Source organism: Lissotriton helveticus, chromosome 3_2 (genome assembly GCF_964261635.1).
Source record: "Lissotriton helveticus chromosome 3_2, aLisHel1.1, whole genome shotgun sequence".
NCBI lineage: Eukaryota > Metazoa > Chordata > Amphibia > Caudata > Salamandridae > Lissotriton > Lissotriton helveticus.
This window is the reverse complement of record NC_136062.1, coordinates 442,825,659-442,897,361: the sequence shown is the minus strand read 5'-3', so window position 1 is coordinate 442,897,361 and position 71,703 is coordinate 442,825,659. Positions and strand designations below refer to the sequence as shown.

The 71,703-nt window shown below is 48.6% G+C and overlaps 1 protein-coding gene across 1 annotated transcript; it reads left to right on the top strand.

Moving 5' to 3' along the window:
- Nucleotides 1-40,977: 40,977 nt before the first annotated feature.
- On the top strand, nt 40,978-43,703 carry C3_2H11orf96 (chromosome 3_2 C11orf96 homolog). The gene has a single exon (XM_078684352.1). The coding sequence runs from the start codon at nt 42,366-42,368 to the stop codon at nt 42,735-42,737; it is 372 nt and encodes a 123-aa protein (XP_078540478.1). The 5' UTR covers nt 40,978-42,365; the 3' UTR covers nt 42,738-43,703.
- Nucleotides 43,704-71,703: the final 28,000 nt, after the last annotated feature.

The following is a 71,703-nucleotide window of genomic DNA, read 5'->3' as shown; positions in this document are numbered from 1 at the left end:
TAAGAGAAAAAAGGGGTTGTCGATAATGCAAGCTGCTAGGCAGTTTAAGGAAAATGAAGAAGATAAAGCAATTGAGGTGTTAGATAGGCAACGTTGCATGGCCATAGATAAATGTTATGAGACCTTGCCGTCTTCTCCTCCGAAAGCGATTGAAGATCTTGAGAAAGATCCTTTGATGTCACATTTACTGAGATTACCACCTCCTTATGTGCAGGGTGCTACTGCACCTCCATTACCACCGGTTGTTCCACCCTTTGTTATTCAACCTCTTGCTGTTGCTCAGCCACTCGGAACTCCACAGGGGGTTTTACCTCCTCCTGCGCAACCCGCTCTAGGGTCGCCGGCTTTGCTATCAGCTTTGCCTCAAACTCCTTTGCCTTCCGCTTCGGCATCTGAAACTACCTTCTTTGCCTCAAAACACTTATTCTCCTGTTCTTATGACCGCTTCTTCTCCTTCTATTCGAAAACGAATGACAGAGACTGTTTCTAGTCTATTGTCGCCATTGTTTGGGTCATTGTATATGACCCCTGTTTCGGAACGTAAGCAGAATTGTAGTCAGCTTCCTGGTTCCGGAGCGGGCTGTGTTGGATTTGTTGGGCCGTAAATGGATTATAAATGCCTCAAGGTATAGTTTGCCAGCGGTCATGGATGTTTTCTTTCAGTGGGAACCGCCTAAGCAGAGGTATGTTTTTAATGTGATGTGTATGTTTTTCGTCAGGAATGGGAAGATAATGATTTGGGTTTGATCCCGCAGGAACTACTTGATGTTCAGTCGGATTTTGCTAAAGGGATGATAGTGGAATCTGATATTACAGATGCCGTAAAGACGATACTAGCCTTTAGATCTAGCCTTCCGCCTCAGACATTGTATGAACCTGATTCCTCTGTTAGAAGGAAAGCGAGACAATATCCCATGAGAGAAGTTCCCCCAGTTTGGAGAGAAGGGGACCCAAACGCTAATCCAGCTGTTCTGCCTAATTTTCAGCGAGTATGGGTACATGTGCCATGGAAGAGAGCAGAGGTCTTGGCTCTTAAGCAGTCTTTACCTGACCCCCGTAAAAATGCGGCTGGTTATTACAAGGAGTGGTCTCAGACAGTTGATGCATGCATCATGAATTTAGCCGATATAGATATGCTGTTGGGTAACGTGGTACCTCAGCCTCTGTGGGCAAAAATTCGTCATGAGGATCATGCAATTGAATGTAAATGTAAATGTAAATGTACAGGAATTTATATAGCGCAAATCACCGAGCGGTTTCTAAGCGCTTGCTTAGGGAACCCATCCTGGTATTCCCCTGTGAGATAACCCCGGCAGGGTATCCGCAAGGTGAAAGCCAGGCATCCCGCCGCGAGGGGCCGTTGTGGAGATTAAGCAAGCTATTGCCCAGAGTCGCAGAGTGTGAACCCATGAATCGAGTAGGCACCGGAGCGAGAATTGTCGAGTCCATGGACATTTTAGGACTCAAGACCCCGCCGAGCCGGGAATTGAACCCTGGTCCCGGGCTGACCTCTGCTTCCAGGTCTGCCTCCCCTAACCAGTGAGCCACACTTCTCCACAATTAGGTGATACATGGGTGAATATCGCTGCTGCAGACGCTAGACAGGTTGGTGGTGCTAAACCTGAGGCTCTAGTGGCAGATCTACCTGGCAAAATTATAGATCTTATGAAAACGATGATGCCAGCGTTACGAGGAAATTGGGACAATTTAGAAGCTTGTAAGCAGAAGAAGGACGAAAGTGTATCTGATTTCTTCACTAGGTTTGAAGAAACATTTATAGATCATAGTGGTCAGGACATGAGTACGGAGGGTGGGCAAAGATTATTTGTGGACAAATTTGTCTATAATTTGCTTCTTGAACTGTGTAATGAGTTGAAAGATTCTGAAAATTCTTGGGCTGTTTCTTCGCCGGCCCAGGTATTGGCGACTGCACCGTACTACAAGAATAGGGACAAGGACGAGAAAGATAGAGTAGAGAAAAAGACTAAAGATTTAAAGACAAAGGTTATTTTGCAGCAGGCGTATCCTCCTCGCTCGAATCAGCAAGAATCACAGCAACGTCCACAGTTTCAGCAACCTCCCCCATTTCAGAGGCCGCAACAGAATGTTGGGTATTTTCCTCCAAGACCACCCTTGGGTTTGAATCAGTGTGCGTATTGTAAGGAGGAAGGTCATTATAAAAATGAGTGCCCTGTGTTGCGACAACGTGCGAGTGGTATGCCGGCCCCGAGAGGTCGTGGTGGTTTTCAGCAAGTGTCTAGGGGAAGAGGACGTGGTGCATTTCCTCAGAACGAACGTTCCTTTCCTCCACAAAATTCTATGAATTTCTTTGATCAGCAGAAGATTAAATCTGGTCGATCGACTCAGTACTATGCTATAGACAAAGAGAGGGAGTAGTGTCGGTTCCAGTAGATCAGAGTGGGCCTTATGTTGCAGTAGCCACATCTGGTGTAGTAGAGCCTTTTCTTTTGGATACTGGTGCGACGAAGAGTTCTATCATGCACTCTAAACTCCCTGGCTCACCTTTGTCTGGCTTAACGAATGTTTCGGTAGGATTCTCCGGCGCCCCAGTTCGTAACCCAGTTTCTAGTCCTTTGTCTCTTTCTATAGGACCTTGTGAATTGGAAGCACCCCTTATTTTAACAACAGGTTGTGGCGAGAATTTGTTGGGCTTGTATTTGTTGAAAAGGTTGAATGCGACATTACATTGTTATCCTTCGGGAGTGCAGCTTACATTGGGTAAGAAAGTGATCTCTCCGATGTATTTGTCTAAAGATCGGCTTCCACCGGAATTGTGTTCTCTCCCTGATACTCTATGGCTACTGGTCCTAATGATGTGGGTCTTTTGGAGATTCCACCTTACGTTGTGACGCTTAAAGCAAATGTTAAATTGCCACGCATTCCCCAATATCGGATTTCTAGCGATGGTGAAAGAGCACTGTTAGCGATCATCTATGATCTGATTGAGAAAGATGTGATTGAAGAGACGAGAGGTAATGTGTGCAACAGTCCGGTTTTGCCTGTCTTGAAGCGTACTGATTCCTCTCAGCCACCTGTCTACAGGTTTATGATCGATCTTAGAGAGGTTAACAAGATCGTCGTGCCACAGTTTCCAGTTGTTCCAGATATTACTGCTTTGTTGACTTTGATTCCTGCTTCAGCTGCTTGGTTTTCAGTCATCGACTTGAAAAATGCTTTCTTCAGCATTCCAATTGCTGAGGAGAGTAGAGATATTTTTGGCTTCTCTTTAGGAGGCCGAAGCTTCCGGTTTAAGAGAGCTCCTCAAGGCTATTGCGAAAGTCCTTCTATTTATAGCCAGGCTTTGAAGACTCAGCGTGATACTCTTGTGTTGCCTGTTGGTGCTGCTCTTATTCAATATGTGGATGATCTGTTAGTGGCCGCTGATGATGAGAAAACTTGTAAAGAAGTTACTCTTTCTTTGTTGCGACATCTGTCGGACTTGCATCATAAAGTGTCACCTTCTAAGTTGCAGTATTGTCGACAAGAAGTGACCTACTTAGGTCATCTCTTGTCAAAGGAGGGAAGAAGGTTGACCACAGAACGAATTCAAGCGATTGTGCGAATGACTGTGCCAAATACGCAGAGAGAAGTACGTGCTTTCTTGGGTATCACGTCATATTGTAGACAGTGGATACCGAATTTTTCTCTGCTGGCCAAACCTTTGTTGGCTTTGACTTGTAAAGATACACCGAATCCCCTCCCGTTGTCTGACGATTGTCAGAAAAGTTTTTCGGAATTACGTGATGCATTGTGTTCGGCTCCTGTGTTGGGGACTCCAGACTATAGCAAGCCTTTTACATTGTATGTGCACGAGAGAGAGGGATGTGCGTTGTCAGTGTTGACACAATCTTTTGGGGACAAGCAGCGTCCAGGTGCGTATTTCTCATCGACTTTGGATCCAGTAGCTAGAGCGTTGCCGAGTTGTTTGAGAGCCACAGCGGCAGAAGCTGTTTCCATTCGACAGTCTGCTGGCTTGGTGATGGATAATACGCTGATTGTGATGGTTCCACATGCAGTGGATACCTTGTTAAACAGGACCAAGACACAGCACTTAACTAGTGCTCGATTGTCAGGTTATGAGTTGACACTCTTAGCGAGTCATGTGCACATAAAGAGATGCAATACATTGAATCCAGCTATGTTGTTGCTGATTTCAGTAGAGACAGATGTTTCTGAACAGCATGATTGTTTTCTTAGGACAGAAGAGGAAACGAAAGGAAGGATAGACCTTAGGGATACTCCTCTTGGGAAGTGTGATGGTACCTTATGGGTGGATGGTTCGTGCTTCAAGCTTCCGAATGGTGATACGACTGCGGCATATGCTGTTACGACTTTGCATACGATTGTTGAAGCTGCACGTATCCCACATAACTCAGCTCAAGCAGCAGAGTTGATTGCACTAACGAGAGCGTGTGTGTTGTCGAAAGGGAAAAGAGTGACTGTATATACCGACAGCCAGTATGCGTTTGGTGTGGCTCATAGTTTTGGACGCTTGTGGAAGGAACGTGGGTTCCTTACTTCTCATGGAACTAAAATTCAGCATGGTCAGTTGGTGAATGAACTCCTTGAGTCACTTACCTTGCCGTTGCAAGTTGCGATTGTGAAATGCAGCGCACAGAAGAAGGTTACCGATGACGTTGGTCGCGGTAATGCGTTTGCGGATGAAGTTGCGAAAGATGTGGCGAGGGATGTGATGAGTCGAATGTATGTTTCAGGCCCTGCAAGATGGATTGGTGATGTTGGAATGTGTGAGGATACGATAGAAAGTGTGAAGTCAATTCAAGCTGAAGCTACAGAGAAAGAGTTGAGCGTATGGAGAGAGAGTACGGGTAAATTGGATGCGAATGGTTGTTGGGTTGAGTTGTCAGAACATCAACGATGGTTGTTACCCGATGCGTACGTGCTGGCAGTGGTTACAATGGCGCATGGAATGGCTCATATCAGTACGAAAGGAATTTGTAAGTTGTTGGCTCCAGTATGGCAAAATGCTGGAATTCCTAAGTGTGCAGAGAATGTGGTTAAGAATTGTATGGTTTGTCTGATGTACAATCCTGGCAAGGGAACTCCAACTCCAGCTGGTTATTTTGCGCCTCCAACGTATCCGTTCAAGGTTTTGCAGCTATATTTCATCCACATGGAGAGGTGCAACAATTTCAAATATGTACTCGTGGTTGTTTGTGCCTTTTCAAGATGGGTAGAAGCATATCCCCTGAAAGATAATACTGCCTTGTCCACAGCTAAAGCCCTTGTTAAGGAGTTTTTCCCTAGGTATGGTTTGCCGAGAATGGTCTGGAGTGATAATGGGAGTGAATTTGTGGGTCAAGTGATGAAGAGAGTGTGTGAAGGGTTAGGAATTCGCCAAAAATTCCATGCTGCAAATCTCCCCCAATCAGCTGGTCTAGTTGAGTGCTATAATGGCACCCTTGAGTTGAAATTGTCCAAGATACAGGCGAGCTCTGGTCTTAAATGGCCTGATGCTTTGCCATTAGCACTTCTGTCAACAAGGATGACTGTACATTCTCGAGTGGGACTTAGTCCCTATAAAATAGTTTTTGGTCGCCCGGCAAACATATGGGGAGTGCTGAGACCGACAAAATTCAGCGAGATCGAACACCCTGTACTGCTTGATTACCTGTACGAATTGACGGCTAAATTGCGTGTTTTACACCAACAGGTTCATGACACATTGCCTCAGGCTTCTGAAGATCCAAGACATGCCATCGATCCCGGCACCTGGGTACTGATAAAGAATTTTCAGCGGACAAAGAACGATCAGCCCCGCTGGACCGGTCCCTACTTGGTGCTATTATCTACGCGATCTGCAGTACGAGTGCAAGGGAAGAAGAACTGGATCCACGGTGTACATTGTAAGAGGGTTCCTTTGCCTCTGCCGTAAGACCGGTGGGTCCAGGAGTGTATTCCTGATTCAGAAACTGACACTGTGCCTCGTTTTCTGCCTTTTAGCGATGCACGTTTAATTGGGACGAGTTCTGAACATGAAAGCGACAATCTTCTGCAAGAAGCTGTGCCACCGTCAGTTCGATTGGACACTACTGAGCCTGACCTTTTGTTCCGAGACCAGACATTGCCTGGGAAAAGCCGTTATAATTTGCGACCAAGAATTGTGGGACTAATAAAATAGAAATTCTTTTATTTGCTATTTTTTGAAATTCAGCTCTCCCATCTATGAAACTGTTTTGACCGATTTTTGTTTTTCGAACCGCCATCTGGGTTCAGCTGTAGGGTCGCGGTGTAAAGTCTTTGGAGTGCAAGCCGAAGACACAAGGTCGACGGTTCGGGACGGTCCTAGGGCGTTCCCTGGACTGACAGACGCATTCCTTAGCGCAGAACACCCAACCGCCGCGAGCAGCACGGTTAGAGGATGGAGTTTTTCGAGATGGAGAGACCTGTTGGAGAAATTAATTTTAAGAGCAAAATGTGCCGAATTATGAGTAGAAAGTGTTTTTTGATATTATGTCTTTTCATGTTATTTAGCTTGATGATGTTCTTGATGGGATTAAGCATGGGCGTAAAATCCGTTCCGCTCGCGGATTTTTCGGATTTTCGGTAAATCCGCAATCCGCGAACTCTCGTGGACGTAGCGAAAATACGCAAATCCGCGCGCTGCGGATTTTTTGCTTGTGTTCGCACTGCTCGCGGTCCGCGGCGCGGTCAGCAACAATCTCGCACTTGCGAAATTACAAAAATGACAATTGGGGAGGGGTGAAGGAAGTGGCCCAGTCTCCAACTTCCTGTTCCTGTCCAGCAAGCTCCTCCCATTGCTTAGTCCATTTCCTGGCCATTTTGAATTCGATCTTGACTGGGAAGGATTACTTTTTGTGGATGCTGCTGGAGATTTGGTTTTGAGGCCGTTTGGATTACTTTTGGATTCGAAATTTGAATTTCACAAGTAAGTTGATAAGTTGATGTTGTTTGTTTGTGGTGATTTTTGTGTGTGTTTTTCGACTTTTTGGGGTGGGGTTGGGGGCTGGCTATGTTGGTGGGAGGCCATTTTGAGGCATGGTCCTGCAGGTCCTGGCCATGTAGATGGGGTCAAGCGGCCATTTTGAAGTCCACCCAGTCTGCTCTGATTTCTTTCATTATGCCCAGGGGGCCTAGAACTCCCTCGGATTACCCGAAAATCGGATTTAAAAAAATGTTGCCTGTGTTCGCACTGCTCGCGTCCCGTGCAGCAACTATCTCGCACTCGCGAAATTGTAAAAATTACAATTCTGCACATGAATTGAAAACTACCAGGCTTAGTTATGGGTGCATGCATGATACAACTGTTTTGTTGAATTTTATGTTCAAATCTGTTTTATTTTTGAACACAGCGTTAAGCCTACAACCTCTTACCGAGGCCGGCCGCGTAATACGTATCTCATCGAGGTCTGTGCCAGTGCAGTCAGGAAAAAGCTTTAACACAGTGCCTCGCCTACAACCCTCCCAGGAGGGCCGGCCGCATGGCTTAGGGGTGCCGTGATCAAAGTCTTGCCATATTCATGTGTGTAGTCGCTTTGGCAAGTAGGATGTGTGAAGGGCAAGTAGCCCATCTATCTCTAACAGCCCAACGGGGCCACAACCATCTCAAGGGAAGATAGGCGCCAGGGTGGCAAGTAGGAAGAAGAAAGTAGGAAGGTCGAGACGGCCTACGGACAGACAAAGCGGAGGGGGGGGTGTTTTAACATGATTCTGGCCAGGGCATGGATGGCATTGGATTGTGGTGATTTTTGTGTGTTTTACGACTTTTTGGGGTGGTGTTGGGGGCTTGCTATGTGGGTGGGGGTCATTTTATTGCCTGGTCCCGTGTGGGTGGCGGTCTAGGGGCTATTTTTAAGCCAGTTTGTGTGCTTTGTGCCATAGGCCTGCACCCAGTGTGCTGTGATTTTATCATGCCCAGGGGGCCCAGAATCGGTCTGTTCGCGGATTTTGCTGGTTTTTCACCACGTTCGCGTCGTGATGCAACAATCTCGCACTCGCGAAATTGCAAAAATTGCAATTCTGCACCAGAAAACCACCAGCAGGCAGCATAAACCTTCTGAAACTTGATGGATGGCATTGGATTGTGGTGATTTGATTGGTGTTGTGTTTTTTGATTTTTGGAGTAGGGGTTGGGGGCTGGCTATGTTGGTGGGGGCCATTTTGAGGCATGGTCCTGGCCATGTGGATGGGGGTCAAGCGGCCATTTTGAAGGCAGGCAGTGAGCTTTGTGCCATAGGCCTGCACCCATTTTGCCTTGCTTTCACCCATTGTGCCCAGGGGGAGTCAGTGGTACATGAAACTATAACCCTCTCTGTGTGTGCTCTCTTGGATCAATGTTAAATTCCTGTTTCCCAAAAATTTAGCAATTCTTAATTTGGAAATTTCCATATTGTGTGGTGTGCACGTGTGTATTCATAAATGCCTACTTGCAAACTATTTATTGAAGCGCTACATATGCAACATATATTTACTGATGTTCCTCTGTCTTCGTTTGCTTTTAGGTGCACAAAGTCAATAACTCCGCATCATCGTTGAGCCCGGAAGAAGTCCTGCTGCGGCCTGCTGTTCCGACATCTGAAGAAGATGGCTCCAAAAAGAGGTGCCCGTAGCTCCTCTTGCAAGAAAGATGTCTCTACTAAGGAGAAGAAGAAGCAAGTGGCACCACTTACCAAGGAGACTGGTGGCTCGACCACTAAATTTTTGTGGAAAAAACAAAGGCCCACCATGAGTGCTGCACAGGTAGCCTGTTTAGTGGTTCAATCACCGTGGTTCCAGAAATACGGCACATTATAGAGTATCGATTAGATGCCGTGATAAGATCAATTGTCTGGAACAATATTCTGCTCTATGCCACATATTTACCATCTCTGTGTGGCATACAACAGAACAACCTGCATTGATTGAAGAATGAGAGTGGAATGTTTGAATCTTAGGTAGGATTAGGCTTTGAAAAACTGAAAGAATGATAGTATGATTGAAGTATGAAAATGTTACTGGGTAGGTTCGAAATAAGTATGTAATTTTGTCACTTTTTTATCTTTTTCAAATTGATTATGTGTATTATATTTATAAAATAATTATGTGTTATAGATGTACATAAATGTTTTCTACACTAAAATAAAAATACTTATATATTTGCTAAAAACTGTCTCTTACAAATAATTGATTCATGTTAATTTCGTAATGTGCAGTACCAACTTCTAGGTTTATCACCCCATGTACATTAGGATCCCAGACTTGGGACCACATTATCCACTGGCGGGGTTTGTTCTTTGTTCTTTGTTCAGTCTTTCTTCCCCCTCGACCCGCCTACATCCAATAAGAAGCCCATTGGGGAACCCCCTTCTTTTGCCTCAATCACCAACGACCAGTGATGTTGGCTCATCGCAAGAAAGTAGCAGCACACCATCAACACAGGTTGTAACTCATCTCACAAGTACTATTCAACAACCAAAGCCGCAACAACAACTGCATGGGCTACTAGTACAAGCACAAGTACATGCACAAGGAGCTGTCCGAAGGAGCTGTCCGAGAAGGAGCTGTCCGAGAAGGAGCTGTCCGAGAAGGAGCTGTCCGAGAAGGAGCTGTCCGAGAAGGAGCGGTCCGAGAAGGAGCTGGCCGAGAAGGAGAAGGTCGAGAAGGAGCTGGCCGAGAAGGAGAAGGCCGAGAAGGAGAAGGCCGAGAAGGAGAAGGCCGAGAAGGAGAAGGCCGAGAAGGAGAAGGCCGAGAAGGAGAGGTCCATGGAGAGTTGCAAGTAGAGGTCAGTGAAGAGGCCCATGTAGCGGCGCATGGAGCGGTGCAAGTGCCCACAATGGTTGTTCTTCCAGAAGTAGGGGCACAGGAGGAAATTGACTTTGGAGCCGGGGTATCATGTCAGGAAGACGAATGCACTCCTCCTGATGATTCATTTTCTCCCAGCTCCCCAGCAAGGAAAAGATCAAGGAGTGTGTGTAGAAGTTCCTCTTCAAGCCCCGCTCCATCAGATGATCTGGATCTAGATTGGCAACCATCTCCGACCTCTGAGAGGGAGGCACACCATGAGCTGCGAAAGGTATCAAATGTTAAAAGGAAGGGCCCCGGAAAGCTCATACTTATGGATCCGAACGTCGGACTTGATGAAGTGGTGCATTCTGATGTTGTTGAACAGGATGACAGCAATGACCTAGTCATCACACACGTCATTCCAGCCACACCGGCCATGCAGCAGACAGACATTTATTCCCTATCCCGACGTCATGCTGAGCGTGACCCTGGCGACGTGGCACTGGTAGCACCACCAACGCAGTCAAGTAGTACAACAAGTTCAACAAAACCTACAGCTCCCATATTTTCTCCCCAGAGGGGGACTCCATCCAGCTCGACTCCCTCAAGTAGGGCTGCTGCAATAATTGCACAACCCAGTAGATGTCTGCAAGGCTCATCCACCACTGCTTCATCTGGCATTGGCAGTATCATCGCGTGCGGCAAAACCAGAAGTTTCCAGTCCCCAGTTTGGAACTTTTTTAGTGTCCATGCAAAGTATGATAACATAGCCATTTGTTGCATTTGTAAGACTAGAGTTAGCCGTGGTAAGACTGGTACCAACTATGGAACCGGAGGCCAGATAGGTCATCTTAAAAGAAGGCACGCTGTCGAATGGTTTGCGCACCTAGCAAACATCAAGGGAAAGCAATCCCAAAGGGCAAGTGGCCAAAATATACCCATACTAGGTGTTTCATCTGAAGATGATGGGGAGGTAGAAGAATCGTCAGACATTTGTCCGGTTGCACCCAGTACCCCTGGCAGCACCACACCCTCCGGAACACATAGGAGGCACACTCAGAGTCTGGGAGACACACCAATGCGGAAAATGTCAACACTGAGCAGAAGTGGGTCGAAGAAGGCATCAGCATCATCCAGTAAATTTGTCCAGCGCACCATTACAAACATGTTCTCCTCAGATGCGCAATTTCAACGCAACCACCCAATTGTACGCCTGTATAACACTAAGCTGGCTAAAATGCTAGCGGTGGACCTTCTCCCTTTTTCGTTTGTCGAAGGTGTGGGTTTTCTTGAACTCGTGGCAACACTGGCCCCTAAATGGAAGGTTCCTAGCCGGTTCTATTTTGCCAGGGTTGCTGTTCCAGCACTACATAAAGAGGTGCTTGAGTTGGTTGGGGCAGCTTTGCAGAAGAGTGCTGTTCACACTATACACCTGACAACAGACATGTGGACCAGTTGCCAAGCCCTTGATTACATGTGCATCACTGCACACTGGGTCTCTTTTTCAGGGGTTGCAAAACAGATAAATGCAGGTGGTGACTTGGTCGAGATTTTTAAGGGTGCTCGTAAACATGCAACATTAGCCATGTTTGGCATGGAGAAAACTCATACTGCAGCCAACATTTTGGATGACTTTAACAAAAAGGTCTCGCAATGGCTGCCCCCAAGAAATTGCAAGGTTGGTTATGTTTCTACTGATAATGGCAGCAATGTAGTTAAGGCCATGGAGAACGGTTACTATTTCAGAGTGCCGTGTTTGGTGCACTGTATGAACCTTGTCGTGCAAAAGTTCTTGAAAAAAGAACTTGCAGTCGACAAAATACTGACCATCTGTAGAAGAATATGCACACATTTCAACCATTCTTTTAAGGCCCGGAAGGAGCTGAGGCGCCAGCAAAATGTACGTAGAATGCCAGTGAAAGCACTTATCCAGGAGGTGGCAACACGTTGGAACTCAACCTTCTACATGCTTGAGCGTCTGCATGAGCTGTTTCCAGTAGTCAATGAGTATTTCTACAACCTGGGTGGTGATACGACAGAAATGATGCTAGCGGTGGAGCAATGGCAGCTAGTTAAAAGCCTGACAGACATGCTTCGTCCTTTTGAGGTCTTCACGCGTGAAGTCAGCAGGGAGGACTGTTCTTTGAGCAAAGCTATCCCATTGTTGCTGAAGCTCGAGCACCAAGTCAAGGTGGTGTCTTCAGAATTAAAAGATGCTGGAAAGAATGAAGCATATGAGTTGGCGCAGAGATTATTACAACGCCTAGTTAGCAATAAACGGCTTGTAAATATCAAGAAACAACAGCACTACATTTGTGCTACTATTCTGGATCCACGTTACAAAAAGCCATTGTTTGGCAAAGTAATAATTCCTTTTGAAACATCAGATGTTACAGAGTACAAAGATTGGCTAGCTCAGTCAGCCATTCGTTTTGAAAGAGAGCGGAAGGAAACTGTAGGAGAAGACAGTACTACTAGTGAATCAGCAGGCCATCAGGCGTCCCAAAAAAACACTTCTGCATCTGTGCCTGTGGCAGAAGTAAGTGACTTTTCCTCTGAGCCGTTAACCACACCAGCAACCGTATCATCTGCATCAGGCCCAGGCGATATGTCTGAAGCGGATTGGCTAAGTGAGCTAGGGTTTCCTTGTCACAGAAAGGACACAGAAGTGCAAAGTACAGGAATCCGGGAGAACATTGTTTCAATGGTGCAGGCCTATCTGGATGACTCAACAGCGGTCAATATTACTGAGGACCCATTGGCGTATTGGCATGGGAAAAGAAACATATGGCGAGAGCTCACCAACCTGGCTATCAATTACTTGTCTTGCCCACTCGCAAGCGTGTCTTCAGAACGTGTTTTTAGTTCTGCTGGTGGCATTGTGACTTGCAAAAGGTCCCGCCTCTTGCCCGCAAATGTGGAGCGGCTCACCATGATAAAGATGAACCAGCACTTCATACCACCAGATTACAAAGTACGAGAATGCACGCAGGAAGAAGAGGACACCGACCTACCTGAGGAAAGTTCTCCTCAGTTACCAGAAGTACTACCGACTGAATTTGCAGAGTATGAGGACGAGTTCTGCTTCCCTGACAGCGAGTTCTGAAAATGAGTCAATAAATCATTAACTTTATTTTTCGTCCTTATTCACTTTTATTCCTGTGTGTCTGTCTTTCTTTGTTTAGCAAGTGCTTCATCACATTCACAACAAAACTGTAATCACCCAATCAAACAACAAGCCCATCAGCAGAACTGTCTTGATTTTGATGCCGCAGCATTCCTCAGGTTCACAACAGTTAGTTGAGAAGAACTCAGTCCTGGTCGTCTATCCTCCTCCTCCAGACTCACCCTATCCATTTCCCGTAATGCTGATGCCTGGATTCTGCACAATGAAGAAACTTACGTTGACGAGTCCCCTAAAGAGGGACTGGAAGTAGTGAGTCCTCATTTAAATACATTTTGCTAAGTGTGACTTTTTTTCCCCGATTTGCTTTTTGGCTGTTTGGGGGGTGTCAAACTTGTTTGCGCTTGGGTTTACGGGTCTTGGCTGGGCCATTGCTGGCAAGGTCTATTAAGGGAGGAAATTGGTTAGGCATTTACTTTGGAAAACATTTGGCCAATTACACGTGAACGTTTAGGCGTTATTATTGCTCGCTTGCCTGTCTTAGGGGTGCTGTCTGTGGGGCTTCTAGGTTTTTGGGGTCTGTGAGCACCGCTGCCACATTTCTAATGTTGATTGCTTTTGTTTTGCAGAAAATCCACGCCGGGAAACTCCAGTTGGGGCCCTGCTGCAGAACGCTTTAGGACACTGTGAATTCCAGGTGGAGCCAGCCCTCAAACACAAATTACAGGTAAGATAAGCGTTTGGATGGGAGGTAGTATAATGGAGTATTCGGAGAGGCGAGAGAGTGACAGTGGTACTAGCAGTAAAGTCCTAGGACTCTTGAATTAACAAACTCTGTGACATGCATTTACTTTGGAAAACATTTGGCCAATTACACGTGAACCAACACGATGACAGTGTTCAATAAAACGAACTTACTGCAAAACCACCACCCACCAGGCTCAAAAGTAGTAAAAAACACTGACAGGTATGCTCAGATAAAGTTTGAAAAAGTACATTTTTATATCCCTAACAAAATAAACTCCTGCAAGACCCTCCCTAACCCCAACAAATAAATAGTCCTTCAAAAGTCCCCAAAAACCCCAACTCCCAATTCCCACCCCCCAAAAGTCTCTAAAAAAGGGGCAAGGGACACTCTAGGGATGCATGGTGTTGACTTTGGCCTCCAGGGCATCATGCCTTAGGGCCAGGGCATCGTACTGCTCCCGGAGGGTGGCGTGGTCTAAGCGGAGGCCCTCAAACAAATTTTGATATTCTTTCAATTTCCGGACCTCCGCCTCCAGGTCGGACACTCTGTGGATTGCACGGCGCAAGCGAGCCTTTAGAGTACTGTGAGGGGCAGCCTTTGCTGCTCGGCGGTGGCGTCTGCCAGCACGGCTCCGTTTCGCCGGAGCACTGCGCTGACCGGCAGAACGTGGGGTCACGGAGGAGGATGCAGATGTCCCATTCGATGTACTGGACTGCGTGTCCTCCCCCTCCAGTTCCACCAGCCGCCGATATTGGGCAACAGTAGCATCCAGCCTCCGTTGCCGGGCCAGTAGAGCCTGCATACTCCTTGTTGGTTTTGATGTTTTAGTATGACCAACTATATGAAGAAAGAAAGACATAATCTGTAACCAATGCTCTTTAAGAATATGATTAACACAAAATTATTCAGCAGGAAGTTGTGTCACAGTACAACTAGCAACTAGCCAGCGCAGTACAAAACTATTCAGGCCAGTATCATGGGCATCTGCAGGGAGGGGCAAGGGGGGGCGCTTGCCCCCCCCTAGATCGCAGGTCCATCCAGTGCTGGCCCAGTGACAAATTACAATATGGTAATTACAGCAGGCTGGGACCGACAGACAGATAGAGGCAGAGACAGGGACAGAGAGAGAGGAAGACAGAAGGAGAGAGAGAGAGGGAGGGAGCCAGAGGGTGACAGAGGGAGGGTGAGGGAGGGAGACAGAGAGAGAGAGACAGCGAGGTAGAGGGAGACACAGGGAGACAGAAAGAGGGAGACAGAGAGAGAGAGAGAGAGAGGGAAACAGAGAGAGGGAGGGAGACAGAGAGAGAGGGAGGGAGACAGAGAGAGAGGGAGGGAGAGAGACAGAGAGAGAGACAGAGAGAGAGAGAGAGAAAGAAAGATGTGTGTAATGTGTATTCCAGGTCTGGTGGCTCAGTGGACGAAGGCATCCGCTGCAGGAGCATGAGTTCAACCTCATGGTCATAGTTTTTTTTGTTGCTCTAGATCCACCCCCCTCCCCCACTGACCCTGCCCCCTTCGGTGCGGCCCTTGGCCACAAACCACACTGTCAATTTGGCCCCGAGAGAAAGTTTGTGAGGACCCATGCTCTATAACCACATCCTCCTGATTTAGATTGAATTGTTTTTTTCTGGCATTTTTTGTTTTTCCCTCTGTTTTAATGTAGTTGCCAGGTCGTCTGCTGTGGTGCTGCACAAGCTTTTTCTCTTCCCCCTATGGGGTTCTTTGTTTATTTAAGCTCTATGTTGTGTTAGATTTAAAAAAAATGTATTTAATACTTGTGCTCAATCATGTCAGGAGTAGGACTCAGGAGATGGTGATGATGTTGCACCCCCCCCTGGAAACATTTCATAGTATTTTGGTAGTTCATCCAGTGACCGTCTACTCTCTGTAGATACACATCATATGCTATCTAAGAGTCAGATAGTACCATGATCCAGCTTACCTCTACCCGCCACCACCACTGTCTGCTTCCTCACAGTCTGTTCTTGGGCCACTTGCGTCGCCTCCTCCCCAGAGTTGTCCTCGGAGTCGATCACCACCACCACATCCGAGCTGGCCCCGCCACCAGATGTTCCACCTACAAAGTAGATTTAAGAATGTTAGATTACACCACTCACTAGTATTTGGTCTAGGAATGAAGAAATGTGAAAACAACAGAAAAAGTAATTGACTGTCTACTCTAGTCTAAAGTAAAAATGTCCCTCCTTCCAGGGAAGGCTGTTGTCTTGCTGCACTTTTTTGTCACAATTGATGAATGCTTGCTTAATTTTAACACACACCATTTTTCTCTGAACAGACAGAAGCTGGACTTCTAAGGACAAGAGCAACATCAACTTCAAACCAGGTGAAAGCTCGGCTCGACCACAAGAAATGTGTTCCATTATTCATCAACTCAGCACCAAGCACTTTTCCATTTCCAGCTAACTTTATTGTAATATATGTGTTTACTTTTACTTTTAATAAAGCTTTTAAACTTGAATAGACTCTGTGGTTTTTGGTCCTCCAGACTAGAGTGACTGAGCGAAAGGTTTTGCAATTTTTGCAAGGAGGAGTCCGTGCCGCTGACACTACCAGGTTTATACTGTGTGCCAAACACGTCACTCTGAAATATTATTACTCTGGTCTTTGGTGTCCATAGTTCGGTTTGTGGAGAATTGTCCCTGCAACAGTAGTATTATGGATTTTGCTCCTATCTAAACACTATTTCGAAAAAATTAAATTAGGAACGCTTGGACAACAATAGGTCCTCTATATTTAAATGAAAACTTACTGGGGCCAGCAAAGGAGCACTCGCCGCCCTGGCCTGCATCCTCCTCCTTTGGAGCCACAGCATCCTCCTTTTCCTTCCGCTTGCCCCTGGGCGGACCTGACGTACAACATGAAAGAAAGAACAGAAAACATTGATGATTGCTGCTTGTCGATGTCCTTGTCAACCAAATCAAACATTTAGAAAGAACAAGAACCAACTATTTTGTGAGGCGCACAGCTGCCTGACCGCCACCCCCCCCCTGCTTGGCAACGCACCCATTGTGGCGCAGGCCCAGGCCTTAACGTGGCGCATCTCCCTAGATGCATCACGTACATGACTCGCAGGGATGCGCCACGTTTACGTCGCTGTGCGTCAGGTAAGGCAGCGTAAACGTGGCGCAAGGGGCTTGTAAATCTGCCCCTTTGTGTCTAGCATTACGCAGTTCTGTAAAGTACACTCATACATTACTCAGCCCAATTAAATGAACACAAAATAGAAAACAAATAAGCACTGGCACTGCCACAGAGAAGGAGAGCAGTGCACCTGAAATGCACAGAAGATTTTGAAATATTAATTTACCTCTCCTATCAATGTAATCGGCAGCATTATTGCTCTTTGTAAAAAAGTTAAAACAAACATTTGCAATATAACACACAGAGCAGGAGAAAAAACAGAGTAGTGAGTGATGAAAAAATTGCTACTACTACTCACCGAGCCCGGGGACCTCCACTCCCAGCAGGTCGAGCAGGTCGCGCTCCCGGTCCAGGATATCGGTCAAACAGGGCCCGGCACACCTGCTCCCACCGCTTCCGTCGCTCCTGGCGGTTGGTGTAGCCACCAGCGATCCTGCCGCGATGGTCCTGGGGAGGCGGCGCTGTACATAGAAAACGAGTGCGCCCACCTCCTCAGGGCTGAAGATGTCCCTGGGCACCACCATTTCCGCCCTCAAACGGCCACACGGGAGCCGGGCACGGCCTGCGGGGCCCGTCTTGGGCAGCTTCACAGCTGGCTTCACCATGGTCTGGGCAGGTGTTAGCAACAAGGAGACAAAATGAAAAAGAATAAGACTAGGGAAGAAGAAAATAAAAGTTTAAAAAAGTAGTTGAAAAGTAAACAAAAGTAGCCTAAAACACAAAAATATAGACCTAGAAAACTAGAGGGATAGAAAAAAAGTTAAATAGATCAAAAAAATATTAAAACAAGCAAAGGATGGCAGAGATATAGAGAGTATAGAAACACCATGCCCAGACACATAGGAATGAATGAAAAACAAGATGGCGGCCCGATCACGTGCGCGTAAGTAAGTTTGCACGCGATTTCTCTCGCGAACTCGTGCGAACTTGCATTCGCAAGGCGCTCATTCCGCGAGATTACACATAGCGGGCGGAAACGGAAATACGTCACGCAAACAAAATGGCGGCCCCCATACTCAACCTTGGGGTAACTCGCACGAGTTCGCGGCTTCCACGGTCGATTTCGCATGACGCCGCGCCTCGCGAATAGCGCGAAATTACCGAAAAACGAGTTTTGCAAAAGCAAAACCAACGAGCAGGTGCAAAAGTTCGAGCTCATCATTTGTAACCATTTCCCTGTAGTGCTTCCTGAAGGGGCCCTCCAGAATCCGGTTGCCTACTTGCAACTATTGTGTGACCCTGCTCTGACAGTCACAGAATAGTTAGAAGTATGCCATTACATCCTGTAAAAATTTTTTTACATTGCAACAAAAAGGAAAGGGAGCAGACAAGCAGGTGCCAGCCTTCATTAATGTCAGTTGGGGCAGGGCAGGTGTTGTTGTTTGTAAAACTTAAAGCACTTAGCAGGTGTGCTTTGCTTTGCCACAATAATGTACACTCACTGGTCAACCAGAGGGTGCTGTGATGACACCGAGGGTGGCATGGGTGTGCCAGCCAGAGGGTGGCATCGGTGAACCAGAGTGCCAGTGTTGACAGAGGATGGCAGTGCTTTGCTTTGCCCCAATAATGTACACTGGTGAACCAGAGGGTGCTGTGATGACACAGAGGGTGACATGGGTGAGCCAGAGGGTGGCATGGGTGAACAAAGAGAGTGCCATTGGTGACAGAGGGTGGCAGTGATGAAGAAAGCCTTGCAAACAGGCTTGGCACGTAGAAACAACAAGTTCGCAAAACTGGCGACCCGACAAGTAAGTTCGCAATTTGCGAAATTGTACAAAACCCTCGCGAACTTGCAGAAACCCGTGCGAACACACACCCAAAAAAAATCCGCAAAATCCGTGAGAATTCGCGGATTTTGCGGATTTTCGCAATCCGCAAATTCGCAAATCCGCAAATTCGCGGATTGCGAATCCGCAAAATCCGCCCATGCTTAGATGGGATATATTATATTCTCTTTTCAAGTGACGTTTGCACCCACTACACAACCCATACCTTCTTCTACTGTTTCTTCGCATTCTTTTCATCCTCTGCCTAAACATGAGTCCATTAGGAGATTGGAATTCATTAATAACTCCTTTGTTCAGCTTCTGCACCAACACTAGCTAGTAGTGAACACGACAAATTGTTGGGTGTGTGGCCTTATGCCCCATACTACCGATAAAGGTATTCCTTACCTGGTCCTGCCATTCAGCTATAATGGTTCCGTGTGGGCATACAGAACGTTGTTCATCTATGCTCGTGAAGTCTACCCCCTACGTTCTGTGAAAGACAATCCAAAGAATAGTGCTCTAGTTAAGGGAATAGTCGATATGATTCAGGGAGCTAGTTCCTATGAGACTATCCCGAGAGATGACACACTAGCGTATATTGGATGGAACGTGACCGGATATGGAGCTAATCTGAATAAGAACCAGCAAGCGAAAAGATCCTCTCCGATTTGGATTGTACCCCATCAGGGTCATTACTGTCTGCAAGGTAATGGCAAGAATCCGAGAGCTCAGTTAGGGAAGAGTATCTGCACTGAGACGTATGTTTTTGCGTCCCAGACTTCCCCATCGTTCCTAGCAGCTAAGGGTACCTATTCCATCTGTTATGATAGAGCATACACATGGTTGCCCCCTGATTTCTCGGGCACATGTTTTGTCTCGTTCCTGTTGCCTCCTACCTATACAGCTGTGGCAGATTACCACAAGACGAGAGTTGTTAGAGGTGTCTTCAGTAAGGAAGATACTGCAGGACAAGAATTGGGAGATATTCTGAAGGATTTTCTGCCGTTTTGAGGACCTATGGTTAACAGCAGGAACATACGGCAATTGACGAGAGTGGTTGAGTCCACCATAGTTGAAACTGCCGGTGCCCTTAGTAACTTGACTGCTAAGCTCCAGTCGGATCGTCTTATGACTCTCCAGAACAGAGTTGCGTTAGATGTCATACTTGCAGATAGAGGAGGGGTATGTAAACTGATTCAATCGAGCTGCTGCGTTTTCATTCCAGACAATGCTCCGACAGTGTACCAGGCCATTTCCAAGCTGCACAAGATCTCTGAGTCTATACATGTGGACGAAGGAGATTGGTCGTTAATGGGATGGTTTTGGGGATTGTTATCCACCTGGGGATGGAAGATTCTGATGATCATTGGGATAGTCTTAGACATTTTCTTTCTGTTCTGTCTTTGTGTACAGTGTGCCTTTGTGCTACTTCGAGGAGACCTGTCCAGAGAGAGTTACTAAGTAATAGGATGATGCTACAGCAACATCTTGATGATCTGATGAATATAGACCTGGACTCAGATTGACGTGAGTGTAGGTTATTGCCTATGTAAGGGCAAAAGGAGGGTCTGAGGTTCCGTGAATTCTAACCCTGGGTCATGATGGTCGTGGTTCTGTTACGAATTTGGTAACAGCAAAGCGTAAACAGTGAGCTCAGCAAGCATGAGTGTTTCCGTCATGTTACACTGATGGATTCACTGTGTATTTGACGATTTCGTTCTGAAACCCTTGGGTTCCATTTTGTTCATGGCAGCCATTTTGTGGTTGCCCTCACATAGGCCCATGACTGTGGCTGAACAAGTTTCTGGGACATGTGCACCTTAGTTTGAGTTTGTGCTGACTCCTGTTTGACCTGAAATGAACTGACCCTGTTGCCTGAAGCTGACCTTGCCAAACCAGTTCTTGCCCTTTAGCTGATCGAGATAGAGATCAAAGAGCAGGATATTGCTGAGTTTATGATACACACACACACCTTTCTATCTTGCATCTCATCTGTTTGTGTTCCTTCTTTATGGCCTATTTACGATGGGGAGGTGCCCGTTTTTATTATGGGTCCCATCGACCTGTCTGATGAAAAATGTTAAGTTTAACCAATGATTGATTATGGGCTGGACAAACTGGAAAATGGGCTTGTCATCATGATCCTGCTTTTTGTCGTGGAAACATGTGAGTGGTCAAACTGTAAATAAGGAATGTTTGCCTGAAGCACAATTTTTTGTATAAAAAGGGATAGCTTGCTTTGTAAAGTTGAGCAGTCTCCTGAGAACATACACCGTGTTGTACTTCTAGGATCTCTGTTACTGGCTGCAGCTAATAAATTTGATCTTTGACGCCACCAAGAAGAGTCCCGTGTCTCTGTGTTCTAAGACAGGTGATACCCGAAGACTTTGGGCATGCCCCTGGCGCCCCTGGGTTCTAAAACCCGGTTCTTCAGTGTCAGCCCAGAAGCAGAAGATGAGCTGCACATCGACAAACGAGGTGCATCACCAGAGCTGTGTGAGAGTGTCAGCCCAGGAGCAGAAGATGAGCTGCACATCACTAACGAGGTGCATCACCAGAGCTGTGTGAGAGTGTCAGCCCAGGAGCTGAAGATGAGCTGCACATCACAAACGAGGTGCATCACCAGAGCTGTGTGAGAGTGTGAGTCCTGGAGCTGCAGAAGAGCTGCACATCACAAACGAGGTGCATCACCAGAGCTGTGTGAGAATGTCATCCCTGGAGCTGAAGATGAGCTGCACATCACAAACGAGGTGCATCACCAGAGCTGTGTGGGAGTGTGAGCCCTGGAGCTGAAGATGAACTGCACATCACAAACGAGGTGCATCACCAGAGCTGTGTGAGAGTGTCAGCCCAGGAGCAGAAGATGAGCTGTACATCACAAACGAAGTGCATCACCATAGCTGTGTGAGAGTGTGAGCCCTGGGGCTGAAGATGAACTGCACATCACAAATGAGGTGCATCACCAGAGCTGTGTGAGAGTGTCAGCCCTGGAGCTGAAGATGAGCTGCACATCACAAACGAGGTGCATCACCAGAGCTGTGTGAGAGTTTCAGCCCTGGAGCTGAAGATGAGCTGCACATCACAAACGAGGTGCATCACCAGAGCTGTGTGAGAGTGTGAGCCCTGGAGCTGAAGATGAGCTGCACATCACAAACGAGGTGCATCACCAGAGCTGTGTGAGAGTGTGAGTCCTGGAGCTGCAGATGAGCTGCACATCACAAACGAGGTGCATCACCAGAGCTGTGTGAGAGTGTCAGCCCTGGAGCTGAGGATGAGCTGCACATCACAAACGAGGTGCATCACCAGAGCTGTGTGAGAGTGTGAGTCCTGGAGAAGAAGATGAGCTGCACATCACAAACGAGGTGCATCACCAGAGCTGTGTGAGAGTGTGAGCCCTGGAGCTGCAGATGAGCTGCACATCACAAACGAGGTGCATCACCAGAGCTGTGTGAGAGTGTGAGTCCTGGAGCTGCATATGAGCTGCACATCACAAACGAGGTGCATCACTAGAGCTGTGTGAGAGTGTCAACCCTGGAGCTGAAGATTAGCTGCACATCACAAACGAGGTGCATCTCCAGAGCTGTGTGAGAGTGTGAGTCCTGGAGCTGAAGATGAGCTGCACATCACAAACGAGGTGCATCACCAGAGCTGTGTGAGAATATCAGCCTTGGGGCAGAAGATGAGCTGCACATCACAAACGAGGTGCATCACCAGAGCTGTGTGAGAGTGTGAGCCCTGCGACTGAAGATGAGCTGCACATCACAGACGAGGTGCATCACCAGAGCTGTGTGAGAGTGTGAGCCCTGGGACTGAAGATGAGCTGCACATCAGAAATGAGGTGCATCACCAGAGCTGTGTGAGAGTGTCAACCCTGGAGCTGAAGATGAGCTGCACATCACAAACGAGGTGCATCACCAGAGCTGTGTGAGAGTGTGAGCCCTGGGACTGAAGATGAGCTGCACATCACAAACGTGGTGCATCATTAGAGCTGTGTGAGAGTGTCAGCCCCGGGACAGAAGATGAGTTGCACATCACAAACGAGGTGCATCACCAGAGCTGTGTGAGAGTGTGAGCCCTGGGACTGAAGATGAGAAGCACATCACAAACGAGGTGCATCACCAGAGCTGTGTGAGAGTGTGAGCCCTGGAGCTGAAGTTGAGCTTCACATCACAAACGAGGTGCATCACCAGAGCTGTGTGAGAGTGTGAGTCCTGGAGCTGCAGATGAGCTGCACATCACAAACGAGGTGCATCACCAGAGCTGTGTGAGAGTGTCAGCCCTGGAGCTGAGGATGAGCTGCACATCACAAACGAGGTGCATCACCAGAGCTGTGTGAGAGTGTGAGTCCTGGAGCTGAAGATGAGCTGCACATCACAAACAAGGTGCATCACCAGAGCTGTGTGAGAGTGTGAGCCCTGGAGCTGCAGATGAGCTGCACATCACAAACGAGGTGCATCACCAGAGCTGTGTGAGAGTGTGAGTCCTGGAGCTGCATATGAGCTGCACATCACAAACGAGGTGCATCACTAGAGCTGTGTGAGAGTGTCAACCCTGGAGCTGAAGATGAGTTGCACATCACAAACGTGGTGCATCATTAGAGCTGTGTGAGAGTGTCAGCCCCGGGACAGAAGATGAGTTGTACATCACGAACGAGGTGCATCACCAGAGCTGTGTGAGAGTGTGAGCCCTAGGACTGAAGATGAGAAGCACATCACAAACGAGGTGCATCACCAGAGCTGTGTGAGAGTGTGAGCCCTGGGGCTGAAGATGAGCTGTACATCACAAACGAGGTGCATCACCAGAGCTGTGTGAGAGTGTCAACCCTGGAGCTGAAGATGAGCTGCACATCACAAACGAGGTGCATCACCAGAGATGTGTGAGAGTGTCAGTCTGGAACAGAAGATGAGCTGCACATCACAAACGAGGTGCATTGCCAGAGCTGTGTGAGAGTTTCAGCCCTGCAGCTGTAGATGAGCTGCACATCACAAACGAGGTGCATCAAGAGAGCTGTGAGTGAGTGTGCGCTCTAAAGCAGATGAGCTGCACATCACAAACGAGGTGCATCACCAGAGCTGTGTGAGAGTTTCAGCCCTGAAGCTGTAGATGAGCTACACATCCCAAACGATGTGCATCACCAGAGCTGTGTGAGAGTGTGAGCCCTGGAGCTGAAGATGCGCTGTACATCCCAAACGATGTGCATCACCAGAGCTGTGTGAGAGTGGCAGCCCTGTAGCAGAAGATGAGCTGCACATCACAAACAAGGTGCATCACTAGAGCTGTGTGAGAGTGTCAGCCCTGGAGCTGAAGATAAACTGCACATCACAAACGAGGTGCATCACCAGAGCTGTGTGAGAGTGTGAGTCCTGGAGCTGCAGTTGAGCTGCACATCATAAACAAGGTGCATCACCAGGGCTGTGTGAGAGTGTCAGCCCAGGAGCTGAAGATAAACTGCACATCACAAACGAGGTGCATCACCAGAGCTGTGTGAGAGTGTCAGTCTGGAACAGAAGATGAGCTGTACATCACAAACGAGGTGCATCACCAGAGCTGTGTGAGAGTGTGAGCCCTGGAGCTGAAGATGAACTGCACATCACAAACGAGGTGCATCACCAGAGCTGTGTGGGAGTGTGAGCCCTGGAGCTGAAGATGGACTGCACATCACAAACGAGGTGCATCACCAGAGCTGTGTGAGAGTGGCAGCCCTGTAGCAGAAGATGAGCTGCACATCACAAACAAGGTGCATGACTAGAGCTGTGTGAGAGTGTCAGCCCTGGAGCTGAAGATAAACTGCACATCACAAACGAGGTGCATCACCAGAGCTGTGTGAGAGTGTGAGCCCTGGAGCTGAAGATGTACTGCACATCACAAACGAGGTGCATCACCAGAGCTGTGTGAGAGTGTCAGCCCAGGAGCAGAAGATGAGCTGTACATCACAAACGAAGTGCAGCACCCTAGCTGTGTGAGAGTGTGAGCCCTGGGGCTGAAGATGAACTGCACATCACAAACGAGGTGCATCACCAGAGCTGTGTGAGAGTGTCAGCCCTGGAGCTGAAGATGAGCTGCACATCACAAACAAGGTGCATCACCAGAGCTGTGTGAGAGTGTGAGTCCTGGAGCTACAGATGAGCTGCACATCACAAACGAGGTGCATCACCAGAGCTGTGTGAGAGTGTCAGCCCAGGAGCTGAAGATGAGCTGCACATCACAAACAAGGTGCATCACCAGAGCTGTGTGAGAGTGTCAGCCCTGGAGCTGAAGATGAGCTGCACATCACAAACGAGGTGCATCACCAGAGCTGTGTGAGAGTGTGAGCCCTGGAGCTGAAGATGTACTGCACATCACAAACGAGGTGCATCACCAGAGCTGTGTGAGAGTGTCAGCCCAGGAGCAGAAGATGAGCTGTACATCACAAACGAAGTGCAGCACCCTAGCTGTGTGAGAGTGTGAGCCCTGGGGCTGAAGATGAACTGCACATCACAAACGAGGTGCATCACCAGAGCTGTGTGAGAGTGTCAGCCCTGGAGCTGAAGATGAGCTGCACATCACAAACAAGGTGCATCACCAGAGCTGTGTGAGAGTGTGAGTCCTGGAGCTACAGATGAGCTGCACATCACAAACGAGGTGCATCACCAGAGCTGTGTGAGAGTGTCAGCCCAGGAGCCAAAGATGAGCTGCAGATCACAAACGAGGTGCATCACCAGAGCTGTGTGAGAGTGTGAGTCCTGTAGCTGAAGATGAGCTGCACATCACAAACGAGGTGCATCACCAGAGCAGTGTGAGAGTGTGAGGCCTGGAGCTGCAGATGAGCTGCACATCACAAACGAGGTGCATCACCAGAGCTGTGTGAGAGTGTGAGTCCTGGAGCTGCATATGAGCTGCACATCCCAAACGAGGTGCATTACCAGAGCTGTGTGAGAGTGTCAGCCCTGGGGCAGAAGCTGAGCTGCACATCACAAACGAGGTTCATCACCAGAGCTGTGTGAGAGTGTCAGCCTTTGGGTCAGAAGATGAGCTGCACATCACAAACGAGGTGCATCACCAGAGCTGTGTGAGAGTGTGAGCCCTGGGACTGAAGATGAGCTGCACATCACAGACGAGGTGCATCACCAGAGCTGTGTGAGAGTGTGAGCCCTGGGACTGAAGATGAACTGCACATCACAAACGAGGTGCATCACCAGAGCTGTGTGAGAGTGTCAGCCCTGGAGCTGAAGATGAGCTGCACATCACAAACAAGGTGCATCACCAGAGCTGTGTGAGAGTGTGAGTCCTGGAGCTACAGATGAGCTGCACATCACAAACGAGGTGCATCACCAGGGCTGTGTGAGAGTGTCAGCCCTGGAGCTGAAGATGAGCTGCACATCATAAACAAGGTGCATCACCAGGGCTGTGTGAGAGTGTCAGCCCAGGAGCTGAAGATGAGCTGCAGATCACAAACGAGGTGCATCACCAGAGCTGTGTGAGAGTGTCAGCCCTGGAGCTGAAGATGAGCTGCACATCACAAACGAGGTGCATCACCAGAGCTGTGTGAGAGTGTGAGCCCTGGAGCTGAAGATGTACTGCACATCACAAACGGGGTGCATCACCAGAGCTGTGTGAGAGTGTCAGTCCAGGAGCAGAAGATGAGCTGTACATCACAAACGAAGTGCAGCACCCTAGCTGTGTGAGAGTGTGAGCCCTGGGGCTGAAGATGAATTGCACATCACAAACGAGGTGCATCACCAGAGCTGTGTGAGAGTGTGAGTCCTGGAGCTACAGATGAGCTGCACATCACAAACGAGGTGCATCACCAGAGCTGTGTGAGAGTGTCAGCCCTGGAGCTGAAGATGAGCTGCACATCACAAACGAGGTGCATCACCAGAGCTGTGTGAGAGTGTCAGCCCAGGAGCCAAAGATGAGCTGCAGATCACAAACGAGGTGCATCACCAGAGCTGTGTGAGAGTGTGAGTCCTGGAGCTGAAGATGAGCTGCACATCACAAACGAGGTGCATCACCAGAGCAGTTTGAGAGTGTGAGGCCTGGAGCTGCAGATGAGCTGCACATCACAAACGAGGTGCATCACCAGAGCTGTGTGAGAGTGTGAGTCCTGGAGCTGCATATGAGCTGCACATCACAAACGAGGTGCATTACCAGAGCTGTGTGAGAGTGTCAGCCCTGGGGCAGAAGCTGAGCTGCACATCACAAACGAGGTGCATCACCAGAGCTGTGTGAGAGTGTCAGCCTTTGGGGTAGAAGATGAGCTGCACATCACAAACGAGGTGCATCACCAGAGCTGTGTGAGAGTGTGAGCCCTGGGACTGAAGATGAGCTGCACATCACAGACGAGGTGCATCACCAGAGCTGTGTGAGAGTGTGAGCCCTGGGACTGAAGATGAGCTGCACATCAGAAATGAGGTGCATCACCAGAGCTGTGTGAGAGTGTCAACTCTAGAGCTGAAGATAAGCTGCACATCACAAACGAGGTGCATCACCAGAGCTGTGTGAGAGTTTGAGTCCTGGAGCTGAAGATGAGCTGCACATCACAAACGAGGTGCATCACCAGAGCTGTGTGAGAATGTCAGCCTTGGGGCAGAAGATGAGCTGCAAATCACAAACGAGGTGCATTACCAGAGCTGTGTGAGAGTGTGAGCCCTGGGACTGAAGATGAGATGCACATCACAAATGAGGTGCATCACCAGAGCTGTGTGAGAGTGTGAGCCCTGGGACTGAAGATGAGCTGCACATCACAGACGAGGTGCATCACCAAAGCTGTGTGAGAGTGTCAACCCTGGAGCTGAAGATGAGCTGCACATCACAAACGAGGTGCATCACCAGAGCTGTGTGAGAGTGTGAGCCCTGGGACTGAAGATGAGCTGCACATCACAAATGTGGTGCATCATTAGAGCTGTGTGAGAGTGTCAGCCCCGGGACAGAAGATGAGTTGCACATCACAAACGAGGTGCATCACTAGAGCTGTGTGAGAGTGTCAGTCTGGAGCGAAAGATGAGCTGCACATCACAAACGAGGTGCATCATTAGAGCTGTGTAAGAGTGCCAGCCCCGGGACAGAAGATGAGTTGTACATCACAAACGAGGTGCATCACCAGAGCTGTGTGAGAGTGTGAGCCCTGGGACTGAAGATGAGCTGCACATCACAAACGAGGTGCATCACCAGAGCTGTGTGAAAGCGTCAGCCCTGGGGCTGAAGATGAGCTGTACATCACAAACGAGGTGCATCACCAGAGCTGTGTGAGAGTGTCAACCCTGGAGCTGAAGATGAGCTGCACATCACAAACGAGGTGCATCACCAGAGCTGTGTGAGAGTGTCAGTCTGGAACAGAAGATGAGCTGCACATCACAAGCAGGGTGCATCACCAGAGCTGTGTGAGAGTGTCAACCCTGGAGCTGAAGATGAGCTGCACATCACAAACGAGGTGCATCAAGAGAGCTGTGAGTGAGTGTGAGCTCTAGAGCAGAAGATGAGCTGCACATCACAAACGAGGTGCATCACCAGAGCTGTGTGAGAGTTACAGCCCTGCAGCTGTAGATGAGCTACACATCCCAAACGATGTGCATCACCAGAGCTGTGTGAGAGTGTGAGCCCTGGAGCTGAAGATGCGCTGTACATCCCAAACGATGTGCATCACCAGAGCTGTGTGAGAGTGTGAGCACTGGAGCTGAAGATGCGCTGTACATCCCAAACGATGTGCATCACCAGAGCTGTGTGAGAGTGTCAGCCCTGTAGCAGAAGATGAGCTGCACATCAAAAACAAGATGCATCACTAGAGCTGTGTGAGAGTGTGAGTCCTGGAGCTGCATATGAGCTGCACATCACAAACGGGGTGCATCACCAGAGCTGTGTGAGATTGTCAGCCCAGGAGCCAAAGATGAGCTGCAGATCACAAACGAGGTGCATCACCAGAGCTGTGTGAGAGTGTGAGTCCTGGAGCTGAAGATGAGCTGCACATCACAAACGAGGTGCATCACCAGAGCAGTTTGAGAGTGTGAGGCCTGGAGCTGCAGATGAGCTGCACATCACAAACGAGGTGCATCACCAGAGCTGTGTGAGAGTGTGAGTCCTGGAGCTGCATATGAGCTGCACATCACAAACGAGGTGCATTACCAGAGCTGTGTGAGAGTGTCAGCCCTGGGGCAGAAGCTGAGCTGCACATCACAAACGAGGTGCATCACCAGAGCTGTGTGAGAGTGTCAGCCTTTGGGGCAGAAGATGAGCTGCACATCACAAACGAGGTGCATCACCAGAGCTGTGTGAGAGTGTGAGCCCTGGGACTAAAGATGAGCTGCACATCACAGACGAGGTGCATCACCAGAGCTGTGTGAGAGTGTGAGCCCTGGGACTGAAGATGAGCTGCACATCAGAAATGAGGTGCATCACCAGAGCTGTGAGAGAGTGTCAACTCTAGAGCTGAAGATGAGCTGCACATCACAAACGAGGTGCATCACCAGAGCTGTGTGAGAGTTTGAGTCCTGGAGCTGAAGATGAGCTGCACATCACAAACGAGGTGCATCACCAGAGCTGTGTGAGAATGTCAGCCTTGGGGCAGAAGATGAGCTGCAAATCACAAACGAGGTGCATCACCAGAGCTGTGTGAGAGTGTGAGCCCTGGGACTGAAGATGAGATGCACATCACAAATGAGGTGCATCACCAGAGCTGTGTGAGAGTGTGAGCCCTGGGACTGAAGATGAGCTGCACATCACAGACGAGGTGCATCACCAGAGCTGTGTGAGAGTGTCAACCCTGGAGCTGAAGATGAGATGCACATCACAAACGAGGTGCATCACCAGAGCTGTGTGAGAGTGTGAGCCCTGGGACTGAAGATGAGCTGCACATCACAAATGTGGTGCATCATTAGAGCTGTGTGAGAGTGTCAGCCCCGGGACAGAAGATGAGTTGCACATCACAAACGAGGTGCATCACTAGAGCTGTGTGAGAGTGTCAGTCTGGAGCGAAAGATGAGCTGCACATCACAAACGAGGTGCATCATTAGAGCTGTGTAAGAGTGCCAGCCCCGGGACAGAAGATGAGTTGTACATCACAAACGAGGTGCATCACCAGAGCTGTGTGAGAGTGTGAGCCCTGGGACTGAAGATGAGCTGCACATCACAAACGAGGTGCATCACCAGAGCTCTGTGAAAGCGTCAGCCCTGGGGCTGAAGATGAGCTGTACATCACAAACGAGGTGCATCACCAGAGCTGTGTGAGAGTGTCAACCCTGGAGCTGAAGATGAGCTGCACATCACAAACGAGGTGCATCACCAGAGCTGTGTGAGAGTGTCAGTCTGGAACAGAAGATGAGCTGCACATCACAAGCAGGGTGCATCTTCAGAGCTCTGTGAGAGTTTCAGCCCTGCAGCTGTAGATGAGCTGCACATCACAAACGAGGTGCATCAAGAGAGCTGTGAGTGAGTGTGAGCTCTAGAGCAGAAGATGAGCTGCACATCACAAACGAGGTGCATCACCAGAGCTGTGTGAGAGTTACAGCCCTGCAGCTGTAGATGAGCTACACATCCCAAACGATGTGCATCACCAGAGCTGTGTGAGAGTGTGAGCCCTGGAGCTGAAGATGCGCTGTACATCCCAAACGATGTGCATCACCAGAGCTGTGTGAGAGTGTGAGCACTGGAGCTGAAGATGCGCTGTACATCCCAAACGATGTGCATCACCAGAGCTGTGTGAGAGTGTCAGCCCTGTAGCAGAAGATGAGCTGCACATCAAAAACAAGATGCATCACTAGAGCTGTGTGAGAGTGTGAGTCCTGGAGCTGCATATGAGCTGCACATCACAAACGGGGTGCATCACCAGAGCTGTGTGAGATTGTCAGTCTGGAACAGAAGATGAGCTGCACATCACAAACAAGGTGCATCACCAGAGCTGTGTGAGAGTGTCTGCCTGGGAACAGAAGATGAGCTGCACATCCCAAACGATGTGCATCACTAGAGCTGTGTGAGAGTGTCAGTCTGGAGCTGAAGATGCGCTGTACATCACAAACGATGTGCATCAGCAGAGCTGTGTGAGAGTGTCAGCCTTGGGTCAGAAGATGAGCTGCACTTCCCAACGAGGTGCATCACCAGAGCTGTGTGAGAGTCTCAGAGGTGGAGCAGAAGATGAGCTGAACATCACAAACGAGGTGCATCACCGGAGCTGTGTGAGAGTGTCAGCCTTGGAACAGAAGAAGAGCCACACATCACAAACGAGGTGCATGAGCAGAGCAGTGTGAGAGTGTGAGCCCAGGAGCAGAAGATGAGCTGCACATCACAAACGAGGTGCATCACCGGAGCTGTGTGAGAGTGTCAGCCTTGGAACAGAAGAAGAGCCACACATCACAAACGAGGTGCATGAGCAGAGCAGTGTGAGAGTGTGAGCCCAGGAGCAGAAGAAGAGCTGCACATCACAAATGGGAATTTCGAGGGCGGTGCTGTGGAATGAAGTAGGACACACCAGGGAGGGCTGGGGCACAAGATAGAGCTGTCTTAGTGTAGCTGTGGGGGGCTCGCGTGCTGCAACAACTAGGGTGCTCAGGTCAGGAGTGAGGTACACTGGCAGAACTGTGTGTGTCACTGGATTGGAACTGAAAGGCCCAGCCCTCAGCAAACAATGAGTGTGGTGGGTCAACATTCAAATGCATTGCAGAGCACAGAGATGGTCTCAGTACTGTAATGAAAATGAGTACTGTGTGTCAAGGATGAGGTGCACTGGCAGAGCTTTGAGTCGGGCTCAGTACTGTAACGAAAATGAGTACTGTGTGTCAAGGATGAGGTGCACTGGCAGAGCTAGTACTGTAATGAAAATGAGAACTGTGTGTCAAGGATGAGGAGCACTGGCAGAGTACCGAGCTGACCTCAGTACTGTAACCAAAATTAGTACTATGCGTCAAGGCTGAGGTGCATTGGCAGAGCTCTGAGCCGGTCTCAGTACTGTAACGAAAATGAGGGCTGTGGGTTAGAGCTGAGGTGCACTGTCAGAGCACTGAGTCGACCTCAGTACTGTAACAAATATGAGTACTGTAGGTCGTGATGAGGTGCACTGGCAGAGCACCGAGTTGACCTCATTACTGTAATGAAAATGAGTACTGTGCATCTCGGCTAAGGTTCACTGGTACACACTGAGTCAGCCAGACCAGAGAGTGAGGTGGGTCAGAGCTGAGGTGCATCAGCAGAGCTCTGCAGGTGTCTCAGTAGTGACAGAGCACAGGGTGCTCTGGGTCAGGGTGAGGTGCATCAGCAGAGCTCTGCAGAGGTCTCAGTGGTATCAGAGCAGGGAGTGCTGTGGGTCATGGCTGAGGTGCATCAGCAGAGCTCTGCAGAGGTCTCAGTAGCGTCAGAGCAGGGAGTGCTGTGGGTCATGGCTGAGGTCCATCAGCAGAGCTCTGCAGAGATCTCAGTAGCGTCAGAGCAGAGAGTGCTGTGAGTCAGGTCTGAGGTGCATCAGCAGAACTCTGCAGAGGTCTCAGTAGCGTCAGAGAAGCGAGTGCTGTGGGTCATGGCTGAGGTATATCAGCAGAGCTCTGCAGAGATCTCAGTAGCGTCAGAGCAGGGAGTGCTGAGGGTCATGGCTGAGGTGCATCAGCAGAGCTCTGCAGAGATCTCAGTAGCGTCAGAGCAGAGAGTGCTGTGGGTCAGGTCTGAGGTGCATCAGCAGAGCTCTGCAGAGGTCTCAGTAGCGTCAGAGCAGGGAGTGCTGTGGGTCATGGCTGAGGTGCATCAGCAGTGCTCTGCAGAGGTCTCAGTAGCGTCAGAGCAGGGAGTGCTGTGGGTCATGGCTGAGGTGCATCAGCAGAGCTCTGCAGAGATCTCAGTAGCGTCAGAGCAGAGAGTGCTGTGGGTCAGGTCTGAGGTGCATCAGCAGAACTCTGCAGAGGTCTCAGTAGCGTCAGAGCAGATAGTGCTGTGGGTTATGGCTGAGGTGCATCAGCAGAGCTCTGCAGAGATCTCAGTAGCGTCAGAGCAGAGAGTGCTGTGGGTCAGGTCTGAGGTGCATCAGCAGAGCTCTGCCGAGGTCTCAGTAGCGTCAGAGCAGGGAGTGCTGAGGGTCAGGTCTGAGGTGCATCCGCAGAGCTCTGCAGAGATCTCAGTAGCGTCAGAGCAGAGAGTGCTGTGGGTCATGGCTGGGGTGCATCAGCAGAGCTCTGCAGAGATCTCAGTAGCGTCAGAGCAGGGAGTGCTGTGGGTCATGGCTGAGGTGCATCAGCAGAGCTCTGCAGAGATCTCAGTAGCGTCAGAGCAGGGAGTGCTGTGGGTCATTGCTGAGGTACATCAGCAGAGCTCTGCAGAGGTCTCAGTAGCATCAGAGCAGAGAGTGCTGTGGGTCAGGTCTGAGGTGCATCAGCAGAACTCTGCAGAGGCCTCAGTAGCGTCAGAGCAGGGAGTGCTGTGGGTCATGGCTGAGGTGCATCAGCAGAGCTCTGCAGAGGTCTCAGTAGCATCAGAGCAGAGAGTGCTGTGGGTCAGGTCTGAGGTGCATCAGCAGAACTCTGCAGAGGTCTCAGTAGCGTCAGAGCAGAGAGTGCTGTGGGTTATGGGTGAGGTGCATCAGCAGAGCTCTGCAGAGGTCTCAGTAGCGTCAGAGCAGAGAGTGCTGTGGGTCATGGCTGAGGTACATCAGCAGAGCTCTGCAGAGGTCTCAGTAGCATCAGAGTAGAGAGTGCTGTGGGTCAGGTCTGAGGTGCATCAGCAGAACTCTGCAGAGGTGTCAGTAGCGTCAGAGCAGAGAGTGCTGTGGGTTATGGGTGAGGTGCATCAGCAGAGCTCTGCAGAGGTCTCAATAGTGTCAGAGCAGAGAGTGCTGTGGGTCAGGACTGAGGTGCATCAGCAGAGCTCTGCAGAGATCTCAGTAGCGTCAGAGCAGAGAGTGCTGTCGGTCATGGCTGAGGTGCATCAGCAGAGCTCTGCAGAGGTCTCAATAGTGTCAGAGCAGAGAGTGCTGATGGTTATGGGTGAGGTGCATCAGCAGAGCTCTGCAGATATCTCAGTAGCGTCAGAGCAGAGAGTGCTGTGGGTCAGGTCTGAGGTGCATCAGCAGAACTCTGCAGAGGTCTCAGTAGCGTCAGAGCAGAGAGTGCTATGGGTCATGGCTGAGGTGCATCAGCAGAGCTCTGCAGAGGCCTCAGTAGCGTCAGAGCAGAGAGTGCTGTCGGTCATGGCTGAGGTGCATCAGCAGAGCTCTGCAGTGGTCTCATCAGCGTCAGAGCAGGGAGTGCTGTGGGTCAGGGTGAGGTGCATCAGCAGAGCTCTGCAGAGGTCTCAGTAGCGTCAGAGCAGGGAGTGCTGTGGGTCATTGCTGAGGTACATCAGCAGAGCTCTGCAGAGGTGTCAGTAGCATCAGAGCAGAGAGTGCTGTGGGTTATGGGTGAGGTGCATCAGCAGAGCTCTGCAGAGGTCTCAATAGTGTCAGAGTAGAGAGTGCTGTGGGTCATGGCTGAGGTTATGTTATGTTATGTTATGTTATGTTATTTTAATTTATACAGCGCTCAGATGCCGCAGCCAAGAGGCGTCCCGGCGCTTTCCAGAGATGGTAAAACACAACACAGCAAAGGTGTAGGGGAGCAAAGAAAGTTAAGCTGAAGAAAATAGGAAGGTTTTTAATGCCTTCCGAAAAAGAAGCAGATCAGGAATGGCACGGAGAGTGATAGGTAAGGAATTCCAGAGAGCAGCCGCCAACACTGAAAAAGAGCGACCGCCCATTCTAGCTCTTTTAAAGCGGGGCACAATGGCGAGATTAGAGCCTAAGGATCGGAGGGTTCTGGACGGAACATAGTGTTGGATAGTCTGCGATAAAATAGGAGGGGAGGCAGATTTAAGAATTTTAAAAGTTAAGCACAGAGCTTTAAACTTAATTCTTTGCCCTACAGGCAGCCAATGTAGATCTCGAATAGTACGACGGGCGGACACAAACTTCGGAAGGCCGACAAGCATCCTGGCCGCCGCGTTTTGCACCCTCTGAAGGCGGGCCAGTTCTGCTTGGTTCACACCCAAAAACAGAGAGCTGGCATAGTCCAATCTGGTGAGAACCAGAGCTTGGACTATGATCTGTCTGGTGTCCGCATCGAAGAACTTAAAGATGGGTCGGAGGCAATGCAAAGCACCAAAACAAGTACCAGCTACACGTTTGGTATGGGAGGAGAAAGAGAGTTTGTCATCGAGCCACACTCCGAGATTTCTGACTTCAGCAACAGGGGTGGGAACAAGGCCCAATTCAGATGGCCACCATTGATCTCCCCAGAGTCCACCTTCCCAACCAAAGATAATGACCTCGGTCTTAGAGGCATTAAGTTGTAATCGATTGTTCGCCATCCAGCCTGCCACAGCTTTAAGGGCGGACTGAAAGGTAGGGGCATCCATATTGAGGTGCATCAGCAGAGCTCTGCAGAGGCCTCAGTAGCGTCAGAGCAGAGAGTGCTGTCGGTCAAGGCTGAGGTGCATCAGCAGAGCTCTGCAGTGGTCTCATCAGCGTCAGAGCAGGGAGTGCTGTGGGTCAGGGTGAGGTGCATCAGCAGAGCTCTGCAGAGGTCTCAGTAGCGTCAGAGCAGGGAGTGCTGTGGGTCATGGCTGAGGTGCATCAGCAGAGCTCTGCAGAGGTCTCAATAGTGTCAGAGCAGAGAGTGCTGTGGGTCAGGACTGAGGTGCATCAGCAGAGCTCTGCAGAGATCTCAGTAGCGTCAGAGCAGAGAGTGCTGTCGGTCATGGCTGAGGTGCATCAGCAGAGCTCTGCAGAGGTCTCAATAGTGTCAGAGCAGAGAGTGCTGTGGGTCAGGACTGAGGTGCATCAGCAGAGCTCTGCAGAGATCTCAGTAGCGTCAGAGCAGAGAGTGCTGTCGGTCATGGCTGAGGTGCATCAGCAGAGCTCTGCAGAGGTCTCAACAGTGTCAGAGCAGAGATTGCTGTTGGTTATGGGTGAGGTGCATCAGCAGAGCTCTGCAGAGAACTCAGTAGCGTCAGAGCAGAGAGTGCTGTGGGTCAGGTCTGAGGTGCATCAGCAGAACTCTGCAGAGGTCTCAGTAGCGTCAGAGCTGAGAGTGCTGTGGGTCATGGCTGAGGTGCATCAGCAGAGCTCTGCAGAGGCCTCAGTAGCGTCAGAGCAGAGAGTGCTGTCGGTCATGGCTGAGGTGCATCAGCAGAGCTCTGCAGTGGTCTCATCAGCATCAGAGCAGGGAGTGCTGTGGGTCAGGGTGAGGTGCATCAGCAGAGCTTATGCAGAGGTCTCAGTAGCGTCAGAGCAGGGAGTGCTGTGGGTCATTGCTGAGGTACATCAGCAGAGCTCTGCAGAGGTGTCAGTAGCATCAGAGCAGAGAGTGCTGTGGGTCATGGCTGAGGTGCATCAGCAGAGCTCTGCAGAGGTCTCAGTTACGCCAGAGCAGAGAGTACTGTGGGTCAGGGTGAGGCACATCAGCAGAGCTCTGCAGAGGTCTCAATAGTGTCAGAGCAGAGAGTGCTGTGGGTTATGGGTGAGGTGCATCAGCAGAGCTCTGCAGAGGTCTCAGTAGCGTCAGAGCAGGGAGTGCTGTGGGTCAGGGTGAGGTGCATCAGCAGAGCTCTGCAGAGGTCTCAGTAGCGTCAGAGCAGGGAGTGCTGTGGGTCATGGCTGAGGTGCATCAGCAGAGCTCTGCAGAGGCCTCAGTAGCGCCAGAGCAGGGAGTGCTGTGGGTCAGGGCTGAGGTGCATCAGCAGAGCTCTGCAGAGGTCTCAGTGGAGTCAGAGCAGAGAGTGCTGTAGGTCAGTGTGAGGTGCATCAGCAGAGCTCTGCAGAGATCTCAGTAGCGTTAGAGCAGAGAGTGCTGTGGGTCAGGTCTGAGGTGCATCAGCAGAACTCTGCAGAGGTCTCAGTAGCGTCAGAGCAGAGAGTGCTGTGGGTCATGGCTGAGGTGCATCAGCAGAGCTCTGCAGAGATCTCAGTAGCGTCAGAGCAGAGAGTGCTGTCGGTCATGGCTGAGGTGCATCAGCAGAGCTCTGCAGAGGTCTCAATAGTGTCAGAGCAGAGAGTGCTGTTGGTTATGGGTGAGGTGCATCAGCAGAGCTCTGCAGAGGTCTCAATAGTGTCAGAGCAGAGAGTGCTGTGGGTCAGGACTGAGGTGCATCAGCAGAGCTCTGCAGAGATCTCAGTAGCGTCAGAGCAGAGAGTGCTGTCGGTCATGGCTGAGGTGCATCAGCAGAGCTCTGCAGAGGTCTCAACAGTGTCAGAGCAGAGAGTGCTGTTGGTTATGGGTGAGGTGCATCAGCAGAGCTCTGCAGAGATCTCAGTAGCGTCAGAGCAGAGAGTGCTGTCGGTCATGGCTGAGGTGCATCAGCAGAGCTCTGCAGAGATCTCAGTAGCGTCAGGGCAGAGAGTGCTGTGGGTTATGGGTGAGGTGCATCAGCAGAGCTCTGCAGAGATCTCAGTAGCGTCAGAGCGGCAGTGCTGTGGGTCAGAGCTGAGGATCCTCAGCACAGCTCTGCAGAGGTCTCAGTCCCGTCAGAGCAGGGAGTGCTGTGGGTCAGGGTGAGGTTCGTTCATCAGCTGAGCTCTGCAGAGGTCTCAGTGCCATCAGAGCAGGGAGTGCTGTGTGTCAGGACAGAGGTGCATCAGCAGAGCTCTGCAGAGGTCTAAGTAGCGTCAGAGCAGGGAGTGCTGTGGGTTATTGCTGAGGTACATCAGCAGAGCTCTGCAGAGGTCTCAATAGTGTCAGAGCAGAGATTGCTTTGGGTCAGGGTGAGGCACATCAGCAGAGCTCTGCAGAGGTCTCAGTAGCGTCAGAGCAGGGAGTGCTGTGGGTCAGGGTGAGGTGCATCAGCAGAGCTCTGCAGAGATCTCATTAGCGTCAGAGCAGAGAGTGCTGTCGGTCATGGCTGAGGTGCATCAGCAGAGCTCTGCAGAGGTCTCAATAGTGTCAGAGCAGAGAGTGCTGTCGGTCATGGCTGAGGTGCATCAGCAGAGCTCTGCAGTGGTCTCATCAGCGTCAGAGCAGGGAGTGCTGTGGGTCAGGGTGAGGTGCATCAGCAGAGCTCTGCAGAGGTCTCAGTAGCGTCAGAGCAGGGAGTGCTGTCGGTCATGGCTGAGGTGCATCAGCAGAGCTCTGCAGTGGTCTCATCAGCGTCAGAGCAGGGAGTACTGTGGGTCATGGCTGAGGTGCATCAGCAGAGCTCTGCAGAGGTCTCAGTAGCGTCAGAGCAGGGAGTGCTGTGGGTCAGGGTGAGGTGCATCAGCAGAGCTCTGCAGAGGTCTCAGCGCCAGATTAGGGAGTGCTGTGGGTCAGGACTGAGGTGCATCAGCAGAGCTCTGCAGTGGTCTCATCAGCGTCAGAGCAGGGAGTGCTGTGGGTCAGGGTGAGGTGCATCAGCAGAGCTCTGTAGAGGTCTCAGTAGCGTCAGAGCAGGGAGTGCTGTGGGTCATTGCTGAGGTACATCAGCAGAGCTCTGCAGAGGTCTCAATAGTGTCAGAGCAGAGATTGCTTTGGGTCAGGGTGAGGCACATCAGCAGAGCTCTGCAGAGGTCTCAGTAGCGTCAGAGCAGGGAGTGCTGTGGGTCAGGGTGAGGTGCATCAGCAGAGCTCTGCAGAGATCTCAGTAGCGTCAGAGCAGAGAGTGCTGTGGGTCATGGCTGAGGTGCATCAGCAGAGCTCTGCAGAGATCTCAGTAGCGTCAGAGCAGATAGTGCTGTGGGTCAGGTCTGAGGTGCATCAGCAGAACTCTGCAGAGGTCTCAGTAGCATCAGAGCAGAGAGTGCTGTGGGTCAGGTCTGAGGTGCATCAGCAGAACTCTGCAGAGGTCTCAGTAGCGTCAGAGCAGAGAGTGCTGTGGGTCATGGCTGAGGTGCATCTGCAGAGCTCTGCAGAGATCTCAGTAGCGTCAGAGCAGAGAGTGCTGTCGGTCATGGCTGAGGTGCAACAGCAGAGCTCTGCAGAGGTCTCAGTGGCGTCAGAGCGGCAGTGCTGTGGGTCAGAGCTGAGGATCCTCAGCACAGCTCTGCAGAGGTCTCAGTCCCGTCAGAGCAGGGAGTGCTGTGGGTCAGGGTGAGGTTCGTTCATCAGCTGAGCTCTGCAGAGGTCTCAGTGCCGTCAGAGCAGGGAGTGCTGTGTGTCAGGACAGAGGTGCATCAGCAGAGCTCTGCAGAAGTCTAAGTAGCGTCAGAGCAGGGAGTGCTGTGGGTTATTGCTGAGGTACATCAGCAGAGCTCTGCAGAGGTCTCAATAGTGTCAGAGCAGAGATTGCTTTGGGTCAGGGTGAGGCACATCAGCAGAGCTCTGCAGAGGTCTCAGTAGCGTCAGAGCAGGGAGTGCTGTGGGTCAGGGTGAGGTGCATCAGCAGAGCTCTGCAGAGATCTCAGTAGCGTCAGAGCAGAGAGTGCTGTGGGTCAGGTCTGAGGTGCATCAGCAGAACTCTGCAGAGGTCTCAGTAGCGTCAGAGCAGAGAGTGCTGTGGGTCATGGCTGAGGTGCATCTGCAGAGCTCTGCAGAGATCTCAGTAGCGTCAGAGCAGAGAGTGCTGTCGGTCATGGCTGAGGTGCAACAGCAGAGCTCTGCAGAGGTCTCAGTGGCGTCAGAGCGGCAGTGCTGTGGGTCAGAGCTGAGGATCCTCAGCACAGCTCTGCAGAGGTCTCAGTCCCGTCAGAGCAGGGAGTGCTGTGGGTCAGGGTGAGGTACGTTCATCAGCTGAGCTCTGCAGAGGTCTCAGTGCCGTCAGAGCAGGGAGTGCTGTGTGTCAGGACAGAGGTGCATCAGCAGAGCTCTGCAGAGGTCTAAATAGCGTCAGAGCAGAGAGTGCTGTGGGTCATGGCTGAGGTGCATTAGCAGAGCTCTGCAGAGGTCTCAGTCCCGTCAGAACAGGCAGTGCTGTGGGTCAGGGTGAGGTGCATCAGCAGAGCTCTGCAGAGGCCTCAGTAGCGTCAGAGCGGGCAGTGCTGTGGGTCAAGGCGAGGTGCTTCAGCAGAGCTCTGCAGAGGTCTCAGTAGCGTCAGACCAGATAGTGCTGTGGGTCAAGGTGAGGTGCATCAGCAGAGCTCTGCAGATGTCTCAGTAGCGTCGGAGCACAGAGTGCTGTGGGTCAGGGTGAGGTGCATCAGCAGAGCTCTGCAGAGGTCTCAGTAGCATCAGAGCAGAGAGTGCTGTGGGTCATGGCTGAGGTGCATCAGCAGAGCTCTGCAGAGATCTAAGTAGCGTCAGAGCAGAGAGTGCTGTCGGTCATGGCTGAGGTGCATCAGCAGAGCTCTGCAGTGGTCTCATCAGCGTTAGAGCAGGGAGTGCTGTGGGTCAGGGTGAGGTGCATCAGCAGAGCTCTGCAGAGGTCTCAGTAGCGTCAGAGCAGGGAGTGCTGTCGGTCATGGCTGAGGTGCATCAGCAGAGCTCTGCAGTGGCCTCATCAGCGTCAGAGCAGGGAGTGCTGTGGGTCATGGCTGAGGTGCATCAGCAGAGCTCTGCAGAGGTCTCAGTAGCGTCAGAGCAGGGAGTGCTGTGGGTCATTGATGAGGTACATCAGCAGAGCTCTGCAGAGGTCTCAATAGTGTCAGAGCAGAGATTGCTTTGGGTCAGGGTGAGGCACATCAGCAGAGCTCTGCAGAGGTCTCAGTAGCGTCAGAGCAGGGAGTGCTGTGGGTCAGGGTGAGGTGCATCAGCAGAGAGTGCTGTTGGTCAGGGTGAGGTGCATCAGCAGAGCTCTGCAGAGGTCTCAGCGCCAGAGCAGGGAGTGCTGTGGGTCAGGGTGAGGTGCATCAGGTTGGGAGTTGGTGTCAGTGCTCTAAAAAGGACGAGTGCTTGAAGTCAGGGATGAGGTGCATCAGCAGAACTCTGCAGAGGTCTCAGTAGCGTCAGAGAAGAGAGTGCTGTGGGTCATGGCTGAGGTGCATCAGCAGAGCTCTGCAGTGGTCTCAGTAGCGTCAGAGCAGAGAGTGCTGTGGGTCAGGACTGAGGTGCATCAGCAGAGCTCTGCAGAGGTCTCAGCGCCAGAGCAGGGAGTGCTGTGGGTCAGGGTGAGGTGCATCAGGCTGGGAGTTGGCGTGAGTGCTCTAAAAAGGACGAGTGCTTGAAGTCAGGGATGAGGTGCAGCGGATGAGCTGGGGGTCGGTCCCAGTGCTGTGCACTGGTGTGCCCTGTCCGAGCTCTGCCCACTCGTGCCAGCCTCGTGACCCTCTGCTGCAGGGCTCGGGTTCCTTTCATGCCACATTGGTGGATTCCAAGCACAAGGGACCCGGGACGTCCCACAGACCCGGACACACAGCCAGGAAGGAGACAGACAGCCTTGGCACCCCCTGGCAGGACACCCCCGGCGGGGGCTCCGCCGCTTTCCCTTACGTGCTCAGTGATGGTAAAACACTTCAAAATGACGTCAGCTCCCGGCGCGTCAGCAGCATCCCTCTCCAATCCGAGCGCGCAGAGGGTGGGCGTGGCCGCTGCTTGTATAAATATGCATAATTGGGGAGGGAAGATCTGTAACCAGAGAGAAGCGAGCAGGGAAGGAGCAGTCCAGGGGGGAGAGAGCAGGAGGAAGCAGCTCGGAGCAGAGAGCCCGAGCAGCGACTGACACCCCAGAGGGCCTGGAGCAGCCACGCGGCAGCAAGAAAGGGGGCATCACAGAGGGGCCGAGGGACTGGAGCAGCCCCCCTCTGCCGCAAGAAGGGGTCACCCACTGACTGACATCCCAGAGGGGCTGGAGCAGCCACGCTGCAGCAAAGGGGGGCACCCACTGACTGGCATCCTAGAGAGGGTCAGAGGGACTGGAGCAGCCCCCCTCTCTGCAGTAAGAAGGGGTCACCCTCAGACTGACATCCCAGAGGGGTGAGAGGGACTGGAGCAGCCCCCCTCTGTGCAGCAAGAAGGGGTCACCCTCAGACTGACATCCCAGAGGGGCGAGAGGGACTGGAGCAGCCCCCTCGCTGCAGCACCCGCTGGCATCCCAGAAGGTCTGGAGGAGACCAAACTGCAGCAACAAGTGAGCAAGCACTCCATCCCAGAGGGAGTGGAGCAGCCCCCCTGCAGCAACAACTGAGCACTCGGAATCCCAGAGGGAGTGGAGCAGCCCCCCTGCAGCAACAACTGAGCACTTGTTGGAATCCTTAGAGTGAGTGGAGCAGCCCCCCTGCAGTAACAAGTGAGCACTCGTTGGATTCCCAGAGGGAGTGGAGCAGCCCCCCTGCAGCAACAACTGAGCACTTGTTGGAATCCTTAGAGTGAGTGGAGCAGCCCCCCTGCAGTAACAACTGAGCACTTGTTGGAATCCTTAGAGTGAGTGGAGCAGCCCCCCTGCAGTAACAAGTGAGCACTCGTTGGATTCCCAGAGGGAGTGGAGCAGCCCCCCTGCAGCAACAACTGAGCACTTGTTGGAATCCTTAGAGTGAGTGGAGCAGCCCCCCTGCAGTAACAACTGAGCACTTGTTGGAATCCTTAGAGTGAGTGGAGCAGCCCCCCTGCAGCAACAAGTGAGCACTCGTTGGATTCCCAGAGGGAGTGGAGCAGCCCCCCTGCAGTAACAAGTGAGCACTCGTTGGAATCCCAGAGGGAGTGGAGCAGCCCCCCTGCAGTAACAAGTGAGCCGTTGCTGCCATCCAGGTGGGACTAGACTAGATTTACGCAGAGGCGCTCAGAACAGTCACACTTTACACGGATAGTGTTTTACCCTGGATTTCTTTGATTTGAGTTTTCACACTCCGAACCACCAACACCCTCACATCGCAGATTGTTTACTGGATGCACAAGTGCCCACACTGAGTGGATTTTTCTCGTCCCAGCGAGAGGGTGGGGGCTACAGGAGGACCTAAAGAATCGTTGAGGGCTGCCTGCCCTCACTAGAGACATCCATTACAGACTCATCGTACAAATAAGAGGGCCAATCAGAAACCATGTCAACCAAGGAGGCGGAAGTGCTTGGTATCTGCTCCAGCTACCAGGCGGTCATGCCGCAATTTGTGTGCAAAACGGAGGAGTTCCCTCACCCCATCAAAACCAAGGTGTTGAAGGGTAAAGGCAAGCTGCGAAGGCCCCGGCAGTCCAGGTTCAAGACGCAGCCGGTCACTTTCGACGAGATCCAGGAGGTGGAGGAGGAAGGGACCTCAGCCACAGACGAGGAGAAGGCGCGGAGGTCCTTCCTGAAGTCACTGGAGTCCCTGAGGAGGAGCACGCAGAACTTGCACCTCCAGCACAAGGAGACGTTGAGCAGCAACTCCAAGATGAGGCACAGCCTCGATTCCAGCGACTCTGACTCTACGCACTGAAAGGGGCCAGTCTGGGACCTGCTGGGCCCTCAATGCCCCGCTCCAGGCCAGGGATCCAGGCAGCATGGCCGAAACATGTCGCCACAACCAGGCAGTTGCGACAGAGGCTGCTGCTATGGACAGTGTGTCTAGAGGTGATTTCATGGGCAGTGGGCGCTACAGAAGGCTTGTCCACCCACTGGCTTGGAGAAGTCTAAGGTAGGTCCCCCTCAACCTACTAGCTGAGACATTAGCCTTCACTTCCGTTGGATCTACACAATCCCACCGTGTGATTCCTGCTCCAGAGTTTCAAATCTATCAACCACGTCAGAGCCTTCACTGTACAAGTGCTTCCTGTGGGACTGCCTGGGAGCACCTCGTCACTGCACAACCCACGCAGGGCTGGAACTTTTCAAGAGCTCTTTTGAAAGACATTTTGGTTCCAATATGGGGATTTTAAAGGGGCAGGTCTGAATCGCTGCAGGACTGTAAGAGTTAATTCAACAACACAGGATCAGAGAGAAACTGGTGTCATTATACCACATGTGGAGGCCAGTCCTTGAAATCAGTAAAGATTGTTGCATCATGGTGAGGCTTCAAGGCACTTGAATAACCAAAGAAGGAGTGGAGTCAAACTATGCTACAAAGAAATAGTTTGAAATGACCTTGACTACAAGCTGCTGCATCCAAAGGGCACCGTGGACAAAACGTTTCTTGGCCCGACTTTTGCACACTTGTATCAAAAGCCAGGTTTCCTTGCACAAGCCGGTGACTTTTCCTAACAAGGGCCGAACTCTTGTTTTGTATCCTAAAACTGCCCTTTTTTCTATTTTTGTAGGAGGAAGTCTGGAGCAATTAACTTTTTCGAAGAAATTTCTATTTTCCTGTTTTTTGTTATTCTTTTAAATAATGCCGGTGGTGGTAACTGAATCTGTTTCTACCTAATCAAATGTCATATTTTAATTAAAAAGAAATATTTTGTTGAAACGTTTGCATGGTGTATGTGTGACAGGCACGTGAAGCGATATTTCTCCGTACAACACATGCCACAGTTATCAACTTTGTAGTAAGGGCTGCACGGGCGTCGTTACCAGATGCAACGGGCCCGACTCACAGAACTAACTTAAGACAAATTCCTAAACTTACTACTTTTGGTATTCACAGAAGTTAGGATTTTGTCTTAAGACAGACTTAAGACAGACTTAAGATAGACTAAAGACAGAATCCTAACTTAAGTCTGTCTTATGTCTGTCTTAAGTCTGTCTTAAGACAAAATCCTAACTTCTGTGGATACCAAAAGTAGTAAGTTTAGGATTTTGTCTTAAGTTAGTTCTGTGAATCGGGCCCTTTGTAACTATTGAGTTTTAAAGTACATCTGACATTGGTACGTATGCTGTTTGTAACATCCTCCAACTTTGGCAATTGTTTGCACTCTGACAAATGAGGGTCCTATTTACAAGGGCTTACTATGATTTTCTCCTTTAATCCGAATCTCTTTGGGTAAACTGGTACTGCAAGAGTAGGTGACACCTACACACACCAAACAATGCTTGTGAATCAGGACCAAAGTGATATGCCCAGGATCACACATTAAAGTAGGGAAGCAGTGATTACTTTTCGGGTTACCAACACCTGTTGCTCCGCTGAGGCCACTTGACCAAGTGTGACCCGATCTGCAGGGAGATGTGTGATTGTTTATATGTGCCCTGTGATTTGGGGCTTGTTTGACATTTTTTGGGGGGGGGGGGGCGGTTTGGGGGACATGAGCCTGAATGGGTAGTAAAAAATATAAATCGAGGCTAAGGGAGGTAATGCAGAAGAATTTCATCCAATCATATTAGCAGAGGTGTCAATGTATGCCCCCTTATCACATACACGTTTATAAGAGTACTGCTGCTAAGGTTGTTTGGTGGGTCAATGCGCATGCTGTAAGGTAAGACGCATGTTGGAGACATCTGTGTGCAACCTGCAGGTCATGAGTACTACTATAACATTATATATATATATTTATATATCACATTTTAATAGACGGAAGTCTACCTTCGAGGATTTGTTTACTAAATGTTTTGAGAGCACACCCTTTTATTCATTATTGTGAAAAAGAGAATCGAACTAGCTGTCCCTATTGTAGGGGGCGAGCCACGTAAGGCTCGAGGCAGATTCGAGCCACGGGCCAGGGTCGAGCTCAGTTCGAGCTCCCCATGGACTCTCGAGCCGAGCTTCTGCCTGCCACCCACACTCTACCAGCATCCACCGACAATTAAAAACAGCATAAACATTTTGGGTTAAAAAGGAGAAAACGATGTAGCCATCTACTGGTTGGAACGCATAATGTGAAACTTGAAAACCCAGGACCAATCCTGGCTTCCCACTTTGAATGTACACCCACATGCATCATTGTAGGAATTTGCGATTCCTAAATAGCGAAAATTGAGGAATCGCAATTTAGAAATCGTAAATTCCTATGCATCAAGAAAATGCAAACATTTTTGCGATTCCTTAATTTTCTGTATTTGCGATTCCTTAATTGCGAATCGCAATTAAGGAATTGCATTACATTGATTCCTATGGGCCTAGAGGCCCATAGGAATCAATGGGAAGGCATTCTCATTTTGCAAATTCGCAATTAAGGATTCGCAAAATGAGAATGCAATTTCAGGGGTGCAGGGGGGGGTCCAAAGCACCTCTCCCTGCTCCCCTGAAATGTAACGTAAGTACATTTTACTCACACACATGACCCAAGGGCATGTGTGTGTGTAAAATATAAGTTTCAAAAATGCACTTTTGTGCATTTTTGAAACTTTTCGCAAATAACCACGAGGGTATACTTCATGGTAATTTTTCCTTTTAAAATTGCGAATTCGCAAATTAAAAATAATCATGCATAGCATTTAGGAAATCGCAAAATTTGCGATTTCTTAACTTCTATTGCAATTTAAGAAATCGCAAAAAATTGCGATTTCTTAAATTGCGAAAAATGAAAAAAAAAATGATGCATCCCAAAAAAGGTTTTTGCATTCGCAAACGGCCGAATTTTGCGATTCACACCGTTTGCGAATGCAAAAAGGCTTGATGCATGTGGGCAAAAATGTGTGATCCTTGGCAAATAAGGTATATCACAGAGCCTCCTTTTTCTTCGTTATCGCGCATGGGAGTCCCTCCCAATACGTAAATTTAAAGAGTGTGCTGTCCAAAGATGTTCTGATGTTGTAAGGCGAAACTCTTCTGCATGTTAAAGAAATACCTTTTAAATGTAGAAAGCCTGTCATATTTCCACATGATGCTTCTTGAATAGTTTAGTTGCCAACTGTTGCCAGGGCGTGGCTCGTGCGCTGTCTCCTAGGGTCCAGCCAGAGCTTTTGCTCAGCTCTGACAAGGCTCTCCCTGTTAATTTGTTGTACCCCCTACATCTAGTTCCTACACTGTGCACAGTCCTCCCCTCGGTGTCTAGGTGCTACATAGCGGCCACGTTCCCAGGTCCACGCGTGATGAGCTGCTCCAGGCCACATTTTGCCTTTGAATTCTGGAATTTATAGTCAGGACCGCTGAAATTAAGCAATTGTGCGGCCGTGGCGATTTTCACATAATTACATTTTTGCCGCATTTGCCACATAATGCATCATCTGCGGCATAATTTGCAAATTTCAGACCAAAAAATAGTTTCTAGCGCAAATGGTTCAAAAGTTACTCAGACTGCAGCAACACATTGCTGTGCAGTGGAAGGCTCTTTGCAAAGGTTGAGTGGTCACCTTTCTGCTGCTTATTGCTATACTTTGGTGTTTAACCGGAACCACTGTGGTGCGGCCAATGCCCAGACAGTGTTACCAAGTTTAAAAATTACAAAATAATGAAGTACAAAATGTGCCACATTATGACGCATAATTTGCCTTTTCTTGCTGCATTATTTACCCAACATGCCACATAATTTGGACGTCTCCTGCTGCACAATTCCAGTAGCGATGCTTATACTTTTGGCTTTATAATGGAATAACTTAACGTCTGAGGAAGTGAAGGCAGATCAGCTAAACCAGCAGGTCATAGTAGTTAACATCACGAGTTGCCCTCACGTGTTGCTTCTTTTTTGTGCACTGATATTTGTAGCTCCAGTTTCGTTATGAGAAAAGCTAAACTACAAGTCCCAGAATGCATAGCAGTAACGAGGGTGTACTGAACTGCTCAAATCTGATATGAGATATCTTGAAATATTTTATAGCCCCCCGCCCCCCCGTTCTCCCCGAGAATGACTGGTCTTTTAAAAAAACAAAAACAGATCCCCCTTAGGCGTCGGCCACTCCTGAAATGTGCTTTGATGCTAATTCAATTAGCCTTATTGAATATTTAAGTGAGTCTGAAGGAAGACCCAGCCCTGGCCCTTGGGAGGGGTTTGTGCTTATGACGCTGTGATGTAGCCTGGAACCCCAGCAGGACAGACTTAAGCATGTAACATATGAATCAGGCCTAGTTCCCAACTGCTGTGTTAATGTGACACCTTCTGGCACTTCTGATTTGTTTTAACCCAACCACGCTTTGCATTCTGGGGCTTGTAGTTTCACATTTACCCTCATATTTGTGGGCTCAAAATCCAGGCATGCCAAACACTGTTTGTTAATCTGCCAGACGGACCCTGCCTATCTACAGGGGTTTCTTTATGAGCCCTTGCGTCACTTTGGCGCCGCTGGTGAGTTACTATTTGTGACGCACCAGCGGCGTAAAAATGTTGCCTTGTTGCAACATATTTACAAAGTCACGCATCTACCTAGTTGCGTCACTTTGTAAACCCCTGTGTCACATTATACCTGCGCCAGGTATAATGCTTGCAGGAGGGACGTTCCGACACAAGAAAGGGTCTTAGAAGTGACGCAGTGAAATCTGTGAGATTTCACTGCGCCACTACTAGGACGCAAATGCATCAATATCTTACGCCTGCCCGGCGTAAGCCTGATGCAGACATATTTGAAATGCGACTTACCCATGTTAAGTGACTCATTGATGGAGTGCGTCACTTTTGTGATATTGTAAATATTACTCATCCATCATGCCGCAAGGAGGGCGCAATGAAAAGTGACGCATCGCTGACTCATTGATGGAGTTGCATCACTTTTCATAAATGAGACCCTTATGTTTTTATAGTTGTCAAATGGGCCCATTTCCTGCGTGACTTCTTCTGCCAGTGTTCCGAAGGCTGGGACCTGTAATTACACGAGTGTAATGGAGCCGAACATGCAAAGTGTATGTGGAAGAAAAACAGAGGTGCTTATTTCTGGATGTATGATGTTACAACGCATACTTTTACAACGCCTACCTTTACATCGCAAGTTTTACAACGCATACCATTACAACGCATAATGCTTTTGGGCGCTGGATAGTGAATAGTTTAATTTACTATTCCAACTCCAGTCCCAGTGGATAGTAGGGAAGGTGTTGGATAGTACATTAAACCTATTCCCTATCCTAGAGCGCCCCCCAGCGCTATGCGTTGTAATAGTTTGCGTTGTAAAAGTTGCGTTGTAATGGTAGTTCGTTGTAAAAGTTTCGTTGTAAAGGCTGTATACCCTTATTTCCAAGCCTCTTGCCCTGCCCGTACGTCACTATTTCCAATTTTAAATGTGACGCAAAAGCTGGAGACCGGAGAGAGATAATGTCTGCCATTATAGCGCCTTAGGATATTTTTTTCCTCACACGTGGAGTGCGGAGAAGACTGCTTGTGAAACCTCTGTATGGGCCCAATTCACAGTACTAACTTTAGACAAAATCTTAAGTTTACTACTTTTGGTATCCACAGAAGTTAGGATTTTGTCTTAAATTTGTCTTAAGACAGACTTAAGACAGACTGAAAACAAAATCCTAACTTAAGTCTGTCTTAAGTCTGTCTTAAGACAAACTAAAGACAAAATCCTAACTTCTGTGAATACCAAAAGTAGTAAGTTTAGGATTTTGTCTTAAATTAGTTCTGTAAATCGGGCCCTATGTCATTATAGCGCCCTAAGATACGGTTTGATATTCTTTATTTTCTCTCTTATGTAGTGCGGAGAAGACAGCTCGTGAAAGCGCTGTATGTAATTATAGCGCCTTAAAATACATTTTCATTTATTTTATTTTCTGACTCATGGGCTAGTGAGAAGACCGCTTGTGAAACCGCTGTATGCCATTACAGCGCCTTTAGACACATTTTAATTTATTTTATTTTCTCACTCATGGGCTGCTGAGAAGACCGCTTGTGAAACACTGAATGCCATAATAGCGACTTTAGACACATTTTAATTTATTTTATTTTATAACTCGTGGACTGTGAAGACAGCTTGTGAAACCGAGCTGCATGGCAGAGAAGCTGGCAGTGACATAGAATTTATTTTTAAACCTGCTTCTTTGGAAGGGGGGGAGGGGGTGCAGTGCAGCTGCCCAGGTTGTGGGCATACAGATGTGCTCAGCAGATCTGGTGTGCAAATATTTAGACTGTAAACTGACCGTTCCCTGCAGAGTGTGACAACTGCCCAGAGTTATGGCAAGCAGGCATGAACACACAGACTTGGGGAAACATTGAAGGCCTCTACATGAAACAAGCATTGGTCCAGTCAATAAGTCTCACCTCTGCAAGAGCTATTGGCTTGCCCAATGTGTTTTAGCCAAGTTGTACACTAGCATGGCTGCTGTTCAGCGTGGCTAAAAGTTAGTGGCATAGAAGGGAGTGGCGAGGAGTGTCGTAGAGTAGAATAGCGAAGAGTGAATGAATGAAAGCCTCTAATATTGATTAATATCATTACAAACAGGAGGTATTTAAAAAACATTAGAGTGTGCGTGGGCACAACAAAACATTGTAACTTGAAAAGTAATATCGAGATACATCACGTTTCAGTACAGTAATCACACTGCATTTTGAATAATGTTCCTCCAATTCCTAGTTTAAAGTACTAATGCTAAAGTGCCCATATATATAAACATTATGAAAGTGACAACCCTCTCGGGTTGACATTCCAATTCTAATATTAGCAACCAGATGTTTCACAAAAATCACAAATAACTATGCTACATTATATATGAATCTAATAATTAAAATAGCTAAATAACGAAGAGTGGAGTTGTCGGTCCTAGAGTGCAGCGGCTTGGAGTTCGTATATTGAAGAGACTTAGAGTGGAGTAGTGTAGAGTAGATTGGGTTGTAGTGGTGTAGAGAGTTGAAGAGTATAGTGGCATAGAGTTCGGTGTCATAGAATTCAGCTGCATACAGTGCAGTGGCGTAGAATGCAGTGTCGGAGATTAGTTTTAGTAGAGTTCATTAGTGCAGAGTAGTGGCGGCTGGCAGGGAACGGGGTGGTGAGGCAGGGTGGGGGATTGCAGAACAACAAATAAATATTTAAAAAACCACTTACCTTTTGCCTCTAGCCGTTCCTCCTCAGATTCGGTCCCTTTTCACGCCTCCTTCTTCTCAGCTTCAGTTACGGAAGCAGGAAGCACACAGGCCCCCTCCCCTAAGCCAATTACATCGCCGAAATGTAGCATTGTGGTCGGTCTGAGCCCCGTGGTTCAGCACTCAGATGGGGTCAGGCAGCCTGGGCATGTTACCCACCAGGCTGTGTAATGCAGCCCGATGGGGAACATGCAGAGTGCGCATGACGGTTTGTCCAGCCCAAGAGCACCTGCCAAACCGTCATGTGCACTTGGAGTGTGCCACCATTCCTCCACCTGTGACTAGATTAGTTTCATTTTATTTTTTCTTTCTCGTGCTCTGACAGCAGTGGGGCGATGCTCCTCCGCATTAGCGGAGCAGACGCCACTGGTGCAGAAGGGAGGGGTGCAGAGTGGAGAGGCATAGAGAACAAGTGGTGTAGAGTGGAGCAAAGTAGCATATAGTGTGGTAGAGTGCAATGGCATCGAGTGCAGTGGAATAGAGGGGTCTGCTGCAGGTTGCAGTGGCGTAGAGTGGAGTGTTGCAGAGTAGAGTGGTGTAGAGTGCAGTGGCATAGAATGCTACAGTGCAGAGTGGAGTGGCAAAGAGCTCAGTGTTGCAGAGTAGAGTGGAAAGGTAGGTGCTGCAGAGTAGAGAAAAGTGGAGTGGATGGAGTGGCGTAGAGTAGAGTGGACTGGTGTAGAGTGCATTGGCATACAGTAATGCAGGGTATTGTGGCATAGAGTGCAGTGGCGTAAATTCAGCTGCATACAATGCTACATTGAACAAAGCAGTGACAAAGATTAGAGTAGTGCATAATAGATCGCAGTGGGGCGGAGTAAAGTGGTGTAGAGTACAGTGGTGCAAATCAGAAACGAGTGGCGTATAGTATAAAAGAGTGGCAAAGAGTGCAGTTGCATAGAGTGTTGCAGAGTAGAGTGGCAGAGAGTGCAGTGGAATGGAGAGATGCATAATGCAGTGCCATAGAGTAGAGTGGCATAGAGTGCAATGTTGCAGAGTAGAGTATCAAAGAGTGCAGTAGTGTAGAGTGGTGTAGAGTGCATTGGCATAAAGTAGCGTGGAGTAGAGAGCAGTGGCGTGAAGTACAGGGGTGCAGAGTAGAGTGCAGTGGCAAAGACTGCAGTGGCGACGAGTGCAGTAGCATAGAGTGATGTAGTGTGCAGCATAGTGCCATAGAGTGCAGTGTTTTAGAGGGCAGAGATGTGGAGTACAGTGGAGTTGTGCAGGGTAGAGTGTAGTGAAATAGAGTAGAGTGGCATAGACTGTAATGACGTAGGGTAAAGTGGCACAGAGAGCAGTGGTGCAGAGTAGATTAGAATGGCATACAGTGGATTGGCATAGAGTGCAGTGGCGTAGAGTTGAGTGTTACAGAGCAGAGGTTATTCGCATCAAGTGAATTGGCATAGAGTACAGTGGTGCAGAATGCAGTGGCATGGAGTGCAACAGCGCGGAGTGCAACAACACAAAGTGCAATGGCGCGGAGTGTAACAGAGCAGAGTGCAGTGTAGTTGTACAGAGGGGAGTAAAGTACAATGGCGTAGAGGGGTAACGTGGAGTGGTATAGAGTGGAGTATGTATGCTGTAGTCATACACTGCTATTAAAAACAACACATTTTCAATTGAAATGACTTTGCATTTGCACAGGCATACAATTTTACCAATGAAAAAATCTGGCTCACAAACAATAATGTGTGGCAATGGCATCACCCTGTGCATTGATTTCTTTACATCATATGAAGGTATTTCTTTTCAACACACTACAGAATAACAAAAACAAGCTTCAATTGTGCATTCCTAATTCTGATATATTCTGAAATACTTGCTCAGTTAATTTAAATGTTGTTGTGTGCTAGAGGAAAAACCTGTCCTACCCCCAGTACCCAGCAAGATTGTCACACAAAACCTCTCACTTTGAAGTTAGAGAAAGAAAAGTGAACACTAAGCTCCCTTGGAAGCCAGATCCTGACATTTGACCTCCATCTTTGTAGGCAGAGCAAAAGTGTCAAGTTAAGAACAAGATTTACAGGCCTGTTTACAGAAAAGAGCACTCCTTGAAGAATACAAGGGGAGTTGGTGTGAAAGGGCTTTGCTGCTTGAGAGGGACAAACTTACATTGAACAGCCACAAACAAATAAAGGCAGCAAGTACAAAGCCATACATTGTGAGTTAGAAACCACAAAGCCAATGGTAAGCAAGGGGTGGAATCGATAAAAAGGGGGGCTGGTATCAGGAGGGTAGGAGATGCCAGTGGGTTTTACTGGAGACAGTCTGTCCTGCAGGGAAATCAGGGGAGCTCCACCCAGGACACTACCTTAACACCTTCACTGCGGCGGCTATTCCGCCGCAGTGCTAAGGGGGCGGGGCGGCCGCACGGCGGCCGCATGCTGGTGACGGAACCGCTCCGTCACCAGCGTCGGTTGAGCTATGCTGGTGACGGAGCGGTTCCGTCATGGCCCGCCCCGCTCAATAGAACCCTCAGCGCAGGCGCGGAATTCGCGCCGCGCATGAGCGTTCTATCGAGCGCGGCGGGCCATGACGGAACCGCTCCGTCATCAGCACAGCGCACCCGCAGCTGATGACGGAGCGGTTCCGTCATCAGCATGCAAGGGGTTAAAGAGGATGGTGAGGCACAGGTAGGGTCAGTAACATAAACACTCTTTTATTATCTACTTACTGCAGATAGACACACAGACAGATGGACTGAAACACTTAACTATTTATGTCATAAGTTTATTGCAACTACACACACTGAACTATTTGTATCTGTAGCCAGGGACACAGACTGCAAATACTGCAGTATTTGTATATTCCACCGACTGCTACTACACACGGACAGACTAAAACACCAGACACACAGACTGCAAATACTGCACTATTTGAATCATATGCATATTGCAGCCATACACACTAAACGATGTGTATCTGTAGCCAGGCACACACACTTCAAATAATGAACTATTTGTACCATATGCTTACTGCATGGAGACACAGACTATAAATACTGCACTATATGAATCATATGCATATTGCAGCCATAAGCACTAAACAATGTGTACCTGAAGACAGGCACACACACTGCAAACACTGAAGTATTTGTTCTATATGCTTACTGCAGGGAGATACACAGACCAAAACTACCATATGCTTACTGCATGGAGACACACAAATTGCAAATACTGTACTATTTGTACCATATGCTTACTGCATGGAGACACACAGACTGCAAATAGTGCACTATTTAAATTATATGCATATTGCAGCCATACGCACTAAACAATGTGTATCTGAAGCCAGGCACAGACACTGCACTATTTGTACCATTTGCTTACTGCAGCGAGACACACAGACTAAAACACTACACTATTTATATCATGGGCTTATCGCAGTCAGACACACAGACTACAAATACTGCACTATTTGAATCATATGCATATTGCAGCCATATGAACTAAACTATGGGGCACATGCATCAATCTATTTAGGAAGTGCAAACGGTGCGAATCGGTAAGTTTTTGGGATGCATGAAACAATTTTTGAAAATCCGCATTTTTTTGCAATTCCTAAAAATGCGAATACATTTAAGGAATCGCATTTGTGCGATTCCTTAAATGCAATGCATGAATTTGTAAAAAAATGCGAAATTTGAAATAGGAAGTGCAAATTAACACGAGGTTGACCCTCGTGTTAATTCGCGAAAATCTTTAAAAAAGCACAAAAATGCATTTTTTAAACTTTCATGTTACAGACACACATGTCCTTAGGACATGTGTGTGTGAAACATGCACTTTAAAATACATTTCAGGGGTGCAGGGGGGGGTCCTTTGGACCCCCCTCTGCACCCTTGCAATGCATCAACAAATTGCGAGTTCCAAAAAAAAAAAAGCAAAATGGCATTGATTCCTATGGGCCTCTAGGCCCATAGGAATCAATGTAATGCCATTCCTTAATTGCGATTTGCAATTAAGGAATCGCAATTTCCGAAAATTAAGAAATCCTAAAAACTTTTAGGATTTCTTGATGCATAGGATTTTGCAAATCCTAAATTGCGATTCCTTCATTTTCGCAATTTAGGAAGTGCAAAATCCTTCAATGATGCATGTGCCCCTATGTGTATCTGAAGACAGGCGCATAGACTGCAAACACTGCACTATTTATATTATCTGCATATCACAGCCATACATTCTAAACCATATGGGGCCTTATTTACGAGAAAGAACACAGCGCAGTGCCGCAAGCCATTTGCCTGCGCTGTGCTGCGTTACTTTCAGAGCACAGGGATGTATCGTATTTGCAACAATATGGCAGCACGATTGGCTGCTATACACTATTACAGGCACCCTGCACCAGGATGCCTGCATTGCGGGGATGACTATTTTTGTACATGAAGGGACACCTTCCTGCAGAAAACAATCACTAGAGGCGTTTCCTCTTTCTATGCGTGCTGAAGAATGCAGAATGTAGCACGCACAGAAAGAGGACAAAACGAGGAGAAATGAAAGTATTTTTCCTCGTTGCGCCTCCTTACACCTCCCCTGAGGAGGCTTTAGAATCTGAAGCATTCCCAGGTTTACAAAATCTTGTGAATCTGGGGATGTGGCAGAATCCATGAGTGTTGCGTGGGAACACCCAGAGCAACAGCCATGGTATAACCCTTTCAAGCAAAGTGCTGCGTGAAAAGGGGACGTATTTACAAGGACACGGAAAGCCACGCAGGGTGACTTTAGACGTCCTTCAAAATATGGAGCACCAAATTTGGCATCCGGTGTGTCACAAATAGTGATGCACCGGCAGCGCAAGGGGATTGTAAATATGCCCCTGTGTCTGAAGCGCGGCACACATACTACTAACACTATTTGTACTGTCTGCTAACTGTAGCTTGACACAGACAGACTAATAACTCTGCACTATTTATAGCATATGCTTATCACAGCTAGACACACTGAACCACGTGTATCTGGAGCCAGGCACACAGGCTGCAAAGCCTGCACAATTTGTAGTATCTGCTTACTACAGCCAGACACAGGCAGACGGAAACACTGCACTATTTATATCATGCGCTTGTCGTAGCCAGACACTGAATACAGCACCTGTATAATGTGGTGACTGCAGGTAGACACACATCTTGCACAGACTGCACTGTTTACATAGTTTGCTTACTGTAGCCACACAGACTGGGAACACTGCACTCTTTGTATCAACAAAGGCCACACACACTGCACTTTTAGTTCTACCATTACTGCTGCCATGCACACATATTATAAGTAATGTACTGTTTGTTCCATGTGTTATCTGCAGCAGACACACAGGCAGTAAACGCTGCACTATGCACTTGGTGTAAAGCAGATTGCAGATGCCCTGCTCCCTGTTTCATGTCCTAAGTGCAGGCAGGCAGACTTGACCCACAGAACCCTTCTTATACTGTGAATACTATGTGGAACTCTGCAGACAGAGGCAGGCTGTCAGCACTGCACTATGTGTATCATGTGCTTGTCATTGGCACGTGGACAGTTACCCCTGCAATATTATATGATGGGTGCACTGCACTTAGAAAAACAAACTGCCCTATATGTCCTGTAGTATTAATGCACCCACACAGGGACACAGTAAGCACTTCAATCTTTCCATCATGTGCAGATGTGTGCAGAACTGACCGCAAAATACTGGTAACAACCAGTATTTTTGCAACCAGTGTTACATTTTGGAAACTTCAAAAGGACTGACAAGCTTTCTCTGTTCCAACATTTTCCATCGTTTAATCTCAGAACGTTCATGGAGGTAGAAAACCGAGCACCCCTTTGCACCTGGTTTTGAGATTATGTGACTCTCACCTCATCACCTCCTCACGCAGCACTTCCAAAGCCTCACTTCTTCATATCTCTCTTGTGCTTGTATTAATGACAATGGTAGATTACTCCCTGGATGCTACAAGGAGGTAGTGGTGTGGTTAATACCGAGACCACGCAGGATACTTTCAAATACTTTTGACACTAAGGGGCATATTTACCAGGAGTTCACGCCACCAGAACTTCGAATTTTCCGACATTCTGATGGCCTTATTTGCAAGGCGACATTAAGCCACTTAATGTGACGTGGGTTAATGCTGCCTTTTAAATAATTCCTCTACACAGCACTGTGCAGGAAAGGGGCATTTCAGTGGGTATTCCGCTTCAATACCCATTGCTTTTTGACACTGCCCATATTACGAGGTGTGGGGCAGTGCCAAAAATACCACCGGGGAATACCTGGTCCTAAGCGGACGATACAAGAATAAATTATTAATTTCGCCTCATATTTTATTCTGCCCATTTGTGCTGCATTCTACGGCACACATAGAAACAGAAAATAGCCTTTAAAGCTTATTTATGTGCAGGAAGATGTCCCTACCTGTACATAAACAATCACCCCTGCAGCGCAGGCACCCTCGCAACATGGCACAAGGGTCCCTGCGCTGGCGCTAACCACCTTTTGTAGCGCCAGTGCTAGGGGAAACGCAGGGGTGTACCGTATTTTTGTGTAAATTTGGCAGATCCCTGAGTATAAAAAATATTCGCAGCACAGCGTTACCAATTTTGGAGTAACACCACGCTCCAACATTTTATTGTATATATCCCCCTAATTCCAAGCCATTTTCAGTCACAATTCCATCTGGCACTGAATTGTCCAAGAACTCTTACTTTGGACATGGACTCACAATACCCACATCTGGCCACAGAGAGTAATAATCAGGGGCCAATATTCCATATTTGATCTGACCCTTCCAACCACTCGGGGGACAAAGTATGTCTATTGCTAACTTTGACCAAGTTTTATCTGGACAGGAAGAGATTCCATGGGACTAAGCACAGTGACCTGTGACTTATCACTCACAGCACAAAATATACAGTGCCTTAGAAAATCCAGGCCTCAAAAACAATTCCCTAATTCTCCTTTGCATGGCAGGCATTCGTTAACTAGTCAACATCTTCCAAACCAGGTAATCGAGGGAAACAATCTGCCCCGGAGTGTCTTATAACAAGTATGTATTCAAGATGGTAGCAACATTTCTGTAACCTGAATTGCCATTTGGCTATTCTAGGTGTGAGGTTTCCTGCTCCCTTGGATGTGAACAAATCAACAATTGGTTTATGTACTCATTCAGACCCCCACAGGTGATGACAGAAACAGTGGGATCCCCCCATCAGGCTAGTGCTTCCTGTTCAACTGTGGGTGATGGCTCTTGTGTCTCTGTTGACACCTGTGTCCTGCAGAGTCTTCAGCCATTCATGTGTCCAGGTCATTTACAGCCAAAGTTAACCCTCAAAGCCAAAGGGGGTGCCTACATACACTTCAGAAATTGTTATATCTAATTCTGGTAGCCATCTGCTCAATTCAGAGGTAGCCACGGGCTGCTTTCTTTGAATTTCCAACACTGATTGCCCCAATGCATGGAGCCGTGCCAGAGTAGGCAAGCTCTCCTGGACTTCTCTAATTCTGGACGATACACTAGGACTTGAAGCCCTTCTTTCTCTTAATAATATAGGAAGTGACGATGGTGGTCGCTGATTCTGCAGGTTCTGCTTCCGTACGACATCAGGAATAACCAGCATTTTCTGTGTGTTGTTTGAGGAGGTTGGGCTGGTGATGTCATATTGGTAATTAGCATGTTTTTGCATGTTGATAAAGTATGTCAATATGAATGAATAGCTTTTCAAAGCATGGGTTATATTTCAAACAATAAGTACCATTAACAAGATATTTTAGAGGCCATCAAGGTAAAAACAGTATTGCAAACCCTGGTGTTATGTACATACCATACAGTACCAATGTGGGACAATCTGAAAAGCTGAAATTGAATATTTTGCATTTTTATTGTATTTCTATAAACTACCAATGTGTGGACGTTCTAAATGAAGGACAGATTGTTACTACAGCTGGTCATCATTTTCATTTACAAAAATGTTTTAAGGATTTGAGCTGGTTGATCTGGAGCATCAGAATCAGGCGCTGATGCATCAAATATTCGATACTCCAGAGGCGGACTCAGGCTGTCAGGGGGCCTCAATTGATTCCTCCATGGAGTGGGTGGTGACTCTGTACTTTGTCCCCTACCTGTAACTGCGGACTCCTCTCTTCTTTTTGCTACCTTCGTTTTGTGTGCAGGAACTAAGGGGCATATTATCAACGGCAAGCGATACTTATCGCTGGCAAGGCTTAGCGATAATTTTATTATCGCAGGCTATCTCTGGAATTTATCGCCCTGGTAGCGCGTTATTAACAACGCGTTACTCCAGGGCGATAAAAATTCCAGAGATCGCGAGGTTATTGGAACATCGCTGGTTTTCCAGCGATGTTCCCTACAAAACGGTGATAACCATAATCCACCCCAATGTTAGGGATAGGTAAGTCTGTATTTTAGCAGACGTTAGTTTTGGGAGAAAACTGCGGTTTTCTCCAAAAACTAACGTTTGCTAAAATGCTGGGGCAGCCTTGTAAATATCGCAATGTGAACATCAGCGATATTTGCAAGGTTGTCCATCCGGGGCACGCCCTGTGATGCCCACTTTGCAGGGAGGCGTCGGGAAAAAGGGTGCTAACATGCGATTATGCATGTTAGCACCCTCTTGTAAATAGGATGATAGTTTGATTTCCGCTTTTTTGGCTTTTTAAGCCAAGAAAGCGGAGATAAAGCCCTTGTTAATATGCCCCTACGGTCGTACACGCAGTTCCTGATTTCTTCCACCAGCCACTTTGTTATACCCACAGCATAAATCCTTAGCTGTATCTTCGTCCAAATTTATTTTTGGTTGCCTCAGGAAAAGACGTGCACAGTTTTCCAAATAGTTTGTTGAGAGGCACACCCCTCCATAACTATTTCCGAACCTTGGTTGCTGAATTTGTTTTATATCTTCCTGCCCAACTCCTCTGGCGGGCCCAAGGGGACATGATGACGCTTCGAAACAGTCCTGTGAAAATTCCGATTTGGTATTTGGAAACAACAAATGCTTACAATATACTATTTGCCTGTAGGAAATGTTCGTAAATCATACTTTAAGTATTTTAAAATTGCGATTAAATATTTGTCGTTATTTAGTGATCGCTAAATATACTCTTCGTACATCAGGGCCCAAGACTGACCCTGTCCTTTCTATTGAATTTGCTTTATATCAGCCAGTGGTGGAACACTGCCCCCATCTAGTGGACAACGGTACTACTGCAGGTCAATGACATTGCCTATCATCTAAAACACACTCTCCATGTCTGAAATGGAATGATACAAAAACTGAGAACTTGAGGGAATTTGTTCTGCAGCCTTCGAGGCAGCTGCACTAAGAACCAGCCAGGCCGCTAAATTGGCTTGCTCTGCAGCCTGACACTGCTTTGATGCCTTCCAAAAATGGTCTCACAGTAAGTGTTATCTCAAAATCTGCTTTACGATGATTCATTGAGAACCGCGCTGGCGGTGTTACTGTAACACTGGCAAGTAATGGGCCTGGGCACAATAATGTCATGTCTTTGGAGGTTTTACCAACAACATTTGGAGTACCTTTCTCACACTCAGAGGAACAGTCCTCAGCTTTTGCCTAACCTGTGTCGAGTTGCTCTTCAGTCTGATAAGGTGTGTAAATCCTTTCAATTTTCCAATCTTGTACTTCAGGAAAAGGATTCAGTATTGTGTACTTAAATATTCTTCTCCAACCACCATGACTGATTCTGCAGCAAAGGGATTGAGAAACATCTTCATTTGTGTCTGGTCTGTACATCCCAAGACATATGTAGATTTCTAACTTTGCATGTCTGTCCCAGAAGTGCACTTTGTGATGTGGTATCCCAACAAATCTATTCTATTTCCCTCCTAACGTTACTACTTTAATGTCTTGTAGCTTCAATTTTATGTTTCTAGACGGTAACTTTATTTGTAATGTTTCTTGCAGCTGATGGTGAACGGTGATCCTGAATGTCCTAGGAAAGGTCATTCTTTTCCTAAAATGTTGAGGAGTCTTCAATATTGGCTCCTTGTCAGCTTTATCTTCCTGCGGACCATCAATATTAAGTTAGACTCATCATCTCCATGCTCTGAATTAGATTGTTGATTTTCTGCAGCATTGTCTGTTATTTCCAGTACTTTCGGTTTACTGTTATGTCTATTGTTCCGAAATGTCCTCTGTAATGGCATATATTGGTATCTTTAGTCAGTGCAGGACTTCTTTTTAATTGCCTATGTCTGATGCGCTGCTGCTTCTGTGTCATTCTATTTTAGCCTCACACTTCCTTTCTTTGCTGACATAATTCTTGTTTTTCTTTCTTTCTTTCTGTGTAGCATACATCAGATTCTTTCTTTGGTTCTTGGTCCCATGGGCTTCTTCTATCCAATACATGGACTGTTTTATGCTTTTTCAGAATTTATTATCTCTTCCAAAGTGGGGTCTCCCATTACCCACAAGTGTCATTGTTATCTTGGTATTCACCATAAGTTGATCTCTAATCGTCTAATCAGAATTTCTGCCATATTGCTGGTATTAGATAAGCTTCTCAAAGCAGTAAAGAATTTGTCAAATCTTTAATTTTCGCCTTGTCTCCTGGTGTAAAACAGTACCTTTCTATGTTTTTCTTATGATTGATTTGATCCGGAGTTCCAATCTTAGATGCCGATTATGATGGCGGACGGACCTGAGTCAGTTCGCCACCATAGAGTAGGAGGGACCGTCCGCAGGGGCTGCGGCGGTCCCTCCGTGCAGATTAGGATGTGACCGCCGGGGTGGCGGTCACATCCTCAATCTTTAACATTGCGGCGGGTGCAGCTTCAAGCTGCACCCGCCGCAATGTTAAAAATGCATACATTGCATTTGTATACAGCAAGCGGCAGGCACCGCGCGATGCCTGCCGATTACTGCATACAATTGCAGGGGGGTACCATAGGTACCCCCCATGTGTACCCCCCACCCCTCCTTCACCCAGGGGGCCCGCAACGGGCCCCCGCAGTGAAGCTCCATATGCTCTTCCACGGCGGAAAACCCGCCGTGGAAAAGCATTTCTTTTCGGGCATCCTAATTTGGCTGACGGTGTCTAAGAGACACCGTCACCATATTAGTGCTTTTCCGCCGCGGTTGTAACCCAACCGTGGCGGAAAAGCTGCGGACGGAAACCAGGACCCACCAGCCATCCTAATGTGGCGGTGGGTCTTTGGTGGGTCCGGAGAGGATTTTCCGCATCCTCCGGGCCGGCGGTGGCTTCCGCCGGCCCGAAGGATGCGGAAAATCCTCCATCATAATTGGCCCCTATATATGGCTTCTTCAAATTAATCTAACTCATCATCGTCTTTTGAACCGTAGGTAGAGAGAGAAATATTTCTTGGCCTACTTAAATTAACAAATGCAATAGCATACATTTATTTATTTCTCTCAAGCGGCGTCTAATGAGCATCAGTGGCCACCAGGAAAGTCATAAATTCCTCCTTCCATCTTTTCCGTTGCACACACAGATCTCCTTTCGACTTTAAACACTTATGTGTAGGACCAATTGCATTATGCCTGGTAAGGTTGTGTTAGTTGTACTGGGACTGTATTTGCCCTGAGGAATACATCTTGCAGAACTGTATGCTTATGGAGCCTTGCCAATTAAGAGGTGATGTATATATATTTATATACTTTTCCATAGATTATACCCCTACTGTGCGATTCACTAGTGTAAAAAATGACGTACATAGCATGGTGAGAACGAGTAACTTTATTCTTGACCCACAGCCACCACGACATCCGCATAATGCCCCCCCCAGGATTCTCTGAATCTCAACATTCTAGGTGGAACCACATTCATACATGCATTCAGCTTGATTCAACTGCTGGTAGTTCAAGTTCAAGTTCAAATACCTTTATTCGGCACTTCGAAAGATACCATAAAAGAGCATAAAATATAAACATACATTTTCAAAAACATTAATTTTAAAAAGGACAAGTAAAAAAGGAAATATAAAATATCCTAAAAAGGGGGCGACACGTTCATTAGTGGGGTTTTTCTGGAGTCCGGGGCTAGGTTTACAGGTTGTTAGAGTCCACTGCTTCTCGTGTGTTCTTAGTCTCATTGCCATCTTGATGTAGCTTATTATACATATTAAAGTGTGGGGATCTGAAGCTTCTTGCAAAAAAAGTAAAGCTGTTTTCGCCTGTCTCAGATTCATTTTTTTCAAGATCCCTACTAAAAACTTACGCCTAGGGACTGAATAAAAGGGGCATAATAAAATGAAATGAAGGGTGTCCTGCGGAGACCTAGTGTCGCAGCCGCAGGTACCCTTCAACTCCACTGATTTTGTAAAACCAGCGGGGACGGCGAGTAGATGGTGTAGGAGATTTAGTCTGAAACGAGTCATGTAAAATCTTTCCTGCGCATTATGCATCACCTCCAGGTATGGTACCATTCTGCATGATTTTTTCAACAGGCAATGCGCCATGACAGACGATTTTCCCTTTTCCTTGAGGGCCCTTTTGCAGAGACATCCATTCAGAAAAGAGTTTTTTCACCTGAGTCCTATTCTGACCAGTCATGGATTCAGGGTCCAAGAAGGAGTTCTTGCAACCGATTATTTCCAAGGAGTCTATTACAAACTTTAACCACGGGATCTGTCCCCCTCTATCCCGGCTCATACAGTCCTTAATAATTTGTCGGCTAAAATTAGCCTCTGGGTTGATCCAAATTTTGATCCAAGCCAGAAGCGGTCTAATCCTTATTCTATCTTCAATGTATGATTCCCCCAGTTCATTATGTGTGATATACGAGGGGGTGCTCTGGGGAACCTTTAATAACCTTTTGAAGAACTTATTTTCCTCTGTTTGGATCTGGCACACATAGTTAGTCTTAAAACCCCACACTTCAGCCCCGTAGGATACTTCGGAACAAACAATTGATCGATACAGGTTAAGTATCTGCTCCGGCGACCATCTACCAAGTCTCCTCCCATAGGCCATTATGGCACCCGTTGATGCCAACAGTTTAGCTGCATGTTTTTCAATGAGACCTTTGAATTCCAGTTTCTCATCAACAAGTACTCCTAGGTAGGAAAAGGACTTCACCCTTCCCAGCCTGTGGGACCCTATCTTGTGTACAAAGTCCCTTTTGGTGCTTGTGCCTATTGACATAACATACGATTTTTCCAAGTTTGCTGCAAGGTCAAGCGAGTTCATGAGGTTAACAAAACCATCAATCAGCTTTTGGAGTCCCAGTGCGGTGCGGGCCAACAACACGGCGGCGTCCGCGTATAAAAAGACAGGCACCGGGCGCTGACCTATTTGGGGGGAGTCCACGCTCAGCTTCACTAGCTCTTTATCCAGATTGTTGATGTATAGTGAAAATAGGAATGGGGCTAGTATACAGCCCTGGCGCACCCTGCTAGTACAGGAGAATGGCTCTGTTTTCAATCCTTCTTGCGTGTATCTAACTGAGGCTGTGGTATTCCAATGTAGGGCTTTTAGTGTGTCGACTAGCCCCTGGTCCACCCCTAGGCTTGTCATCAGGGCCCATAATTTTTGTCTATTGACGCGATCAAAGGCCGCCGAGAGGTCCATGAACCCCATATGGATAACCCCTTTGCTGGCAATGGTGTACTTAGCCGTCAGAAGGTATAAGTTTAGACATTGGTCTGTTGTTGATCTTCCTTCTCTGAACCCATATTGCGTGTCAGTTAGTATGTCATTGTCCTCTGCCCAAGTTTGTAAGCGGCTTAGGATGACACGCCCCAGGACCTTGGCCGTCACATCGATTAATGATATGGGACGGTAACAATGTGGGTCGTCCCGATTCCCCTTTTTATAGATTGGCACGATGGTTGCCGAGGACCAGGAACGGGGCAGTCCTGCCACTACTGCCTCTTTCAGGACCCTCGTGAGAATGGGGGCCCACAAGTCAATGTTGCTCAAGTAAAGATCTGGTGGTATACCGTCAGGGCCTGGCGCTTTGTTTTTTGATAGCCCTGAAACTGCGAGTTTCACTTCTGTCAGGGAGAGGTCTAGGCTAACAGGTACTGATGGTCTTACTCCTTCCTCCTGCAGTAGCGATCCCGTATGACTATAAAGGCTGTGGTACTGGGTGTACCATTGTTCGGGTAGTATTGAATTCACCATCTGTGGCCCACTCGAATCTCTGAAACATGGGTCATTGATGACTTTCCAAAATGCAGCCATGTCCCCCCTCACTGCCGCCTCCCTTAGATCCTCCCATGCCTGTGTTTGCAGAGTTAGTTGCCTTGCTTTCAGGGCTTTTTTGTAATTAAATCTGCTAAAAGCTATTTTGGAGTTATCCCTTGGTCTCTGGCTGAGGCATTTTTTTAGATCTTTGAGTGCCTTGGTGCAGTCATGGTTAAACCATCTTGGCGTCTGGGTAGTTTTTAATCCTTTTGCTGACTTTAATAGTCCATCCACAAGGCAGGCTATTTCTTCAAATGCCCTGACCACACTTTCTCCTACCATGCTTTCATCGAGGCAGACATTTATTGGTTTTTGGCCTTTTATTACGAGGTTCCTGTAGAACTCATTTCCGTTTATCTTGGCCCACCTTAATCTTCTCCCCTGGTCTGTGGCCTTTTCTATAGTGCCAATACTGCCCTCTGATTTTTCAAAGTTAAAACATTTTAGGTCCAAAACCAAGGGATTGTGGTCGCTATAAGGACTGAGTTCAATATTGAAGTGGCCGATCCATTTTCTGAGTGTGGGGGAAAACAAAATGAAATCAATATAGGAGTGACAACCTCTGCCTTTGAATGTTGGATTGGGTTCCCCGACACTGTCTACCTTTATTAGGTCCATTCCGTGTGTCAAATTGTGCTTATTGAGAAAGGTTATCCATATCCCGCCCTTCTGCCGAATGGACGAAGTGTGGGCCGTTTGTTACTGTGCATCTTGACCATTCCTTGTTAATTGGTCTTAGCCTCTCGCACAAGTGACAATTGAAATCTCCTGCAAGAATGATATATGGATTCCTGGTGGACTTATTGGATACTAGCTGTGCCTGTAGGTGGCCATCCAGTTCTTTTATGGTGTGGGCTCTGATGGTTGTACCCACGGCATTGTACCAGTTTATCACCATAATGTTTAGCCCCTTATTACGGAAGCCTATCGCCTGCATGTTCACTGATTCCCATTTTAAGTTGGACCACATGGTCCAACCTTGTATGCGGAGATCTACATAAAGAAGCAGTCCGCCCGTTGCTCTCCCTGATGCCGCCCTTACAGCTGGGACCGCAAAGCATTTGAACCCATCCAGTGTGTATTGGCCAGGCTCGACTGCCCAGGTCTCCTGGAGACATATAATTTGAAAGCTGTTTATATAATCCCTCCATTCCTGGCATTTACATTTGGCCGCCACCCCAGCTATGTTCCAAGATAAGACTCTCAATCCATCCTGATTACCTGGCCTGTTTATTCCATCCCCTGGTGTACTGGGTCCCCTAACATTTCCCGGTGTTAATGGTCTATCAGTTATGATCTGGATGTTTCCTTCCTTTGGCTCTGCCCGGATTACTTTCCCCTTTGAGTCTACCTGTTCAATTACTGTGGAATTTGAGGTGGGACCCCTATTGCTACTGATCTCTGCTACTGGGGTTAGTATGGTACTCCCTGATTGTGGGTGTCCTTTCTCTGAGGGGCCACTATCGGGTTGAGATGGGTTTGTTTCATCCTGGGTGAGTCAATCCACCCCATCCAGTGCACAAAACCTGTTCCAATGTGCGTGCATTGCAATGGCTGGATCGTATGAGGAGAGATCCTGCCATGGTGCTTGCCACTGTTCCCATCTATTTTGTTGCCCAAAGTGAGGGGCTCTACTCATCTGGGCCCTATTTATGTGTGTTGGTGTCTGTGGTGCCGAGGGATAAAAATAAGATAGATGTAATGGGTGGATGTTAGTAGTTGAACCGTGCATTGGGATGTTACAAATAAGGTTCACAGCTGCGGTGTCCCTAAAATGTATTACTATAATATCTCCAGCTATGGTTTTTATTCTCTTCCCTATCCATTTCCCCGGAGATGTGAGGCGGTAAGGGTCTATTTATTGTTAACCATTGCACGCATTTATTTATTAACTCTGTGTCATTTTCTTTTTTGCCTTCCTTGAGCGGGGGAACCCCTGTTAAAACTGCTACATAAGGTAATGCCTGCGGTGGTAAATTAATTGTTTGAAAGCATATTGGGCTTTTTTTCCCTTCTGGGTTTTTGGGGAGGTTATTCTTTGCTAAGTTGGTATTCTCCTTCTGGATAGTGCCTGTGGTGTCTTTGCGTGCTTTCAAACTGTTCTTTCCTTGTCCTTGACTAGCTTGTGTCTGCATAGTATTCTTACTGGGGCATGATTGTGGGGAAACTATTTGTTTAGACGTAGTGATTACTTGAGGTACTGCACTGTTCTTATGTTTGGGTGGGTTAGTATCTAATGCTGCCTTGCCAGTGTGTGTGAGAGTTAATGTACTTGGGGGCAGATTTATGTTAACTGGCGCATCCCCAGGGATGCGCCAGTTAACATGCGCCACAGTGCGCCACAGCTCCGCCACCCATGGTGCGCCGCATTTATGATGCGGCGCACCATGGGGCAAAAACGGCACAGATGCGTGACGCATCTGTGCCGTAAAGGTGACGCATTGCTGGAGTTGCGTCGCAAGCGCGACGCAGCTCCAGCAAGGCTCGGGGGTGCCCCATCTCCACAATGCTGCGTCAAGACCTACGCCTGCTTCAAGCAGGCGCAGGCTTTTGACGCAGCATTGGCCTGAAAGTGACTGAGTGAAATCTTATAGATTTCACTCAGCCACTTTTGCGAGGCGCACCTGCCACGGAACGCCCACCCTGCGCCGGAACGCCCACAAGCGGCGCAGGGCTTTACAACGTGACGCATCTGCCTAGATGCGTCACGTTGTAAATCGTTCGTAGGGATGCGCCACGTTTACGCCGCCTTGCGTGACGCAACAGCGGCATAAACGTGGCGCAAGTGCCTCATAAATCTGCCCCTTGGTCTTCCCGTTGTCTGGGCATGTGGGGCTGGGGTGGTCACCGACTTAGCTAGTCCTGTCCCTCTACTATTTATTAAAGAAGTGAGTCTATCGATTTTAGACATTAAGGGTTTAATGTGGGTGATGATGGACTCTTCCAAGCCTGCCTTGAGATCTGCTACCATGTTAGCTATCCAACAGGGTATGCCGGGCGAGGTGTTATCTATTGGTGTTACCAAGTTGTGATTAGGTTTATGGTGGATCCCCCCCCCCCTTTTTATTGGGCTTGTTTCCATGAGTTTCTTTCCTCCTTCCAATAGTAGGATTGCCTGGGTTCGACTTTTCTAGATTAGGGGAGGGGGACACATCTGAAAGTGGTATCTGTGGGTCTCTAGGTGTATTTGTAACTGCCTGTGCACACGGTAGCTCTATGTATGAGGAGGTTAGGGAGAAACTGGTATCGGGTTCATCTGGTATTACCACCATGGGGCCATCCTCTGAGTCCTGAATCACTATTGTTGGTACAATAGAAAGCCGTCTTTCAGTGTTAACAATAGCGGACGCCACTGCCCCTATTGTTTGCTGCAGCATCTTATCAATTGCAGTTAAGGACGGTAGTGGCTGTGATATGTCAGCTTTCTGCCTTGTATTGGACCTTAAAGTGGGCATCCTGCTCGTCTTAACCCCTTTCCTCATGCTTAAACAGTCTGTGCCTATTTGGCTGGTAGTTATTGACAGGTATCCCCCTAAGCAATAACGGTCGCTACCGGGGTCAAGGGGTGAGTGTTAAAAGGAGACGACAGAGTCTGGGGGATGAAGTACAGTACCTTTATAGATGCCAAGTCTTGTTGCCTCGGACCTAAGGTTAGTGGGGTGGCCCAGCCCAGCCTTATCCGGCCTTGGAGGGCCGTAGAGGGCCCGCCCTTTGCCCGGGCTTCGCCCAGCGTCCCGCGACGTGGGGTTTGATGCGCGATTTAAATGCGCCGCCTGGCGCAATCTCCTGATGTGCGACTACCGGTCGCAGGGGCTCTTGGGAGTTGGAGTTCAGAGACCCCCTTACTCTCTCCCACTCGGCGGCAGCAACGAGGATGTTGGAGGTGCTGCAGCGGAGGGAGAGCGGTAAGAGAAGTTGCGGGTCCCGCCTGGTGAGTGAAGCTAACCCTGGGTCCTACTGAAGCTCGCACAATGGTGTTTGTAGTTCCCCGCTCCACCGGGTTTGATGCGCGATTTAAATGCGCCGCCAGGCGCAATTTCCTGATGTGCGACTTCCGGTCGCAGGGGCTCTTGGGAGTTGGAGTTCAGAGACCCCCTCGCTCTCCCCCACTCGGCGGCAGCAACGAGGATGTTGGAGGTGCTGCAGCGGAGGGAGAGCGGTAACAGAAGGTGCGGGTCCCGCCTGGTGAGTGAAGCTAACCCTGGGTCCTACTGAAGCTCGCACAATGGTGTTTGTAGTTCCCCGCTCCACCGGGTTTGATGCGCGATTTAAATGCGCCACCTGGCGCAATCTCCTGATGTGCGACTTCCGGTCGCAGGGGCTCTTGGGAATTGGAGTTCAGAGACCCCCTCGCTCACCCCCACTCAGCGGCAGCAATGAGGATGTTGGAGGTGCTGCAGCGGAGGGAGAGCTGTAACAGAAGGTGCGGGTCCCGCCTGGTGAGTGAAGCTAACCCTGGGTCCTACTGAAGCTGGCACAATGGTGTTTGTAGTTCCCCGCTCCACCGGGTTTGATGCACGATTTAAATGCGCCGCCTGGCGCAATCTCCTGATGTGCGACTTCCGGTTGCAGGGGCTCTTGTGTGTTGGAGTTCAGAGACCCCCTCGCTCTCCCCCACTCGGCGGCAGCAACGAGGATGTTGGAGGTGCTGCAGCGGAGGGAGAGCGGTAACAGAAGGTGCGGGTCCCGCCTGGTGAGTGAAGCTAACCCTGGGTCCTACTGAAGCTCGCACAATGGTGTTTGTAGTTCCCCGCTACACCGGGTTTGATGCGCGATTTAAATGCGCCGCCTGGCGCAATATCCTGATGTGCGACTTCCGGTTGCAGGGGCTCTTGTGTGTTGGAGTTCAGAGACCCCCTCGCTCTCCCCCACTCGGTGGCAGCAACGAGGAAGTTGGAGGTGCTGCAGCGGAGGGAGAGCGGTAACAGAAGGTGCGGGTCCCGCCTGGTGAATGAAGCTAACCCTGGGTCCTACTGAAGCTCGCACAATGGTGTTTGTAGTTCCCCGCTCCACCGGGCTTGATGCGCGATTTAAATGCACCGCCTGGCGCAATCTCCTGATGTGCGACTTCCGGTCGCAGGGGCTCTTGTGTGTTGGAGTTCAGAGACCCCCTCGCTCCCCCCCGCTCGGCGGCAGCAACGAGGAAGTTGGAGGTGCTGCAGCGGAAGGAGAGTGGTAACAGAAGGTGCGGGTCCCGCCTGGTGAGTGTAGCTAACCCTGGGTCCTACTGAAGCTCGCACAATGGTGTTTGTAGTTCCCCGCTCCACCGGGTTTGATGCGCGATTTAAATGCACCGCCTGGCGCAATCTCCTGATGTGCGACTTCCGGTCGCAGGGGCTCTTGGGAGTTGGAGTTCAGAGACCCCCTCGCTCCCCCCCACTCGGCGGCAGCAACGAGGATGTTGGAGGTGCTGCAGCGGAGGGAGAGCGGTAACAGAAGGTGCGGGTCCCGCCTGGTGAGTGAAGCTAACCCTGGGTCCTACAGAATCTCGCACAATGGTGTTTGTAGTTCCCCGCTCCACCGGGTTTGATGCGCGATTAGACTGCAAGAAAGACAGCAATACTGTACCCAATGACCATGAATCAGCAGTCACCAGCCATTCGACACAATATGCTTTGAGGGGACGGTGGGCTCCCTTTGCTATAGATATCTGTACACTGTGGCTGCACCCCCAGAAATGCCAAGAGTGCTGCTCTGCTGTGTACCATCATCAAAGTACAACACTGCCAAGCTTCCCAGATCCTCCTGTGACCAGCTGCTCCAGAATTCTGGAAGAATGAGTCTTATTTGATTCATTATAAAACCAGGACTGCACGTTCTAGAATTCAAATATAAGAAACCTGGACTGGAGTAATTCGTCAAACATAATGCTGGGAACTAGAGCCAAATTTCGGCGGAAGCTATTACAAATTTCTAAACACCTTCAATAGTGTGTTGTGACTAGAAAGTGCTGACCCGATGCAAACTTTTTCTTTGTGCTGGGACACCAACACTCTAGAGCACCAACTGGGGACTTGGCTGTTCTCCTTTTGAATCATGGCTCCCAATACGCAGAAGGATCCAGTTTAAGGCATTGGTCTTGGCGTTTCGGGTCTTTCATGGCACGGGTGCTGCTTACCTTAGGAGACGGGTACAACATTATGTGCCACATCATACCCTGAGATCCTCTGGACACGCCTTGATACATACCCCTACATTTTCCCGCTCATGGGCCGGCAGACGCTCTTTTCAAGTGCTGGCCGCCCACCTTTGGAATAGGTTACCCCTTCATCTTAAGTTAGTTCAAGACCTGCTTACGTTCAGGAGACAGTTAAAAACGTGGCTTTTCCAAGCATTACGCCCATGTCTGCTGTAGTGCGATTGGTGCGAACTCTGATTTCTTTTGTCTTTAATTGGTCCTGTAGCGCCGGGATACTCTGTTGGAGTAGCCACGCGCTTTATAAATACCACTTTTCATTTTCATTTCATTGTACGACTGATGATTCTTTTATTGGAAATGTATTTTGATCCATATTGCTTTAACCTCACAAACGGGTCAGCTGAGCCATGCCAGTGCTTTGTAGCTACACGGGAAATTTAGGAAGGTAACCAAAAGTATGGCCGAATTTTTAAAAATTTAAATAATATTGGTGAGTACAAAGTAATCGCAATTTTGATCACACTACGATTATTTGTCTACTGTGAGGAATACCTGTAATTCACGATACAAAGGAGAGGTTGCTGTTTTAACATATATCTGTAAACAGTCAGTGTCGCTCAGAACTTTAAGTGGGAGTAAAAAACTGGGGGTCTCTCAAAGGAGCGTGGCCAAAGTAATTAAGGGCGCGGCTTACAACACGTAAATCTGTGCTTAGCATAGTGTGCCGCCCGACTTGTATTTTGCTGTGTCTGTCTTTGCATCCAGATATATGATACAACAAGTTACATCATACCTACGGAAAGGCAGGACTATTGGTTTTGTCGGTGATTGTTAGTTACACAAGATAATTAACAGCAACTATGGCTTGTATATAATATTGAAATAGCTTCCACTGACAGCACTGGTGACACCACGACAATGTTGCTGCTCCTGAGTATCAGTTATAGCAGTACCAGTCGTATTTCACGCTGCGCTTCTCCTTATAGTAATTCTACCACCATTATAAGTAGCGTCAGTAATAGCAGTGCCAGTCGTGTTTCACACTGCGCAGCTCCTTATAGTGATTCTAACACCATTATAAGTAGTAGCAGTAAGTAATAGTAGTATCAGTCGTGCTTCACGCTGCGCCGCACCTTATAGTAATTCTACCACTATTATAAGTAGAAGCAGTAATAGTAGTACCAGTCGTGGTTCACACTACGCAGCTCCTTATCTCAATTCTACCACTATTAGAAGTAGTAGCAGTAATAGTAGTATCGGTCGTGGTACATCTGCGCCACTCCTTATAGT

Bases quoted from the DNA above. Each gene is read 5' to 3' on its own strand.
- C3_2H11orf96 (XM_078684352.1), top strand. From the start codon at position 42,366: ATGTCAACCAAGGAGGCGGAAGTGCTTGGTATCTGCTCCAGCTACCAG.